We start from the raw sequence: 72,089 nt of genomic DNA, 5'->3' as shown, positions 1-72,089 counted from the left end.
TTGATTTTATGAGTTGTCTAGGCATGCTGCTTTTATTTTGACTACTGAGTATGAGAGGGTTTGTTGATTTATTCGAGGATTGAGACTCCCAATTCGTATGTCAACATAGAATTTGGTTTCTGTGGGTAGGTCTTTTGCTAAGGTTTCTAATCGTGCTCAGTCTGTGGAGGAGATGCATCATGATGCCCAATGTAACACCCCAGGAGTACACCCTAGACTCCACACGTTGCTTATAGTCACAAGTGACCACAAGCTAACCTATGGTTGGTACCTGCTGTGAGCATTGAAAAAAAACTAATAATAAAGGGTACACGTGCAGAAAACAAAGTTGGATATGCCATAAGGTTTAAATATTTAAAATATCTCTAAATTAATATGCCTGAAAAACAAATGTCTGAAAATAATACTATAAAAACTGCCAATAACAACTGATAACTGACTAACTATCTGTAAGTGTCTGAAAGCCTCTAACTGACTGACTGTGTAGTTGATGGGACAAGTCCCCAACTAACTCTGGCTGACTACTAAACTGAAACACTGAAATAAACATAAACGGTCCTCGGAATATGAGCACTCACCACTACTACTGTTGGTGGTACGCTGGGATATCAAGGTGTAGTCGGGAACCTGAACGTCTGAACCTATGATTAGAGACATCATAGCACAAGAATGAGTATTTAGTGAGTACTTTGAATGTACAGGTATGCTAAATGAGGTTAGGCAGATATGCATGGCTCATATGTATGAATAAAAACTGATTGAATAAATAGCAAAGATAACTGATGTATAGTATGCGAGGAAGCTATAAAATCTAAGAATGCATGACCAAGAATATAACATAATACTGGGATAGTCTATAAACTGAAACACCGAAATACTAATACTAAACAACTAATAACTGTATGCCATGGTGAAGCAAACCTGAAACTGAACTATGAACTAAATACTGGACTGAGACTGTGAGAGCTATCATCTAACCAACATGCCCTAATAAAAGCTAATTGGGGTCCAACCTGTGACCCCAGTTGAAAAGGTATCAGTACCGTGCCATGTGTACTAACACTAGCTGTGTGGATCCACTGAAATGAAGTCCTGAAGGACTAAAGAGTCACCCACTATAGGCAGGTGCTCTAGTGAGATATATGTCAACCCTCAACTGGCAGGTTAACCTCTCTAACCTATGCTGGCTATATAGTTTTGTAACACAGTGAATGCTACTAAAGGTCACACCCTCAACTGGCAGGTGAGCCCTCATCCATGGGTTCACTCAGTGCTAAATCCTACTCCTAACTAAACGAACACGGAATGTTGACCTGATCTAAACTTGACTGATAGGATAACTGACTGAACTAATAATACTCATATATGCCTAAAAATAATTCAAAAAGTACTAATACAAAGTAAAAAACTAAATTTCAAGTATTCATAACCCAAAGGACTCGATAACATTAACAGTAAAAGCATACCAAAGCTTCAAAAGCATAATAAGTAGTCATTTCTCAAAATTCATCTCTTAGGCATTTTATCAAACACTTGAAACTTATGAACTTAGGCATGGGAATGATTGAAACAAGTGGGAATAACATAATCATAACACTAAACCCATACATTGGAGGATTTAACATGGAATTTCATGCTTTAAATGTGTAAAGGCTACTTTCCAACTAAAAACACTTGTAAACATCATGCATAGTCAAAATTCCCAAATGCTTCATGAAATTAACTCATTGTAAACATGTGAATTCATGATTTAGAACACAAAAATAGGTAATTGGACTCCGTGGGTGAAAAAGGCCCATGGATGAACCTTTAACATACCCTAAGGCTTTAATCTTGTAACAAAATTGACGTTCTTGATCGTTCTTGGGTGGTGAAGCTTTAATTTTTAAGTTTTCATGTAGAAATAATGGTTGAACTTAATGAATTTGGGTGATGGCTAGGGTTTATTTTAAAGAGAAATTGTCGAAATAGGACATATGATGCCTTATCTGATGATAAATCCCATGTTTTTATGGATTGGGGCAGTGGGAAAAGACTAGATTGCCCCTCCAAAATTAAAATTCGTAACTGGAATATTGATTGATCCCTCACCACAATGCGCCAAGAGCTCCATCACTATTTTACTGCGATGCGCCACAATTGCGGTGATTTACTATTTTGGAAATCCAAACGTGGTCTAAACCTCGTCTGAAAAATTTAAAACTTACCCAAGACATGTTACTTACACCCTTAAATATGAATCAACTCAAAAACTTTCGTCTTGGGATTGAGAAGGTCACTTTAAAAATCATCAAAGTTAAGAGTTCAAAAATAAACTAAGTCTCCTACACTTAGCTAAATTTTCAGGTTCTAAGCCCCTTGTACATGCACTATAGGCTGAAATGAGCTAATACAAATATGGGGTATTACACCCAAGGTGGTAGTAATAAGAGGCTGTGATATAAAGGTAGTTTCAGAGGGAGTCATAGTATCTCATGATTCAGAGGTAGTGGTTCTTAGGGTAGGTACCCTTCATGTTAGTTGTATCAATATCAGGGTTAGTCTAGTAGTCCAGTTCAGGCTGCACTTAAGATTACCAATGGAGGCTAGTCTAGGTTCAGTGGTCATCTGGGCTAGGGTCATGGACAGTATTTGAGGGATTCATCTTCTTGTTATACTAGTTATGGTAGTTATTCTGGGTTAATAGATATTCTGGTTTTAGTACAGCGCCTGGTTCATGTTATGGTTTTGGAGATTTTGGTCATTTCTTGAGAGAGTGCCTAAGTCGTGGAGAGATTATTCCTTTAGCTCAAAGTATTCCTATGATTACGGTGGTACATCCCCCAGCTAGAAGTGATATGCATGGTTATAGAGGTGGTCCTCAGGTGCTTATGGAAGTTCTCAAGAAGGTAGGATAAGAGGTCGGTCAGGATCCCAGTCAGGTGGTAGGTGTGGCTAGTTGTATGCGGACTAGACCCAAGGCTGATTACTCGGATGATGTTATCACGGGTATAATCTTGGTGTGCCATTAGTCGGCTTTTACTTTTTTATCCGGTATCCACTTATTCTTATGTGTCTTAATCGAGACTCGCATACTTGAGGGGTATAAAAACTCCACTTAGCCTAATTTTCTCTATTTTTCTTCCATATACAAGTGTGTAGAACCCTAAAAAGTGGGAAAACTTGGGAGAATCATTTGTGGGAGATTTTGGAGCTTTGGTGAAGTTAATTTACGCATTTCTTTAATGAATTTGTGGTAAGCTCCCATCAATTTCTTAGTTTAATCCTCCATCTATTTCTAAAATTCTTAAAAGCTTGATGGCTTGATTATAGCACCATTAGATCTTGGAATTCACCCATTTTTGAAGGAAAATATTCCTTGAGCATAGAGGGACGTTGTGTTGGTTTCAAAAGTGCAATTCCATAAATGAGCCCCATATGGAATTTTTTAATTTTGGACCTAAAGAACAATAGTGAATATGAGTATCATTTTTCTCATTTTGATAAATAGATTATGATTTTGATAGTGTGACACCTTGAGAAAGCTTTTGAGAAAGGAAAATTGGTCGTTTAGGGAATTCTTCAGGCTTTTCTTTGGAGTCCAAGTAGACTAGGTTTACCTTTTTTATAAATTGAGCTAATTCATACTATAATTATGATATTATGCTAGATACAGGATAGGATTTAGGCATTGAAAGAATTATTGGTATGGTTAGTCTAATTTGGACTATTTAAGCTATCTTGGAACCATAATTTAGGTGGAATTGACATAGTTGATCATGTTTAGGTAGAATTGCCTTAGTTGCTCATGTTTTAGGTGAAATTGACTTAGTTGCTAAATTTTTAAGAATAATTGTTATCTTAGTGCTAATTATGAATTATTTAACTTCTAAAAATGAATTTAGATACCTTAGCCTAATCTAGAATAGAAATCACCTAAAATGGATTTCGGGGATTAAAAGTGGGCCCCTTTGTTCAACCTTAGGCCAAAACTTTGGTTAAATTTTGTAACTTATATACTCATGTTTCACCCTTTAAAATTCTTAGTTTGGGACTTTAAGGAGATTAAGTACTTAATGATTATGCTAGTTTGGTATTTGGAAGTTGGTGCTAATTCTAGTTAAAACTCGATGGCTTTGCGATATGGTTAATGGGTATGGTATATTAATATGGTTTATGGGTATGTATTATTAATATGGTTTATGGGTATGGCTTATTGATATGATTTATGGGTATGGATTAATGATACAGTTTATGGGTGTGCCTTAATGATATGGTTTATTGGTATGGCTTATTGATATGGTGTATGGGTATAGCTTAATGATATGGTTAATGGGTATGTCTTATTGATATGGTTTATGGGTATGGCTTATTAATATGTTTTATGGGTATGGATTAATGATATGATTTATGGGTATGGATTAATGATATGGTTTAGGGGTGGCTTATTGATATGGTTAATGGTTATGGCTTATAGATATGATTTATGGGTATGACTTATTGATATGGTTTATGGGTATGGCTTATTAATATTGTTTATGGATATGGTTTATTGATATGGTTAGTGGGTATGATTGATATGGTTTATTGGTATGGTTTATTGATAATACGAGTTCCAATTTAAGTCCAAAAATGATGTTATGATGTTAATCCTATTGAGAATGTCATGGTATTGATGATACGAGTTTTGGTTTGAGTCTGACACTGAGAGTTAGATATGATACGGTATGGATAGCTTGATAGTTATAGATGATATTCGGTGAAGTTATGGACCTTCACTTATTTATTTGATTATACCCTCTTGGCTTATGGGAGCCCGTGTTGGGTTATTCACTTTTCTGCACTTACTAGCATATGGGGGCTAGCTTTGTAGTATTATTTATGCATTCTTTCATATTATGCCTATTTTGGTTATTTGTTTACTGTGTTGGAGCGTATTTCTAGGTTTGTCCTTTCACCTTAACTTAGATTATTTTATCTTGTGTTTTATCATACTTATATCATGATTTAGCTCAGTCGGTCGATGATACCTATCAATTACTTGTAGTTTTGGTACACATACTATACTTCTATACCTTTTTTATGCAGATCGGAGTACTAGTAGATGTCGCTAGTGTGACGATAGTGTTGAGTTGATTTTGGAGATAGGATGAGCTGTCGGAGTTAGATTTGCCCATTTTTCCTTCTATTGTCTATGTCTAGTCTTTCATATTCTAGACAAACTTTATTTGACTATTTTAGTATGTATGTTACATGTGTAGTAGTTGTACCGACACTGATAGGTCGTGGGAGGATTGTCGATATATTATCTATCTATTAGACTATTATGAATCTTTAATTGCTGATTTAAGTATTTAATTGTTGATTTCTGGATTTCATGAAAGTTTTCACCAAGTTAGCCCATTGCTTATAGCTCGGACTACGGTTTGGCTTACCTACTGGTGAGATAAAGTAGGTGTTATCATGAATCCAAAATTGGATCGTGACAATTGATTGTTATTTACACATTGTATTAATTTGAGATCTATAAAATACATCTATATATCATTTGTGAGCCGAAAGGAGTAAAATCAGACTAGAACATAGAACATAAGAAATGAGTTTTTTTTCAGGTGAGTTAAAGACTAGTTTAGCGGTTAGGGTAGAAATATACCCAATTCGCCCTGTTTGGTTCAAATATAAGATGAAGCATAAATATGTTTGAATTAGTTCTCACATCCCCGCTCAACAATGTAGTCGTGAGGCTAATTAAAATAATTATTAGAGGATCAAAAGACTAGGGCAGGCATACGGTTTTTCCGGTTTGGTAGTTTAATATCGGTTTGGTTTATTGATTTTTGGATTGAAGAAAATGACAACCGTAACCAAACCAAAATAAATTTAGTTTGGTTTGGTTTCAACAAATTTGGTTTGGTTATTTCAAATTTTTATTTTGGTTTTAAAGATTAAAGTAGTTATTTTTTCTTTGTCATGACTGGACATTTAAAATTGGTGATTTTCTAGAAAAATATTTTTTTCAAACCCATTTTTTATTCGCAAATATAAATAACTCAACACGCGTGAAATGCAATAACCATAAGTTTAACATAATATTACTACATCTGAAAATTTGTGTAACACCCTGTATTTCCCTAGCATATCTAAGTCCCAATACATGAGTATTCATATATGAAATTTTTAAACACTCATTATTTTTCAGTTTAGAGCCTGCCAATATGTAAGAAATTCAGTAACTTTCCAACGATATAAAATTTACCTAAATCCGATAACCGGGTAAGAAGATATGGAGATTTAAAGTTTTAATCATTAAACACCATTATTTTAACCCTAAGCACGTCGCGTAGGCATCCCAAATGACAATTGTCGATTTCGAGTATGACTCTGTGATCATGGCGCATTGCGAAACTGGCGAATTTCCCGTTTGTCAATTTCCAGTGGGTCTCCACGATAATAGCACATTGTGGAGATGGAAAAATTGGTATCAACAGGCATACCGTGATGGTGGCATATCACGGCGTTTGTCCAGGTCCCAGTTGTCCCTTTTCCAGTGGCTTAGCGCGATAGTGACGCATTGCGCCAAGGCCAAAAATTGGGATTTTAGTTTCCAGCTTGTGTTTTTAAATTCGTTTAAGGGTATTTGGGTCTTTTTCCTAAGCCCTAAACTTGTCCTAAACACAAAATTTAACCCCTAATTGACCTAAATACTCATCATTATTCACTTTCTCTCAAATTAAAAATCCCTTGTTTCAAGAACTAGAAACCCTAGCTCTCATGAATCAAGGTCAGATCTCAAGAACTCTCTATCAATCCTTCTAAATTCATCATCCCAGGTATGTTAGATGTCCATACATGGATCTCTTTCATCCATGAAGTCCAAGCAACCCTTTTAAATTATAAAATTGTGATCTTTTCAAGTTATCATATTTTAAACTATGATTTTATCCATGAATCTCCATGTACTATTGATTTTATACCATGTTACCATGAAATTACTGTTATTATTCAATCTTACATGTTTTAATATTATTATTTACTGAATTAAACCATGATTTAATGCTGTTATGATGAATTCATGCTATTCCTACAAATTCTATGACATTTCTATGATTGTTTTCAACCATGAACTACAAGTGTTTGATAAAATGCCTACAAGAGTGATTTATTTAATAAGAGCCTTCATGTTTTGGTTTTCAAGCTTTAGTGTCTTTTCAGTATTATTGTTTTGAGTCCTGGGGTGTTGAATGCCTGAAAACCATACCTGTTTATTTAGTCTATCCTTAGTACATTAAAGAATAGTCTCTAGATTATATTATGAGAATTATCAAAATAGTTAGATATCAGTTATTCAACTCAGAATAGTCAAGTATCTCAGTGTCTTTTAGTTGGGAGTAAGATTTAGCACCGAGCGAGTGTAGGGATGGTGACTTCCCCATCTAATAGACAGAGTCATTAGTAGCAGTCCCTATACTCCAGAACTACGTAGCCAGCATAGGATATGAGTAGTCACCCGTCGATTAGGCTTGACTATCTCGCTGGGGTCAGCCGTGAGATTAGGCTTGACACCCTTAGTCCTTTGGACATTATATCAGTTTAATGGATCCACACAGCCATTATTAGTACCTGTGGCATGGTATTAAGACCCTTTCAGCTGGGGTTACAGGTTGGACCCCGATTAGCTCAAATTGGGGAATGTTAGTTAAATGATACCTCCCACAGTCTCATATATAGTCTCAGTTACAGTCCCAGCTCAATTATTCAGTCTTAGTGTTGTTTGATCAAAGCATACAGATTTCAGTTATTTCAGTATTTCAATTTACAGATTTTACTCAATTATGTTATATGCTTGGTCATGCATCCTCTGTATTTATAGATTTTCATGCATTATCAATATTTATAGATTCCATGTTCTTTACTTAGTACACATGCTTTACATGCATATCCAGTTAATTATTAGTTCTGTTCATGAAACCATGCATATCAATCTACCTCATTTAGCATACCAGTACATTCAAAGTACTGATCACATACCTTTTTTTGTGCTATGATGTATCATATCATAGGTGCTGATGCTGAGTTCCTGGATCGCACTTAGTCCCTCAGATCATCAGTAGTACAGTAGCAGTAGTGATTCATCATCATCCAAGGACAGATTATATTACTTTATGTCCTTATCTCAGTAGTTAGTAGAGTTAGTTGGGGCCTGTCCCATCAACTCGCAGTATCCAATTTAGAGGTTTTTCAGACACTATAGTTAGCTATTCAGACTATTCAAATTTTAGTATTTTTACCAGATTCATAATTCAGTGGTTATTTCACTATTAAAACCTTATGGCATTTCAGCTATTCTTCTACATTCATGATTATATTATTCAGTGCTCATAGCAGGTACTAGCTTATAGGTTATCTTGTGGTCTCTCAGGACTGTAAGCATCATGTAATGACTAGGGGGTAGTCTTGGGTCATTACAAACTTGGTATTAAAGCTAGGTTTTAAAGTGTCCTAGGAAGTTTAAAAGTCGCACGAGTAGAGTCTTGTGCATGGGTGTGTATCACGCCACACTTATAGACGAGAGGCTACAAGGCATTTAGGAAAAGTTTCCTTTCTTTCAGTATTCATGTCATGCAAGTGAGCATGAGCTCAAGTTAAAATCCCTGTCTAATCTATTTCTTCCATCCGTTTATAGAACATGCCTCAAAAGAAGAACGGAAGAAGAACAGGAACTCAGCCAGCCGCTCAGCCTATCCAGGTAGATCCTCTGGATGAGAATGTCTCTTATGCAGAATTCAGGATTGCATTTACTACTCTAGCGAACTCCGTAGCAGCATAGAATGAATGGACAGCTACTATTCCACTTAACCTAGTGGTAAATACTGCTATAACTGTAATTTAGGATTTTACCCAAATGAATTCTCTTTCTTTCACGGGATCCAAGTCTGAAGAGGATCCATAGGAATTCTAAGATATGGGGGTGACATCTAGTCAGAGTGTCGAGTTGGCTACATATCACTTGTAGGATGTATCCCATACTTGGTTTAAGCAGTGGAAAGTTGATAGAGGTGTTGATGCAGGGCCTATAAAATGGGAAGAGTTTGCCACAACTTTCTTGGACAAATTCTTTTCACTAGAGTTGAGGGAGGACAGGGTGTTAGAATTTATTAATTCAAGGCAAGGAAGCATGAGTATGAGGAAGTATTCCCTCAAGTTCACTCAATTATCTAGATATACTCCTCATGTGGTAGTAGAGAGTAGGTCTAATATAAGTAAGTTTGTGTCTGGCAAGTCTGATAGTATGGTCAAGGAGTGTTGGACCACAATGCTGATTAGTGAGATGGACTTGTCTAGGCTGATGGTTCATGCTCAAAAAATAGAGGAGCAGAAGATTAAGAAAAGAGAGAGAGGAAACAATAGGGCTAGGATGGATAATTTTAATTTCAATCAGCCAAAGTCATAAGGTGGTAACTATCTTCAGTTTCATCAAAGGTCTTCAGTCCCAGTACCTTCTTCAGCCAGTGCCCTAGTACCCAAATTCAGAAACGACAATAGGGATAGAGCACCAGTCTCGAAGTCCCAGGTCAGTGTTAGCAGTGCTCATACTAATCCTTTATGTCAAAAGTATAGCAGACACCATCAGGATGAGTGTAGAGCGGGTAGTAATGTGTGCTTCAGGTATGGCAAGCCAGTCCATCGGATTTAAGGGTGTCAGGTAGTTGCTCAAAAAGGTAGGGATGCACACCAAATGGATTAGTCCCATCAGTCATCAGTACCATCCGGCTGCCCAACTCAGTAAGGTACCGCTTCCAGTGCTACCATTGGTCAGCGCCTGAACTAATTATATGCTCTTCAGTCCCGCCAAGATCAGGAAAATTATCCTGACATAGTTACTGGTACATTGTAGATCTTTCACTTACATGTTTATGCTTCACTGTACCCTGGAGCTTCTCTTTTTTTTGTAACTCCATATATAGCCATCAATTTCAGAGTCAGTCCTAAAAATCTAGCAGAGCCCTTTTCAGTGTCTACCCCAGTGGTCGTTTCCATTGTATCCAGATAGGTACGCAGGAACTTTTCAATCATAATATCTCAAAAAGTTACTTTGGTTGATCTCGTAGAGTTAGAGATGATGGGATTTGATGTTATTCATAGCATGGATTGGATCCACTCATGCTATGCCTCAGTTGATTGTAGAAATAGAATAGTTTATTTTCAATCCAAATGAACCAGACGTTTAATGGAGGGGTAGTACTATGGCTCTTAGGGGTCAATTGATTTCTTACCTTATAGCTAGAAAGATGATATCCAAGGGGTGTGTCTTTCATTTTGTATGAGCCAAAGACTCTAATTCAAAAACTCCTACTCTTGAGTCAGTCCCAGTAGTAAATGAATTCTCAAATATTTTTCCTGAAGATCTTCCCGGAGTTCCTCCCGAAAGGGAAATCGACTTTGAAATAGACCTTCTCCCAGATACTCAGCCTATATCTATTCTTTCATACAGAATGGCTCCAGCTAAACTTAAAAAACTAAAAGAACAGTTGAAGGATCTCTTAGATAAGGGATTTATCAGACCCACTATCTCTCTATAGGGCCCGCCTATTCTATTTGTGTGTAATAAAGACGGTTCTCTTAAAATATGCATAGACTACCATCAATTGAACAAGGTCATAGTCAAGAATAAATAACAACTTCCTAGAATAGATGACTTGTTCGACCAACTTCAGGGTGCTAGTTACTTTTCCAAGATAGACCTCAGATCAGTCTATCATCAGCTTAGAGTCAGATAATGTGACATTCTAAAAATAGCTTTCCAAACTCGGTATGGTCACTTCAAATTTCTAGTCATGTCCTTTGGTCTTACAAATGCCCTAGCAACCTTCATGGACTTGATGAACCGAGTGTTCAAGCAGTACTTGGACATGTTCGTCATAGTCTTCATTGATGACATTCTTGTCTATTCTCATAGCAAAAGAGAACTTGCAGACCATCTCAGCATAGTGCTTCAGACTCTTAGAGCTTATCAGTTGTTCTCTAAATTAAGTAAGTGTAAATTCTGGCTAAGATCAATAGCATTCCTTGGTCATATTATTTTCGGTGATGGCATTAGAGTTGATCCTCAAAAGACTAAAGTAGTGAGAAACTAGCCTAGACCCATCTCTCCATAAGATATTCGGAGATTCTTCGGTTTAGCTGGCTATGATTGTCTGTTTGTTGAAGGGTTTTCTTTTATTGCATCCCCCATGTATAGATTGACTTATAAGAAAGTTAAGTTTTAGTGGTCAGATTCATGCGAGAAGACTTTTCAGGAGTTCAAGACTCGTCTCACCTCAGCCCCAGTCTTGAATCTACTAGACGGTTTAGATGGTTTTATGGTGTACTGTGATGCATCTAGAGTAGGTTTGGGTTGTGTCCTCATACAAATAGGTAAGTTCATAGCCTACGCCTCCAGACAGCTTAAACCTATGAGAAAAATTATTTAACTCATGATCTTGAGCTAGCCATTGTAGTGTTTGCCTTAAAGATTTGGAGGAATTACTTATATTGGGTACATGTAGATGAGTTCACAGATCACAAAAGCCTTCAGTATGTGTTCTCTCAAAAAGATTTGAATTTGCATCAGAGAAGATGGTTAGAGTTATTGAAAGATTATTACATGAGTGTTCTGTATCATCTAGGCAAAGCCAATGTAGTAGCTGATGCTCTCAGTAGAATGTCTATAGGTAGTGTTGCTCATGTTGAGGATGGTAAAAAAAAGTTAGCTCAGGAAGTTCATCATCTTGACTGACTAGGTATCTATTTAATTGATTCAACAGAAGATAGTGTATGGGTAAAAAATGGCTCAGAGTCATCTCTAGTCTCCCAGGTGAAGGAAAAGCAGGATAGAGATCCGAGTCTAGTTAAATTGAAAAAATTAGTCAGAGATCAGAAGGTGGAGGTTTTCTCTCAAGGGGGATATGGTTTTTGCATTGTCAGGGTAGAGTGTGTGTGCCTGGTGTAGATGATTTGAGGCAACAAATTCTTGCAGAAATGCATAGGGCGCGTTACTCTATTCATCCAGGGGCCACTAAGATGTACCTCAAATTATAGGAGATCTATTGATGGAGTGGGATGAAGAGAGATACTACAGAGTTTGTAGCTAAGTGCTCTATATGTCAGCAAGTTAAGGTTGAGCACCAGAAACCTAGTGGGTCCATGCAGGAGTTCAATAGTCCCATATGGAAATAGGAGAAAGTAAACATAGACTTTGTGATAAGTTTACCTCGTACCCACCATCAGCATGACTCTATTTGGGTTATCATAGACAGGATGACCAAATTATCTTATTTCTTGCCAGTCCATACCTATTATTCAGTCGAGGAATATGCCAATCTCTATCTCAGAGAGTTAGTTAGGCTGCACGATGTTCCCTTATCTATCCTCTCAGATAGAGGTACTTAGTTTACCTCTCACTTCTGGAAAGCATTCCAAAAAGGTCTTGGTACCCAAGTCCACCTTAGTATAGCCTTCCACCCTCAAAAAAATAGTCAAGCAGAAAGGACCATATAGACTCTTGAGGATATGCTGAGAGCATGTGTGGCTGATTTCAAGGGTAGTTGGGATGACCATTTGCCTTTGATTGAATTCGCATACAATAAAAACTATCATTCTAGTATCCTTATGGTTCCGTTTCAGGTTCTCTATAGTAGGAGATATAGATCCCAAATTGGTTGGTTTGAAGTAGGTTAGGCTACATTAGTGGGGCCTGGCTTGGTGTTTGATTCATTAGAAAATGTTTAGTTGATCAGAGAAAGGCTTAGGGTTGCCCAGAGTCGACAAAAATTGTATACAGGTGTGAGGAGAAAGGATCTCGAGTTTGAGGTTGGTGTCTTCATGTACTTGAAAATCTCTCTCATGAAGGGAGTGAAGAGATTTGGCAAGAAAGGGAAACTCATTCCCCGATATGTCTGTCCCTTCAGAATTCTAAGACGTTTTGAAAAGGTAGCTTACGAGCTTGAGTTGCCTTCAAATTTAGCCTCAGTACACCCAGTGTTCCATGTATCATTGTTGAAAAAATGTATTGGTGATCCAGCTATAGTTGTTCCCTTAGAAAGTATAGATATTCAAAACAGTCTTTCCTTTAAGGAAGTCCCAGTCGTAATTCTTGATCATTAAGTTCGTAGAATAAGAAACAAAGAAGTTCCACTAGTCAAAGTTATTTGGTGGAACCAGTCCATTAAGGGAGACACTTGGGAAGCAGAGGCAGATATGCGGACCAAGTATCCTCATCTCTTCTCCGCGAATCCAGATTCAGTATAAGGTACCAACCTACTTAAGATTTTCTTTTCTCTATCAGGCTCAGTTTCAGCCGCACATCATGCTCATGTCAGTTGTGCATTCATGAATCAGTTTAGTCATGAATTCCATGCATTAGACATGCATATTTAGTGTGTAAGATCAGTCCATCATTTCCCTCAGCTTAACCAATTTCATTCGGGGATAAATGATCCCAAGGGGGAGATATTGTAACACCCCGTATTTCCGTAGCATAATTTAAGTACCAATACATGAATATTCGTCTATCAAATTTTTGAAACACTCATTATTTTTTAGTTTAGATCCTTTCTTTGCGTAGGAAATTCAGTTAACTTTCCAACGATATAAAATTTGCCTAAATCTGATAATCGAGGAAGAAGATATGGCGATTTAAAGTTTCAATCATTAAACACCATTATTTTAACCCTTAGCGCATCACGTAGGCATCCCAAATCAAAATTGTTGATTTCCAATGTGACTCCGTAATCATGGCTCATTACGGAGCAGGCCAATTTCCCATTAATCAATTTCCAGTGCTCCTCCACGATCATGGCGCATTGCAGAGATGGCTAAATCGGCATCCACAGGCTTACTGCAATGGTGACGCGTCATGGCGTTTGTCCAGGTCCCAATTGTCCCTTTTCCAGTGGCTTGGCCCTATAGTGGAGCATCACGCCAAGGCCAAAAATTAGGATTTCAGTTTCCAGCTTGTGTTTTTAAATTCGTTTAAGGGTATTTGGGTCTTTTTCCTAATCCCTAAACTTGTCCTAAACACAAAATTTAACCCCTAATTGACCTAAATACTCATCATTATTCACTTTCTCTCAAATTAAAAATCCCTTGTTTCAAGAACTAGAAACCCTAGCTCTCATGAATCAAGGTCAAATCTCAAGAACTCTCTATCAATCCTTCTAAATTCATCATCCCAGGTATGTTAGATGTCCATACATGGATCTCTTTCATCCATGGAGTCCAAGCAACCCTTTTAAATTATAAAAATTGTGATCTTTTCAAGTTATCATGTTTTAAACTATGATTTTATCCATAAATCTCCATGTACTATTGATTTTATACCATGTTACCATGAAATTACTGTTATTATTCAATCTTACATGTTTTAATATTATTATTTACTGAATTAAACCATGATTTAATGCTGTTATGATGAATTCATGCTATTCCTACAAATTCCATGACATTCCTATGATTGTTTTAAACCATGAACTACAAGTGTTTGATAAAATGCCTACAAGAGTGATTTATTTAATAAGAGCCTTCATATTTTGGTCTTCAAGCTTTAGTGTCTTTTCAGTATTGTTGTTATGAGTCCTGGGGGTATTGAATGCTCAAAAACCATAGCTTTTTATTTAGTCTAGCCTCATTAGATTATAGAATAGTCTCCAAATTATATTATGAGCATTATTAGAAAAGTCAGATATCAATTATTCAATTCAGAACAGTCTAGTATCTCAGTGTCTTTTAGTTGGGAGTAGGATTTAGCATCGAGCGAGTGTAGATGGCGACATCCCCATCAGATAGGTATAGCCATTAGTAGCAATCCCTATATGCCAGAACTACATAGCCAGTGTAGGATATGACTAGTCACCCATCGGATTAGGCTTGACTATCTCGTAGGGGTCACCCGTCAGTTCAGGCTTGACACCCGTAGTCCTTTAGACATTAATCAGCTTAGTGGATCCACACAACCATTGTTAGTACCCGTGGCACGGTATTAACACCCTTCCAACTGGGGTTATAGGTTGGACCCCGATTAGCTCAAATTGGGGAATGTCGATTAGATGATACCTTCTACAGTCTCAAATATAGTCTTAGTTATAGTCCCAGCTCAGTTATTCAGTCTTAGTGTTATTTGACCAAAGCATACAGATTTTATTTATTTCAGTATTTTAGTTTATAGATTTTACTCATTTATGTTATATGCTTGGTCATGTATCCTCAGTATTTATAGAGTTCCATGCATTATTAGTATCTACAGATTCCATGCTCTTTACTCAGTACACATGTTTTACATGCATATCCAATTAATTATTAGTTCCGTTCATGAAACCATGCATATCAGCCTACCTCATTTAGCATAGAAGTATATTCAAAGTACTATCGCATGCTTTTCTTTTGCGCTATGATGTATCATATCATAGGTGCTGACGCTCAGTTCCCGGATCGCACTTTGTCCCTCAGATCATCAGCATTACAATAGCAGTGGTGAGTCCTCATCATCCAAGGACAGATTATATTACTTTATGTCTTTATCTCAGTAGTTAGTAGAGTTAGTTGAGGCCTATCCCATCAACTCGTAGCATCCATTTTAGAGGCTTTTCAGACAATACAGTTAGCTATTTAGACTATTTGGATTTCAGTATTTTTACCAAATTCATAATTTAGTAATTATTTCATTATTCAGACCTTATGGCATTTCAGTTATTCTTCCACATTCATGATTATATTATTCATTGCTCACAGCAGGTACCAGGTCATGGGTTAGCTTATTTTCTCTAGAGATCATAAGCACCGTGTAAAGACTAAAGGTAGTCTCAGGTCATTACAACTCGACACTCATTGTCTCATCTCATCGAGGCATCACTGAAATGAAGGATAATGTATAATATTAATGAAATAAAAATGAGCAAAAATATGTGATATGTGTACCTTATACTCCTTTTCCATCCATAACCACCCATCCTACCGCTATCCACCGAATTCCAAGCCCTGATCAATAACACAAATGATAGTAAATGTCGATCTCAAACCAAAAATAGGGAATAAAAATATTATAGTTGATGTCAAACTCAAACCAAAACTAAGGAATAACAATAGTATAGTAGATGTTAGCATCAAATCAGTACTAATGAATATAACTATATGTTCGGTGCTAGAGTCGAACCGAAACTCATAAGTAAGCCATTCATGGAAATATTCCTTGATTATGCTTCTTTATTAGTTCATCTAGTCATTAATTCTATTTTTAGAAGCCAAATCATTAAAGGAAAGTTAGATTTTATTAATTAAGTTTTAAGTCGTGTTTTGAGGTTCAAACCCAAATAAGGAAAGGTTATCTAAGCTAATCAGCTTAAAGGAAAGGGTCAAGGCAACCCAATACAAAATAATAGTCTCCCAAAGGTATTCTATAACAATATTTTGTATATAAGGACATTATTCTACAAAGGCATATCTTAAAAGGGGTGATACAACCCGCTTCAAGTATGAAATCCCAACCTAGCAGCATATCTTAAAAGGGGTGATATAGCCCGTTGCAAGTCTGAAATCCCAACCTAAGGCAAGAATTTACTAGAACCTAGGCTAAGGCATCAAAATCTTATCCCAAAGTCCTAGACAAGATATGTCTAATCCAATAGGATAAGCAAATATTATCCTAAGGGAAACACAACCGGAATCTACTCTAATTGTTTAAAAATAGTTAGGAAATGGTAAAAGAATATTTGGGCCATAGGGATCCACCCATAACTAGCACAACATCACACTAATACTATAACAACACAAAGTCTAGGAAAAAAGATAAGCCTAGCCTACCTAAACCACACTGAAAGCATATGAGAAACTCAATAATGGACATTTTTCATTTTGAGAAGCCTCTGAAAGCTGTCATGCTATCAAAATAATATTCTACATGCCAAGATAAAAGTATTGATACCCATATTATGAATCTAAGCTCTGGGGTCAGAACTTTTGAAAAGGTTAAATAGTGGGCCCACTAATGAAATCAAAGATTCCATTCGTCATCGGTTCCCTTTCAGCTGAAGGATACTTGCCCCAAAATTGGGCCTGATTCAAGATCAATACATCCCCAAACAATCTCAATACTAAACTAGAAAATTGAGAATTAATTAGAGATTTAAATGGAGAATTAAGCTGGGAACTTATGAGATATTGATAAGGTAAAGGTCAGTCTAACATTCCCAACCCAATCCTAGCTCCAATTTATTAATTTAACTAATTTTTCAGCACCAAGATCAAGAATGATGGGAAAACACTTATAAAAAACAAAACTCATTTAAGGAAAATATATATAATACTTATCAGCGGTCGCTTATGCAGTCACCAAAAAATAGCCTACGGGTACTTAAGCGACCCCGGCATAGTTGGCCAACTACCGTAAAGTAGTCTTGAGCTTTTTAATTGGCTACCTATAGAGAGGTACCCTGACCTCTAAAATAGATACTGCTAAAATGGTCTCCAAGCCGCTTAAGCAGCAGCACCAGCAACTTGGCACCAACCAATCCAAACGGTCTTTGATCAGGTGCTCAAGATTTATTTAAAACCCGGTGCACACAAACAATCTATGAAACCAACCAAATTTGGCATTCCATACTCAAAGGAACCATCAAAATTCCCATCTGAAATCATTTTGATATAATCTTGGTCCCACACCCAAGGTTCTAATTTTTACAAAAATCAACCAATAGCCCAAAATGAGTTTGGAAACCTCAAGATCTAGAACAAGGATCCCTTTATCATAAAATTGACATTCCAAATCTAATGGAACCATCATAATTGGCATTTGTGGTTGTAAGCCTAATGTTTTGGCCTAAGACTATTTTTTAATTCTAAAAGCTCCAAAATAAGAAAATGTCTCTAAAAACTTAACGAACTACCCGATAACCAAATAGTTCATCCCAGCAAGTTATAACTAACTTGGGGCATCTAGGGAATGATTTAAATACAAAAAATCACAAAAATATAGAAAACATCCTGGAGGGTCATTACAATATCTACTACTAAAAAGACTTTTGTCCATATAAGTAAATTATTAAGAAGCACCTAAAGGGTTGAACAAGTGGGGATACTGAGTCCACATATCATGATCAATGCCCTAGGTGGCCACCTAAACTATATGGTGTCTTTAATAAACCTTTAAGAAAAAGAATATCCCTACAGTGCAACCACCTGACATCTCTGGCTATGATAATAATTGTCTCCTCCATTGTGACACCCCAAAAATTCAAGCCAATATTAGAATAATACTTCAATTACATGTAAAATAAAACCTAATGTTTTTAAAGTTTGATAATATGAAGGCCACAAATAATTCCTAGCTTATAGAGAACTCAAAATATCCCTTATCGATTAAATTCTCTAGAAGAATCTTACTATATTCAAATTCAAATGAGAATAACTTCATATTACAAAGGGTTTTTGACCTCTATACCACTCAAAATATGTATAATTGAATAAGCTTTCCAACGCATCCAATTTTGCCTTAATCCGATATTGGAGTAAAAAGTGATGGCTAATTTACTAACCACTACCAAATCTACCAGTGACTACGACTAAGACTACGAGTCGACGCCAAACACTATGGATCATTGTGAGACACCATGAGTCGTAGGGTAATTTGTAGTGACAGTAGTTGGGCCAAAATTTTAGTCCTTTAGATACAACTCAGGCTACGACTCATAGTCATACCCTATGAGTCGTTACGTAAGCCATTGTGACTACTTCTAGGAGTTTTCCAGATGATTTTTAAGGGTTTTTTGGTCTTTTCCCACACTTTTAACAATTATGTCATTTAATCTTTCCAAGGGCTGAATAATAATTCTAAAAAAAACCTAAGTCCCCCATTCCTAAAAATTCACTCGACACTTGGAAAATTTAGAGAGAAAGGGGCAATTTTTTTCTCTAAGAAAGAACTAGGGCTCTTTAACTTCCAGCTTCAAATCCAAAGATGACACCAAGGTTTTCAACCACAGGTATGTGGATTTCATCAGTGGGTTTCCTTTCACCCATTGAGTCCCAAAGTTAACTCAATTCCCCAAGTTTAATTTATCCTTCAAGCTTAGGGTTTCCATGTTAAGTGTGAATTTCTTTAGTTTTAAGTTTCTTGCTTTGACTAAATCATGAATATATATATATATATATATATATATGCATATATATTCCCATAAATTTGAGCATATTCCCATACTTATGAATATAAAATCTCATTATAGTGATAAATTCTTAATATTAGGCTTGAGTTATGAAATTCCTTATTACGTTCAAATCATGGTATTGCCAAGATTAGTTGCATTCCTCATATATGATGGGTTATGAACATCCAATGACCTAGGATTTTATGCATATATTTATTAGTGTTAGATGCTCCATCTTACATGTTATTGAACAATTTCATATTAAACATTCATTTTTAGTTTTGAGAATATAACTATTATTGAGCATTTTTAGTTATCAGTGTCATATAGTTGGGAGTAGTACTTAGCATCGAGAAGATGTAGGGATGAAGGCTCACCCATTGGTTAGGTTGAGACCTTTAGTAGAAAGTCCTAAGTACCAAAACTATGGCACCACCATAGGTTCTAAATGGTCACCTGTCAAACCAAGCTTGACACCTTAGTCCTTTAGGACATCAGTTTAGTGGATCCATGTCAGTCATTGTTCATACCCTTGGTATGGCAATGAAAACCCATCTAACTGGGGTTACAGGTTGGACCCTGGTTAGCTCAAATTGGTGTATGTCAATTAATGGTAGCTTCCACAGTTCATAGTTTAGATTCAGATACTTACATAACCTTGTATTTAGTTGTTCAGTTTATTATGTAGTACGTGTTTATAACTTAATCTTGTATCAATTTACTATGTTTTATGCATCATGTTTATCCTATATCAGTTGGTTCCTATATCACATACTCAGTAAATTCAAAGCATTGATCACATATTTTCTTTCTGCTATATTGTCATATAATATAGGTTCTAACATTCAGCAACCAATCGCGATTAGTACGATTCTTCACTATATCAAAAGCAGTGTTTAGTGAGTTCTCATTATTTGAGGTCTAATTATTAGCATTTATTTTTAGTAATATTCTAGTTTCAGATAGCTAGAGTTAGTTAGATCTTGTCCAAAGAGCTCATTTGATTTAGAGGCTTTGAGATAGATAGTTATATTTTTAGCCTATTGATTATGTCAAGTAGTCTTAGTTTTGACATCCAGTATTGATTTGATTTTATTAACTTATGTCATTTTAGTTTAGTTTTCTCTTTGTATCTTATTATATGCTTCAGTATTATTAGTATTTTGTCAGGCCATAAGTTAGCTTGGGGTTACTTGTGACTTTGAACACCATATTATGATTAGGAGGTAGCCTCGGGTCGTGGATAAATGGTATTAGAGCATCAGCTTTAAAGCATCTTAGGGTGTATGAATAATACGTTAAATGGAATCTTATACATAGGTATGTAGCATGCCAGACATATGAGTGAGAGGCTATGAAACATATTAGGAAAAGTTTCATTTCTTTAAGGTCTATATAGTACAATAGAGTGTGAATTCTATTAAAATATTCTTCTAGCTACTTATCTACACATTTACAGAAAATACCTTCTAAGAGCACTAATAAAAGGAGGAATGGGAATTAACATGCACCACCAGCAGCTTCAGTAAACCCTTTGAACGAATAAGTCTCCCATGTTGAGTTTAGGTCTACTTTCACAGCATTATCCTAGTATATGACCACTCAAAATAACCAGTAGGTTGTTTTACCATCCAACCAAGCTATGAATACAGCAGCATCCAGAGTCTAAGATTTCACTCGGATGAATCCTCCGATATTCTTTGGGTCTAAGTCTGAAGAAGATCCATGAGAGTTCTTGGATAGTATTCAAAAGGTTACTGAGATCATGGAAGTGACTCCAACTGAAAGTTTTGATTTAGCTTTTTATTAGTTAAAAAAAGTTCCCAAACCATGTTCAAGCATGGAAGGATAATAGGGGTGCAAATACAAGATTGTTAGAGTTGGATAAGTTTGTTGTTATATTTTTGAATAGGTTCTTCCCACTTGAATTAAGGGAGTCCAATGTGTGGGAATTCATTAATTTGAGACAGGACAATATGTGTGTAAAGGTGTACTCTTTTAAGTTTACTCAGTTGGAAAGTTATGCTTCGGCTATGGTTGTTGACTCTAGGGATTAAATGACCAAATATGTGTTAGGTGTTTCTGAGGGTGTGGTCAAAGAGTGTATAACTATTATATTATTTAAAAATATGGACATCTTTATATTAATGGTTCATGCTCAACAGATTGAAGAGGAGAAAATCAAGGAGAAGGAAAGGGAGAGTAAGAGAGCCAGAACTAGTAGTTTTAATTTTTCTCAATAAAGTTCACATTGTTGTAGTCATTCTCAGTTCCAAAAGAAACCTTCAGCTCTAACCCTATATCCTGCTAGTGCTCCAGTACCCAAGTTCAAGCAGGATAATCTAGATAAAGCACCAGACTTTAAGTCCCAGGGTAGTGTGAATAGTATTTATACTAACCCAGTTTGTAGCAAATATGGTAGGAACCATAAAGGTAAGTGTATAGTGGGATGTGATGGTTGTTTTGGGTGTGCAAGTTATGCCACAGATTGAGGAAATATCCAGTGGCCTGATAAAGAGGTAGGGATACTTGTCAGCAAAGTCAATCTAACTCTTCAGTAGCTCCAGTGGGTCTCCTAACTCAACAGAGTGCCTCATTTAGTATAGCTGGTATATAGCATCAAAAAAGGTTCTATGCCCTTTAGACTCAATAAGATCAGGAGGGTTCTCCTGATGTGGTCATTAGTATGTTACAAGTCTTTCATATTTATGTTAATGCATTGCTAGATCTCAGAGCCACACTTTCCTTCATGATTCTCTACATAACAGTAGACTTTGGTGTCAACCCAAAATACTCTCAGAACCCTTATCAGTTTCTACTCTAGGAGATAATTCAATTATACATAGCAGAATATATAAGAATTACCCAGTCACAATATCTTAGAAAATTACCTAAGTCGATCATATAGAGTTAGACATAACAGATTTTGATGTTATTCTTGGCATGGATTGGCTCCACTGTTGCTATGCCTTAGTTGACTATAGAAACTGAGTAATCTACTTTCAATTTCCAAATTAGTCATTCTTAGAATGAAAGGGTAGTACCTCAGTGCCTATAGGTCGGTTTGTATCTTCCTTAAGGTAAGGAAAAAGATTTCCAAAGGGTGCATCTATCTTCTTGTTTGGGTTAAGGATTCAAAGTCCAAAATCCCACTTCTTGGGTAAGTTCCTATGGTAAATAAATTTCCAGAAGTATTTCTTGAAGATCTTCCTAGAGTTCCTCCCGAGTGGAAAATCAGTTTTGGAATAGATCTCTTTTTGGATACCCAGCCTATTTCAATTCCACCCAATAAAATGGCTCCAACAAAGCTTAAGAAATTAAAGTAACAATTAAAAAATTTCCTAGATAAGGGTTTTATCAGGCTTAGTATCACTCCATAGGGTGCTCCAGTTCTTTTCATGCATAAGAAAGATAGTTCTCTAAGAATGTGCATCGATTACCTTAGTTGAACAAGGTTATAGTCAAGTATAAGTATTTATTCCCATGAATTGATGACTTGTTTGACCAAATTTAGGGTGATAATTGTTTCTCTAAAATAAACCTCAGATTTGGTTATTATTTGCTCAGAGCTAGAGGAAGTGACATTTAGAAGACAATCTTCAGAACTCGGTATGGTCACTTTGAATTTATCATTATGTCTTTTAGACTAATGAATGCAACTATTACTTTTATGGACTTGATGAAGAGAGTGTTCAAGCAGTACTTGGACATGTTCGTTATAGTCTTAATAGATGACATCCTCATTTATTCTCGGAGTGAGGATGGATATGCAGACCATTTAAGAATTGTCTTGCAGACTCTTAAAGATCACCAGCTATTCACTAAGTTCAACAAGTGTGAATTCTAGTTGAAATCAGTAGCATTCCTTGGTCATATCATTTCTTGTAAAGATATTTGAGTTAATCCTCAGTAGACCAAAAAGGTAAGGAACTAGCCTAGACCCATCTCTCTATTAGATATTAAGAATTTCTTGGATTTAATGTGTTACTACAGATGGTTTATTAAAGGATTTTCCTTTATTGGTTCTCCCATGTCTAGACTGGCTCAAAATAAAGTCAAATTCTAGTTTTCTAATTCATGTGAGAAAAGTTTTCAGGAGTTGAAAACTTGACTTACCTCTGATCCAATTTTGACTCTACTCGAGGGTTCGAATAGGTTTGTGGTTTTTTGTGATGCTTCAGGTGCTATACCTAGTTGTGTGTTAATGCAGCGGGTTAAGGTTATAGAATATGCCTATAGACAACTCAAAACTCATGAGAAAAACTACCTAACTCATGACCATGTGTTTCCAGCAGTTGGTTTTACCTTAAAGATTTAGAGGCATTATCATTATTGGGTTCATATTGATGTATTCACTGATCACAAGAGTATTTAGTATATTCATCCAGAAAGATCTAAATCTTTATCAAAAAAAGTGGCTATGATTCTTAAAGGATTGTGATATGAATATCTTGTACCATCTACGTAAATCCAATGTTGTGGATGACAATCTTAGTAGATTGTCTATATGGAGTATTGCTCACATTAAGGATGAGAAGAAAGAGTTAGTTAGTGAGGTTCACCACCTTACTAGATTAGGGGTTTTGTTTGTGGATTCAATCAAAGGAAATATCTTTGTTTAGAATGGTTCAGAATCATCATTGATAGCTGAGGTGAAGGAAAACCAAGATAGTGATCCTATTTTTCTTAGGTTGAAAGAATCAGTACAGAGTCAGAAGGTTGAGATTTTTGCCCAAGGGAGAGATGGTGTTCTTCATTGTTAGGGTAGGCTATGCATTCTATATGTAGATGTTTTGAGATAGCGAATACTAGCAGAAGCTCATGGTTCTCGATAATCTATTCGGCCAGGAGACACTAAGATGTACCATGATTTATTAGAAGTCTATTGTTAGAATGGCATGAAAATAGATACTGCAGAATTTATGGATAAGTGTCCAAAGTACTAGTAAGTTAAGGTTGAGCACCATAGACCTGGTGGTATGCTTTAGGATTTTAGTAGTCCTACTTAGAAGTGGGAAGTAGCAAATATAGGCTTCATTACAGGGTTGCCTCACACTGGTCGACAGCATGATTCTATTTGGGTTATCATGGACTGAATGACTAAGTCATCCCATTTCCTTCTAGTCAAAACTTCAAATTCTACCGAGGATTATGCTAAACTCTATCTTAGGGAGTTGGTGAAATTGCATGGAGTCCCTTTGACAATTATTTCAGATAGAGGTACCCAATTTGCCTCTCAATTTTGGAAGATGTTTTAGAAGGGTATTGGTATCTAAGTTCATCTTAGTATGGCTTTCCACCCATGAAATATAGACAAGAAAAGAGGACCATTCAGATCATATAGGACATGTTGATAGTGTGTGTGATAGATTTCAAGGGTAGTTTGGATGAACATTTGACTATTATTGAGTTTGCTTATGATAATTGTGACCACTCTTTTATTTAGATAGCCTCATTTAAAGTGCTTTATGGTAGAAGGTGTAGATCTCTTATTGGTTGGTTTGAGGTTGGTGAAGCTACATTGATAGGGACAAATTTAGTAGATGAGGCTTTGGAAAAAGTTCAACCAATTAGAAAAGGCTAAAAATGGCTTAGAGTCATCAAAAATCCTATACAGATGTAAGGAGAAGGGAGCTTAAGTTTAAAATTGGTGATCTTATCTACTTGAAGGTTTCACCCATGAAAGGGGTGAAGAGATTTGGTAAGAAGGGAAAGCTTAGTCCCTGCTATATTGGTCTTTATAAGAATTTAGGTCGCTATAGCAATATAGCCTATGATTTACAATTGACTACATATTTAGCATCAATGCATCCAGTCTTCCATGTTTCCTTGTTAAAGAATTGCATTGGAGATTCAGCATCAGTTGTTCCCTTAAAGAGTATGGACGTGAAAGGTAGTCTTTCTTATGAAGAGGTCCCAGGTGAGATCCTTGACTACTAGGTTTGTAAGTTGAGAAATAAAGAGATCACTTTGATAAAGGTCCTATTGAGAAATCAGTCAGTTAAAGGAGCTACTTGGGAAATAGAGGGAGATATGAGACCAACTACCCCTATCTTCTCTTTTAGAACTTAGTTCCAGCTTAAGGTAATAGTTTCCCCTTAATTAATTCTTCTATATCAGGCCACCTAGCTATTTGCACATCACAACATGTATTCATGAGTTCGCTTCAGTCCATATTTAGTTGTAGACTCGTCTATAAAGTCATTATACAGCTTGTAGAAATTAAGTATGGGAATTACAGTTATTTCCCTTAACACTTTAGCTTAGTTAGTTTTTATTCAGGGCCAAATGACCCCAAGGGGAGATACTGCAACACCCAAAAAATCCAAACCAATATTAGAATCATTCATAAAGAACATGCAAAATCAAACATCATGTTTTGGTAGTTTGATAAGTTATTTAGACATATATTAAGGATACAAATAACTCTTAGCTTATAGACAATTCAAAATATTCTTTACCAACTGAATTATTAAAAAGAATCTTGCTATAGTTAACTTCAAATGAGAATAAATTATGGATTACTAAGAGTTTTTGAGCTCAATACCCCCAAAAAGATATATAATTTATCTTTGTAACACATCTAGTTTTGTCTTAATCCAAAATTGAAGTAAAACTTTATGGCCAATTTACGAAAGCACTTTCAAACCTGCCAGTGATGACGACTAAGACTATGAGTCATCGTCAGACACTATGGATCATTGTGAGACACTATGACTCATAGGGTGACTCATACTGACAGTAGTGGGGACCAAAATTTGATTTCTTTGGCAACAACTCAGTCTACGACTCATAGCCAGACCCTACGAGTCATTATGTAAGCCGTTATGACTAATTCCAAAAGTTTTTAAAATAATTTTTAAGGGTTTGTTTGGTATTTTCTCACTCTTACAACAACTAAATCATTTAAGCTTCTCAATGTATGAATAATAATTCTAAAACAACCTTAAGTCCCCCATTCCTCAAAATTCAATAAAGTTAGAAAATTTATAGAGAAACAGGCAATTTTCTTCTCCAAGCAAGAACTAGAGCTCTTCAATATGGGTTTCCTTTCACCCATTAAATTCAAAAGTTAACTCAATTCCCCAAGTTTAATTCACCCTTCAAGCTTAGGGTTCCATGATAAGTGTGAATTCCTTTAGTTTTCAGTTTCTTGCTTTGACTAGACATGAATATATATTTTTCCATAAATTTGAGCATACTCCTATACTCATGAATATGAAATCTTGTTATAGTGATAAATTCTTAATTTTGGGCTTGAGTTATGAAATTTCTTATTACGTTCAGATCATAGTATTGACATGACTAGTTGCATTCTTCAGAGATGGTGGGCTATAAACACCTGATGACCTAGGATTCATGCATACACTTATTACTGTTAGATACTCCATCTTAAATATTATTGAATAATTTAAGATTATGCATTTATTTTCAATTTTCAAAATATTACTATTATTAAGCATTTTAAGTTATCAGTGTCATTCAATTAGGAGTAGTACTTAGCACCGAGCGGACGTAGGGATGAAGGCTCACCCGTTAGTTAGGTTTAGACCTTTAGTAGAAGTCCCAAAGTTCCAAAACTACGGTGCCATCGTATGTTCTAAAGGGTCACCCATCAGACCAAACATGACATCTTAGTCTTTTCAAACATCAATTTAGTGGATCCACGACAGTCAGTGTTCGTCCCTCAACAAGGTAATGAACACCTATATACTTGGAGTTATATTTTGGACCCCGATTAGCTCAAATTAGGGCATGTCGGTTAATGGTAGCTCTCACAGTTAATAATCCATAGTTCAAATTCAGATACTTGCATGACTTTGTATTCAGTTGTTCAGTTTATCATATAGTACCTGTTTATTACTTGGTATTGCATCAGTTTACCATGTCATATGCATCACGTTCAACCTATATCAATTATTTCTCATCTCGCATACTCTGTACATTCAAAGTAATGATTGCATACTTTCTTTACGCTATATTATCATATAATATAGGTTCTGACATTCAACATCCAAATCGCACTTAGTATAATTCTGCATCGTATTAGTAGCAGTGTTGGGTGAATCCTCATCATTTGAGGGTCAATTATCAGAATTTGTTTTAAGTAATATTTTAGTTTCAGATAGTTGAGTTAGTTGGGGGCTTGTCCCAATAACTCATATGATTTAGAGGCTTTCAGAAAGATAGTTATATTTTTAGGCTAATTATTATGTCAGACAGACTCAGTTTTGACATCCAGTATTGCTTTTATTATACTCATGTCATTTTAGTTTAGTTTTCGCTCAGTATCTCATTATTTGCTTCAGTATTCTTAGTGTTTTGTCAGGCCATGGGTTAGCTTGGGGTCACTTGTGACTCTAACAATCGTGTTACGACTAAGGGATAGTCTCAGGTCGTGACATCCATAAAGGTCAAACTGTCACCCAACTGAAGCATGTAAGACTCATTCAAAATATAGTGCCAAAGCATCGACATATGAAAAACTAAATGAATAGTTGAAAAGGCTGAAGACAAGGCTAACTCATAATCTACCTCCCCAACTATCCGAAGGATATCAAATGGCGTGATTTACCTAGATTAAACAAAATAATTATTTATTAATGACTCGTCATTAACAAATAATTATTTTGTTCAGCCATGAAAAGATAAGAAATCTATTTAGAATACTTCTTGAAACTTTTTTCTCAATGATGTTGTAGCAGCACAATTGAGGCATGAAAGGTGGAGAACGTTTTTTCCATCATATCAACATCAATAATTGTGTCATCACATAGTTTTAACTAAGAAATAATTCTAAACATAGAAGAATTGTACTCGTGAATAAACTTAACGTCTTGTAGCCTCAGATGCATCCAATCATATGGTGTTTTTTAGTGTATGAACATCTTCAAGTAGCCATACCTTTCTTTCATGCTATTCTAACAATTTTCAAAATTTTGTCAAGATGATTAAGAATATCATCTCTTTAGAATGATTTGGTTTGATGCTTTATTTACATTCTTAATGGTGTCTCCAAGACACATAGCATCCAAATAGATTTCAGCACCCAACACTCATGAAAGGTAGTTCTTTCCCAAACTACTAAGGGCAACAAAGTCAAGTTTCATATGATTAGTCATATTAAAGAGAAGAAAAATGATACTTTTAATCTTTGATCTTGAGATAACAGAGTCTTATGTTGCTAACGTGTTATAAAATAATATAGCAAGAATAATAAGAATAAGGGAGAGAAGAAAGACGTTTTTATTTCTTTTGAAGGATAAATTACAATGAAGAGAACTTTTTTTGTTGTAGGGAAAAATTGACTTGGTCCCAAAGTTAGGCTCTTAACTTTCCTCCAAAAGGTAGACATTTATTATAACTTGATAGACATTTACTATAACTTGATAGACATTCACTATCATTTATAATAATAATCTTATTATCAAGGAAGATATAGCCTTCTGGCTACGCATCTGAATTCATATTTTCGACAAGGAATGTATATAAATGTAAAAATCTCTACTAAATTAACAAGAAGTTTTAGATTTGCATCTATAATCTAACTGTAATACCCCGATCGTTCCTTAAGCCTAAATTCACCTTTTGAGTGAATATGAATGACTTCCAAAGTGATTGATGTTTATACCATGCTGTATTTCTCTAATTTCTACTTTTTGTCATATAGATCAATGAATAGACTTTCCATCGATCCCAAATTCTCCTAAATTCGAAACTTGGGTGAAGAGTTAGAGTCATTTTAGTGAGACACTGTGCCACCTGGCACTTTAACGCGTTGCGGAGCCAGCCAAAATGGCAATTGTCATTTTTCAATGAGCCTTCATGATATTGACGCATCGCACCAAGGCTCAATTTTAGAATTGTCATATTCCAGTACACCAACGCGATTCCACTGCGTCGCGGTGCCCTTTCAGGTCACGACCAAGGTGGTAAATGCGACTTCACCGCATCGCGCCACTGAGCATTTTTCGAATTGTCCAATTTCAGTGAAGGACCGCGATCCTGATGCGTCGCGCCAGGGCTGAAAATCAGGCTCCAGTTTTAGAATTTTCTCAAGGGTATTTTGGTCTTTTCCACCCGTCCTTACCCTTTATATATATACAAGTGAGGGATAAAATCCTCATTTCCTCTTCTATCTTCTCCAAAATTCTAGGGTTTCTCTCCAAAATTCAATCCAATTCTTGTCTAAACATCTCAACATCAAGCTATGGTTTTCACAAATTAGTTCAAGATTTAAAACTTCAAAGTCAAGAACATTAAGATCTCTAACTCAAGAAGTGGGAAAAGAAGTCTATAGCAAGATTATTCATCTCGGATAATAATCAAAGTATGTGGGGTTTGAACAAGAATATTCTTTCATTCTTGTGCCCAAAAAATTGATTTTTACTATTAGAATTTCATGATCCTTGCAAGTGGGTTTACACCCAAATTTCTTTATTGATGATTTATGAGATTTGAGTTGAATAAGTTTGATATTTATGGTTATTTTACCATCACGTTTCTTAAATTGAGAATTTATGCCATGAGTTGTATATTGTCATTTTGTATTGATGATTTCTAAGCGATTTAAGACAAGTGTCATGAGTTATGCTTTTTCCATGAGAAGTTTGAGTATTGAATATCTTTATTGATATTGAGCTTGAGAGTCAAGAATGATTCCTATGATGTTTTCTCGAAGCTTTTGATACTTGATACGATTTAATAAGCAAGTGTACTTGATGTTGGGAAAGACTGTTTGAGTCGAGTTAGGAATCCATAAGTTGTTTATGATTTACAGATGAGATATATTTATGATTTGTTCTTCATGATAGACCCTTGAGTTGATTAAGGCGGATTTCCTAACACGTTTTGAGCTGAGTCTGGGAGGAGTATTTAGCACCGAGTGGGAAGTGTGGGTTCAGTGCATCCTACTTCCCCAGAACTACATGCCACCGTAGGATTGAGATTTGAGAGCCAAAGAGCTGAGTTTGTGATCACAGAGATGAGTTTGAGGTTATACTCCCGGGCAAGAGTATAACGCTCCCGCCAATGTGGGGTTCCTTTCTTAGGAGGGCAAAACGTTGGACTCCATGCGGCTCACATGGTTTATGCCGGTTATAAGAAACTCCCAAGTCCATCATAGTCTAAGTTTCTTGAGTTACCAAGTCACTCTAAGTCATGAGTTAAAGAGTTTGAGTTGAGTCCAATGATTTATGAGATTTGTGAAACATGTGTTATTATCGATGATTTATGGAAATTATGTTTCAGAAAATTCAAGTGAAGAGATTCATTATTGTCAGCATGCATGACTTTATTTTACATTTATGATATTGTTTAAAAGTGTTGCATACACCCCCACATACTCAGTACAATCCCAAGTACTGATTCTCATACTCTTCTATGTTCTACATTTTCTTAGTACAATCTTAAGACTTTTAAATGGTGAAGCCGTCAAATATAAATCATTAGTCCACTATATTATCATAAGATTATGTTACGATTAAAATTTAGGCTTAATTTTTAAATAGAAGTTCTATTGATACTTTTGAGTTGAAATTACAACTTGCACTTTAATTTACTTGTTTCAAGTAAATTTGAAGACTTTTACTTGTATATATTTATTTTGATATTTGAATGTTCAAAATCATCCGTGAGTTTTTTTTCTTTCAAGAACATGCCTTCGTTTTAGGCATTTGGCTTGGTTTTTTAAATTTTTTTGTCTGCAAGACCCCAACTTCTCAGTTATATTGTCGACGATCTTCGGCGACCCTTTTTCTCTGTCGATCTCTTCTCTAGTGACCTTTATTACATCGATCTTATCTCTGACGATCTTTTACTCTCCAAGTCTTTCTTTGTCAGGCGATATTCTTTCTTTTTTAGATCTTGATTTGTCCGGTGAACCTCTTTCATTTTCAAATCGTGCTTTATCCGACAACCATCACTCTCTATATCCATTCTAATTTTTTATCGATGACCACCTCTTTCTCAGATAAAGTTGACCAAAAATCTTGCCAGAATTATCATTTTTGTCATTTTTTGTTATGATTTCTTCTTCTTACATGCACTATCAGATTCGATGTCCCTCGAGCCAGCAGGTAGTCTAACGATGGAAACCCCCGATAAAAAGGTTCTGGAAACCAATTTCATCACAAAATTACTGAAACCTAACAGCTCAACCAAGATCAAGTGAATGCTACATTCATATCATACCAGGTACAATTGGTCCCTCTTATCAAGCTCTTTTTATATTTCTTAATTGTTGGTGACTGATACCTCCTCTTTCATCCATAGTGGCATCTCTGTCTATTGATTTTTTGTCTATGACTATCCTGATTTGTTTCTCTATGGCATCGTAGTAGTTAGTAAAGACACACATATCCTTTGTCGTTACCTATTTTAAGTCTCATTACTATTGTTATTCTAGTGTTGTGACTTCTACTATTGTTTTGGTCATATTAGTTTCTAGTTTCAGGGTCATTTGTCGAGTTTCTAGTTAATTCATGTCGTTCTTCCTAGTTACATTTTGGTGTGGTCTTGATAGAATTAGTTATGCCAGATTGCTTTGTTTCCTAAGGTTATTTATTATTGATATTAGCTTGCACATTCTATGGTGGTTGTAGTTGATGGTGTTGGTTTAGGATCATTTCTTCGGGCAATGCTAGGTTTATAGTCGGGGTCAGGGTCGAGGGTAGGGGTAGGGGTGGGAGATAGGCAAAGAGGGTAGAAGGGGTAAGTTGGTTAAGGGATCCCCTAAGCTGAGAGTATGGTATTGAAATGTAGGTCTTTATCAAAAAAATGTGTAGAACTAGTGAAAATTCTTAGAAAGAGACGAATTAATATAGTGTACCTCTAAGAAACCAAAGGTGCTAAGGTGTAGGTAGTAGGCAGTTATAAATTGTGGTAATTAGAAAGCATGAAGAATAAGAATGGAGTAGGTATCCTATTAGAAGATGAGCTTAGGGATCAATTGACAGAGGTTTGAAGGGCCAACAATAGAATGATGTTGATTAAATTAGTTATTGATAGATCTTCTTTGAACATTATTAGTGTGTATGCCCCGTATATAGGCTTGGATGAGGGTGAGAAGAATAGTTTTTGGAAGGCTATGGATTAGATAGTGACGGTTGTTCCTATAATGAGAAGCTTTTCATATGAGGGGATTTCAATGGGCACATAGGGTCTTCTTTGAGGGGTTATGACTATGTGAATGGAGGCTTTGGATTCGGTGTAAGGAACCTAGGAGAAGTCACCCTTTTGAATTTTACTCGAGCTTTTGGGTTATTGGTTGCTAATTCTAACTTCCCAAAGAAGGAGGTTCACTTGGTTACTTTTTGTAGTTTGGTGACCAAGACTCAGATTGACTTTTTTCTCCTTAGCAAGGGTGATAGGGGTCTTTGTAAAGATTATAAGGTTTTACCTTGTGAGAACATTCATTCCAACATAGCCTTTTTGTTTATGGACTTAAAGATTAAGAAGGAGAGGAGAAGAAGGGGTGTGGATGATAGGCTGAGGATTAGATGGGGTAGCCTGACTATGGACAGTGCGCTTGAGATAGGGGAGAAGTTGATGTTAAGAAGAACCTAGGAGAGTAGAGGGGATTTTAATAGTATGTTGGATAAGACTGCTAGTTGCATCAGGGAGATGGATTAAGAGGTTTTGGGTGTCTCAAGAGGTCAGGCTGGCAAGCACCAAAGGAACTGACGGTGGAATGAAGAGGTTAAAGTGAAAGGTTGAGGCTAAGAAGATGGCTTACGCAAAGTTGGCTGAGAGTAAGGATAAGGAGGAAAAACTGAAGAATAGGAAAGCGTATAAGATTGCTAGTAAAGAGGCTAAGTTGGTTACTACAACAGCTAAGAATGTAACTTTTGAAAGCTTATACACAGTATTAGAGAGTAATGGTGGGGATAAAAAGTTGTACAGGTTAGCCAAGGTTAGGGAGAGGAAGGCTCGAGACCTTGACCAAGTGAAGTGTATTAAGGATGAAGATGGCAAAGTTTTGGTAGAGGGGGTTCTTATTTGGAGGAGATGACAGTCTTACTTTGCTTTGACCAAATGAAGGGACACTAGCATTGTGTTAGGGGATTTGGAACACTCTGACAGATTTCGTAACTATGGCTATTGTAGGCGAGTTACAGTTGAGGAGGTTAAGGGTGTTATTCGTAGGATGTATAGGGGTAGAGCTACTAGCCAAAGAGATCTCAGTGATATTTAGAAATGCACAAGAGGGGCAGGAATAGAGTGGTTAGCTGGGTTGTTTAACATTATTTTTAGGACGACAAAGATTCCTAAAGCTTGGAGATAGAGTACGATAATTCCATTGTATAAAAACAAAAATGATATTTAGGACTGCAACAATTATAGTAGTATCATGTTATTTAGCACACTTTGAAGGTTTGAGAGAGGGTAGTAGAGTTGAAGTTACTAAAGATTGAGACTATTTCTGAGAATCAGTTTGGATTTATGCAAGGACACTTGACTACTAAGGTCATCCATCTCATAAGGAGACTGGTGGAACAGTATAGGGAGGACTTACACATGGTGTACATTAACTTGTAGAAGGCTTATGATAGAGTGCCCATGGAGGTTTTATGGAGGTGCTTGGAGTCTGGAGGTATACTAATGGTGTATAATATGGCTATTAAGGATATGTACGACAATGCTGACTCGGGTTAGGACTGTGGTAGGGGAATCGTAGCACTTTCTCAGCTTGATGGAGTTACACCAAGGATCGACTCTTAGCCCATTTTTATTTGTCTTGGTGATGGATATTTTGACTTTGCATATTCAAGGTGAGGTGCCTTGGTGTTTTCTATTTGCGAATAATGTGGTCTTGATTGATGAAACTTATGGTAGAGTTAATGCTAAGTTACAGGTTGTGAGGCAAACCCTAGTGTCTAAAGGATTTAGGTTGAGTAAGTCCAAGATGAAATACTTCTAGTGTAAGTTTAGTGAAGCATCATATAAGGTTGATGCAGTTGTAAATCTTGATACTCAAGACATCTAGAAGAGAGATAATTTCAAGTATCTTGGATCTATGATTCAGGGAAATTGAGAGATTGACAAAGATATTACTCACCGAATTGGAATAGGGTGGATGAAATAGAGGCTCGCATCTGAGATCTTGTGTGACAAGATTGTGCCTCCTAAACTTAAAGGTAAGTTATATAGAGTAGTGGTTAGACTAGCTATATTGTATGGGGCAGAGTGTTGACCAGCCTAGAATTCTCCCATCCAAAGAATAAAAGTGGTGAAGATAAGACTACTACAATGAATATATGGACTGCTACAGTGGATATGTCGGTGTACGAGGAAAGACATAATTAGAAATGATGATATTAGAGATAAGATGGGAATGGCATCAATGGAAGCCAAGAGGCAGGTAGTGAGGTTGATATGGTTCGAACATGTGATGAGGAAGGGTGCGAATGTCCCACAGTGGAAGTGTGAGAGGTTGGCTAGGAATGAATTCAGGCGAGATAGAGGTAGACCAAAGAAATATTAGAGGGAGGTGATTAGATATAACGTGGAGTAGCTTCAGCTTACCGAAGACATGACCCGAGATAAGAGGGCGTGGAGGAAGCTGATTAGAGTACAAGGATACTAGGAAGGGTGCATCATTATTAGTAGGTAGGACTTTGCTTTGTTAGTCGTGCTTGTAGCTACAGTAGTAGTAAAATTTTAGAGTGCGTTACTATTTGTCCTATCACTTTGTAATAAGTCTTGTTTATGTTATTATTGGGTGTTGTTATTCCTATTGTTTCTTGTCCCTTTACTGTTTCCTTTATAGATTGTTTTATCTTTGAGCCGGAGTCTATCGAAAACAGTCTTCTGTCTCACACTGAGTTGTGGTATGAACTACATACACTTACCCTTCCCAATCCAATTGATGGAAATATACTATATATGTTGTTGAATGTTCAAGATAAGGAAAAATAAAGTGCACTCTGTAACTTACATACGTGATCTGGTTACTGGTTGCATTTATTACGTGATCTGTTTACTAGTTGCATTAATAAATGGTAAGCATTCAATATCGTTAAAAAATTCAACACAAAATGGGTGAACATTTTCATAATCCAATTTCAAAGGCAATTAGATGTAAGAAAAATCATGTTCGAGTTTCTAAGAATATTTTCTGCAGTTGGAATTTAAAACAAATATCATAAGCTTTACATCAGTTTTCACAGAACAGCACGAATACATGCTATTCATCAAGAAACCCGTCACAATGTAAAACACTTTCATACTGTTGAGGAATGCATGAGGAGCAAAAATAGAATTGTTGGGGGTTGAAGTGGTGAAATGAAACTCAATGTATCGCAATATTATATGCGGGTACGTACCTACTGGCTTCAAAAAGTGCCCAATAATGTTGTGGAAACTAAAAAAAAAACAAATGTTCATGTTGTTAACCTTTCTGTGCACCTTCACAGCACAGGAATCTGAAAAGACTATCAATGATGAGCGCCTGATTGATTCATTTCTGAAAACTCTGAATTGGAAACAGATACTTGATTTGGAATTAGAAGCACAAATTATTGCCACAAGAAGATGTAAATTCACCCTTCACCATCTCTCTTAATTTATGTTTTACTAGTGCCCTCTATCAACTTCATCTACTCAAACCCAAGATGCACCCAAAACCTTAGCCATGAATGCATATCTGTCTGCGGCTTCATCAATCTGCAATATGCATATTTCATTCAAAATAGTGTGACTGTCAATTGAAGCAGGCCGGAATGACTGCTATGAGAAACTTACAACTTTTTGTGTTGGCCGTCCAGCTCCATGACCAGCATTGCGTTCGATCCTACCAATAATGGGATTGGTCTGACGACTCTTCTCCAAGCTTGTGCATAGGACATATTGCATGGTCTACAGAAGATACCATAATTAGCAAAATGGTTCACTTGAGACCAAGAAAACAAAGTGTAAATCACATAAAAATTAGCAGTAAAGGAACTTTCAAGGACAAGTGATAAGAATCAAAGAAACAAGAAAAAGAGAAAACAAAGAAAAAGATAAGTGGAATTATCAAGATTCGAATGGATTTACAAGCAACAAGGTACTTGACACCTTCACCTCTCGATTGAATCCAATCAAACAACAATAACCCGACTCAATCAAAGACGAGACAACCAAATTGAATCCACAAAAAGGAGACCCGATTGATTAAGCAAAATAAGTTAACATGAGCAATATCGGGAATCCATCCTAAACACTCAACTACAGTTAAGGACTACTTGCTTAATCCAATGCTAAGCTTCACCTAGAAACTACAAGCTTAAAAGCTCTGAATTCATCATAAACATCACAAAACTAAGGAAGAAAATGACTAAGGCAACTATTTCTAGTTATTGTCATTGCAAAAATAACTTATTACAAAAATAGCCCAAAAATAGCTACTTTAGGAAATAACCCACAAGGACACTTCTTGATTGACCAATTAGCATCTTGATCACCTATGGCCTTGCGTCTTTATTGCTCCTTGGCTTTCTTCAGGTTCCAAGCTATCATCCATATGTAGAAGCCCACTCAAATGTGCCCCACGCTAACCACGCTTGTATCAACAGGCATATGATATTCCATCATTGCTTAACTATTGATCATGAGTCCATTAACGTATGTTTCACATAAAAGGAAAAGCTCAATTAAATCATCATTTGGGCTATTAATAGGGATAGATCATAGCCGCACCAAGATTTTAGCTACAGGAATTTTGATAAAACCTATTTATCTTTAGCAAGTGGCAACATATGAACTCTAAAGAATATTAGCAACAGTCTCTCTTCAACTGGAAGCTAATAAGGGAACTCGTCTACGTGAAAACAATTTTCCAAAAGAGAATTGCTCACTGTTTGAAATGAATCACCAGTAGCGCTAGCCTCAACGTATTATGTTATGTCCATGTGATAGATGTAGTTATGGGTGGGCATGATATGGTATACACCGATTTACCATACCAAATCGAAATTTTTAATACCGTGGTTTTGATATTATGGTATGTGTTATGGTATATGGTATATATTTTAAATTTTTTTGGTATATGGTATGGTATTTGGTATTTACAAGTGACATACCGAAATACCGAATATCATACCGAAGTATATATATAGTTACATAAGTAACTTTTATATATATAGATATATATATACACACAGAGAGAGACACATAAATATAATACTTAGTATTAGTATAAAAATATTTAGACATTGAAACTTTCGCTACACTATTTTGATTGAAATGAGTTTTTGGTGTAATTAAAAGAAATTATTTGTACTTCTTTTTCAATATTTCTACATCATTAATGTGTATTTATGATACAATTAAGACGTGTTTTTGAAAAGTCAAAGTAATAATACTCTAGTATACGAGTATATATTGTCGAAGTAAAACAAACTATGGTTACTGATTACCATACCGCAAAATAACGAAACCAAACGTCAAAATACCGAACCATACCAAATTAATATGGTATGGTAATGGTATAATGTTTTTAAAAATCGAATACCGAAATTACTGTATCGAAGTTTCAAATACCGTATCATACCATACCATGCCCACCCCTAGATGTAGTGATACGAGCCAAATGGCCTCGTAGATTTTGATGACATCATTCGAGGCCAAGACATAGGATTCAAGCTTTGGTCACATTAAGGGTACAAGGACATGCACGGAGGACTCGTTTCGAGCGTACAATAAAGCGATTCCATGTTTGGAAGGTTGCTTGGGAGCCTTCCGTGATACCTACTCGAGAGCCCCAAGGAATTTCACGTCTTGAAGGTTGAAGAACCACAGCTTTGGAGTGCATTGAAGAGGCGTCCCATTCATCAAGTTCAAACACTCAATGGCCGCACCTTCTTGAAGGGCATTTTAGAGATTGCACATGGTATTTTAACACACCATGCTGCCCCTCTCTCATTAAGGGCATCTTGGTCTTTTCTTCCCTTTATGTAATAACCCACAAATAAGCACTTATTAGGTTTATTTCACCTAGCTTTTAAAAGATGAATGATTGAAAGAACTCATCTCTTGAGAGAGTGTGAAAATCATAACTAGGGTAGCACTTAGTGTGGAATCACAAATGTTGCATTTTGGCTAGAAACTTTGGTGCTTGAGTGGTGGATTCCCTCTTGTTACTATTGTAAGTCTTAGGGATTCTAGGATTTGATACATCCTTTAGTTCCTACTTCTTGTAATAGTATATGTCTCACTATCCATCTTACTTTATCGCATTTTTTGTGTTTGTTTCTTATGTTCTCGGTTTGGTGTTGTTGCCATAGCTTAGTTTCCATCATATTATAGTGCATTTCCATCTTGTTATCGTGTGTTGGTGGCTGTCCCGTATCATTTGGTATCAGAGCAAGGATTGATTTCATTTCCATGAGATCAATCTTGAGCTTGCTATCTTGAAAAATCAAAACAAAAGTGTAGAAAATTGAAAATCCAAAAGAAACACATTCTGTCCCGTTCAAAATTTTGATCTAGAATTTTGTGTGTTCTGTGTGTTCTAGTGTTAGATCTGTTGTTTCCTAACACTAGAAGAGGTGTCCAAAATCGAAAATCCCACCAAAAAAAAAAAATTGTTCGTGTTGTTCTAGAGTTAGTGTTCTTGTTTGCATCTTGGCCAAGACTTTAAAGACCTAGATCTAGGAGTCTTTTGCTTGTCTTAACTGTTTATAGTGTTAGGGTTTTTCTTCACTAACACTAAAGGAGTCTAGATCCAAGTTTGAGCTACTATGTATGTTGTTGTTGCGGATTCCCTCTTGAGCGTGTTGTTGGTGTTGATTGTTGTGGATTCACGTTTGAAAGTGTGTTGTTGATATTGTGGTGGTTTTGAGCTTGAAATAGTGTTAGGGTTATTTGGAGGTCCAACATAAACCTTGTCTCCAAGGTTCTATTGAAGTTTCTTGATGTTCTTGACCATTCTTCATGTCTTGTTGAAAGAAGAACCTTCAATAGTGGTGTTTTGATCTTAAGGCTAAGTGGAAAGGAGTGAAGCCTCTTGTTTGTCTTGAAATAAGTCCCAAAGATATACCAAAAAAGGGACAAAAGGACTTTCAAAAAAGCTAGTTGCCAAAAGAGAGAAAGAACTTTTTCGAAGGTTGACAAAAGAGGAAAGGGTCACCAACCTTTCAAAAAAGGGTCTTGCCCAAAAGGTGCAAGACAAGTCAACCCTTTTTTAATGTGGAAAAAGGCTCCAAACTTGTTGTCTTCCTCTCCAAAACCGAATATACTCCTTCAAGAATTCAAAGTTGAAAAAGATTTCAAAGTTGAAAAAAAAATGAAATAAGAATTTTTCAAAACCCGCAACCAATCCGAGGCTGCCACGTCACCCATTTCCTTACAACACACCAATTGTAGGCTCAAATTTGTGGATTCCTAGTTTCTTTTACTTGTTCCTATAGTTTCGTTTATTGATTCTAATACTAATTGACAAACTAGTAATCATCTACTAGGTTGTAAGTTAGTTTTTGAGTTCGTTCATTCGTGTTTGTGTTTGTTGTGTGCTTTTATTGTTTGTGAATCGCTGTAGTTTCTTGGCTCACGTCCGACAAGATTTCTTTGAGTCTTTCAAACGAAAATCCATTCCGAACAAGAGTAGAACTCACCCCTTAACGTCTCACGGATTACAAGCCGACTTACAACACTTGTGAAACCAAGTGTGAGGTGATCAAAAGTGTGAGTGTAGTGAGGATACTTTTTTGAGCTAACGTGTTTGTTTGTTTGTTTGTTGATTGTCTTTCTTAGGTCCCATGGATAAGAATGCTGCCCATACTATCTTGGCCTACCTTGAAGCTCTCAACCATAAGTGTGAAAGGTTAGACACAGACTTGTCAACAATAAATGAAAGGTTGGGTCGCATGGGAGGTCAAAGGAACTCCAATCACTCCTTTCCAAACAAGCAAGTGGGCTGCCAAGAGACACACCAAGGTGAAGGCCGCACCTCATATGATCTACAAGGTAAAATGTTATCTCCGACACTCCTATAATTTTAGAATGTTAGTAGTAGCCAAGTGGATGTAGTTGGTGGTTTGCCTAAAGAAGGATTGCATGAGTCTTCCCTTTGTGATACTCTTAGAATTACTCGGTTGCAAGAAGATCCAATTCTTGTCGTAAGGAAGCACTAGTTGATCCTATAGATGACAAAATTGATTCTTCTTGTAAGAATGATTAGTGTCCATCTAGTGCTAGCACTTGTAACTTGAATAAGGTTCCATTGCCATGTCATAAGAGTATTCACACACTAGTTGACCCTTGTGAAAACCAAGGTGAGTCTAGGTTGGCATGTGAGTTGCCGACAACTAGTGAGGATGTGTATAATGATCAACTTACTCACGAACATAGTCCACTACTTGAGTATGTGTATGATGTATTTGAAAGGGCTCAAGTTAGTGATGATGTTGATAGAGTTGATCACGAGATTGGAGATGATTCTTTGAGCATATTGTGTAATGAAAGCCTTATTATTAATTTTGCTCATCGAAATCATGTAAATGAAAATGTTTGTCAAAATGATAGGAGTGAACCCGTGAGCTTATCCTTTGATAGAGATTATAATGTTTGTTTGGCTCAAAGGGATTATGTGCTTGAAACCTCTTTGAAACTTGATAATGACCTTTTAGAGAGTGAACTTGCTTGTTCCAAATCTACCCGCGGGACAGATCATGCTCTCTTTAGGTATAATGTCTTGTTTGAAGATGATATAAACACTCCTAATGAACCTAGTGGTGAGAATGATGGTATAGCTTGTCTTAAAGGCTATAACCTATATGCCAACCCACTATGGTGTGGCAACATTCCTCCTAAAGATCGAAATCTCTTTTTGAAAGATGAGAGTACTCTTAAAGGTAGGAAATGTGTAGTCCTTCTTAACAACCCGAGGGCAAAGGTGTCATTGACTCCTTGGGGTAATGTTCCTAAGTGTGCATCCTTGCTTGACACACTTGTGCTTAAATTGCATGAATCCCAACTTGTGAATGCCAAGTTGTATATTTGTTTGAAGGAAAGAGTGTGTACGTGCTTAAATGCTTTGTCTTCACCCATGCATGTTTTTACATTTGATTCTTTCCTATACTACCTCTTTGCCTATGATGACATCCATGCTAGTTTCGGGTTTGCATTAAGTAGAGGTAGGGGTCTTGTTGGTTGGTCCACTTGTTTAAATGACAATGCTATGAGGGATTGGTGGACTTTAAGACCAATAGCGGCACCACAATTGATGAGGCCACTTGAAGAGGTAATGGAACAATTGTGTCTTATGGTTCCTAAGACAAAGGTAGCCTTACCTTTTGAACTTTTAGTGATACCATTGAGACCTTTGTAGTTTCTTTATCTCTTGTTACTTGTCATAGCCATTTCCTTTGTAACATTCTTACTAAACTTTTCTTGACTAAGACAAAGGATTCGTGGTGGTTATATTTCAAGTATGTACCGCCGTGGCATGATGATGTTATTTATTGTGCTAACTCTAACCCTCATGTCATGAGGATTTTGTGCTTGTTTGTCTTCTCTTTGGTATTGCAAGGTTTGGATTCGAGGTCGAATCCTTTTCAAGGAGGGGAGGATGATACGAGCCAAATGGCCCTCGTAGTTTTCGATGAAATCATTCGAGGCCAAGACATGAGAAGTCAAGCTTTGGTCACATTGAGAGTACAAGGACATGCATGAAGGACTCATTTCGAGCATACAATAAAGCAATTCCATGTTTGGAAGGTTGCTTGGGAGCCTTCCTTGATACCTACCCGAGAGCCCTAAGGGATTTCACGTCTTGAAGCTTGAAGAATCATGGCTTTGGAGTGCATTGAAGAGGCATCTCATTCATCCAGTCCAAACACTCAATGGCCGCCCCTTCTTGAAGGGCATTTTAGAGATTGCACATGGTGTTTTAACACACCACGGCCGCCCCCCTCTCATTAAGGTCATCTTGGTCTTTTATTCCCTTTATGTAATAGCCTATAAATAAGCACTTATTAGGTTTATTTCACTTAGTTTTTAAAAGATGAATGATTGAAAGAACTCATCTCCTGAGAGAGAGTGTGAAAACCGTAACTAAGGTAGCACTTAGTATGAAATCACTAGTGTTGCATTTTGGCAAGAAACATTGGTGCTTGAGTGGTGGATTCCCTCTTGTGTCTACGTATGAGTGTGGTGTTACTATTGTAAGTCTTAGTGTTCTGGGATTTGATACATCCTTTAGTTCCTACTTCTTGTAATAGTATATGTCTCACTGTCTATCTTACTTTATCGCATTTGTTGTGTTTGTTTCTTATGTTCTCGGTTTGGTGTTGCTGCCATAGCTTAGTTTCCATCTTGTTATCGTGTGTTTCCATCTTGTTATCATGTGTTGGTGGCTTTCCCGTATCATGTAGTACTTGTATATTACATAACTTTGAACAATAGATATAGTACTTGTATATTACATAACTTTGAACTGTATAACATTACAGCTTTCAAAGCGGAACAGCCAACAAGAAAGTGGTTGTATATCTGTAGTTGAGCCACCAGATATTAACCAGAGCATGTTCATACCAAGGTGCAGGAAACAAAATATATTATTTTATTTCTCTTTCAATTTCATTTATTTAGAAGAACCATAACTCAGTCCCAAGATTTACAATTTAAAAATGTTTACTCTGAAACACTATTCCAACTGACGAGAAAGTAAAAAAGGCGTTATCAACTCCTAATATGCATGCCAATCAAATCAAGCGGAAACTATATCTGGTTGCAGATGCAATGGCAATAAAAAAGGCACCGAGAAGTTTCTTGATGCCTCCAAGTGCTATCAACCTCGCTCTCCTCTGACAAAACTTAAGATTTTCCTTACTGATTTTAACTGATATGGCAGAAATCTCCTTTCCTGCGATTTTGGGCAAAGAATCTGCTTCAACTTTGAAAATTCAGGGCTCTCTTTTAGGTGTGAAGTGCTGATGTTAGTGGACAGCGGCTCTACACATAATTTTGTGGCCAAAAAACTAGTCACGGAACTTGGGTTGGCAGTCAAACATGTTCCTGCCTTTGGAGTCAAACATGTTCCCGCCTTTGGTGTCCAGATTGGTAATCGTGACATTATCAAATGTAATTGAATTTGCAAAGACTTGTCAGTCGAATTTCCTCAGTTAGTCATCACACAAAATTTTTTCCCTTTTCTTATTGGTGGAGCAGACATTGTGTTGGGCATACAATTGTTGTCGTCCTTGAACACAATACAGACCAATTGAATGAGATGTTTATAATCTTCCAATTGAATGAGAAAAATTACAGGTTGCAACTTGCAAGGAGTTCCTCAGAAAACACTCACAACAGCATCTTTCCAATCTTGGTGGCCACAACCGAATACTCAGGTGACCTCCCTACTTCCCATTTGATACAACAGTCCTACGTGAGTTCAATGATCTGTTTTCAGAACCCAATTCTCTGACCCCTTTTCGTCAATTCACTCATTATATCCCCTTACTTCCAAATTCAATACCTCCCAATTTTACGTCCATATCGTTATCCTTTCTGCCAAAAGACTGAAATTGAAAAACAAGTCCAGTTTTGTGGCAATCTGGTTTCATTAGCGCAAGTTCCCGTCCATTTGCAAGTCATGTCCTGTTAGTTAAGAAAAACGATGGCAGTTGGTGTATGTGATGATTACCGCAACCTTAATCAAAACCACTATCCCAGATAAATACCCAATACCTAACATCGATGAACTACTTGACGAACTCCATGGGTCAACCATATTTTCTAAAGATAGACTTGCATTCTGGTTACCACCAAATTCGCGTCAATCCTTCCGATATTTCTAAAATTGCTTTTTGCACTCATCTGGCCATTATGAGTATGTTTTCATGCCTTTTGGCTTGACTAATGCTCCGTCCACATTCCAAGTCGCCATGAATAATCTTTTCCGCCCCTACTTGCACAAATTCATCCTTGCCTTTTTTTATGATATTTTAGTCTATAGTCCTACCTCCCAGCAACATTATGAGCACTTTTGAACAATCAATAGCCCTCTGTCTAGCCATTTTTACTTGGCCAATCCAAAGAAATGTTTATTTGATCAGTTGGATTTCTAGGACACATAGTATCACGTGCAGAAGTGGGGGTTGATCCTGAAAAGGTTGTTGCTGTCTTAGATTGGCCATTACCTAAATCTGTTAAGGAGCCACATGATTTTTTTAGGTTTAGCTGGGTATTATCGTCGCTTTGTGCATAACTACGGCAAATTAGCTCGTCCTTTAACTGACTTGACAATGACGAATGCATTTCATTGGAATGATAAAGCTAGTGTTGCTTCCACCAATTAATGGAAGCTTTGATTTCAGTTCTTGTTTTATGTCTTCCCAAATTTCACTCAATCTTGCACAGTGAAATGTGATGCTTCTACGACTTGAATTGGTGCAACATTGATACAAAAGGATCATCCCATTGCATACTTCAGTAAAGGCTTGTCTTTTCTAACAGAATCAAATCTGCCTATGACAGGGAACTCATAGGCTTGGTTTTGACTTAGTAGAAATGGAAACATATTTGTTGGGGCGTCAATTTTTTATGAAAACTGATCATTATAGTCAAAAATTCTCATTGGATTAGTGAATTACCACAACCGAACAACGCCGCCTTCTGTTGAAGCTTCTGCCTTTAGAATTCACAATCATTCATAAGTCTGGGCATGAAAATATAAAAGCAGTGCCTTTTCTCGTAGGCCACGTGCTAACCGTCATTTGGCTTTAGTGTTCCTGTTTACATGTGTGAGAAAATATAAGAGAAAAATATTATTTAATTGTTGTAACTACATTATTACATTGAGGCTCTATTTATAGACAATACATTCCAATCCTTTTCCTAATAGGACACTACATTACAATCCTTTTCCAAGTAGGATTTTATATGTTATTTCTATTCCTACTCATATTCTAACACTCCCCCTCAAGCTAGTGCATAGAAGACATATGTACCAAGCTTGTTATGAATGTAACTAATATGAGAATCGGTGAGGGACTTGGTGAAGATATCTGCAAGAAAACTGATAAGGACTGCTTTGAAAGTCTAGGAGACCTCAATTGAAATGAAACAAACTGAAAAAGTGATCCGAAAAGTAGTAAATATTGTCGTAAAGTCGATGTGTCGCTGAAAAATTGCCGAAAACTGGTATAAAATATACGGGTCATCTCGAAATCAAGAGACGAGTAGATCTTGAACATGAAAGTCACCGGAAACTTAGCCGAAACATGCTCACACGTCGGATTATTAGATTTGATGGCTGAAAAGTGACGACTACAATCTGAGGAAAAAAAGGTATATGGGTAGAATCAGAATGATGACACGACACTATTGAAAAAGAGAAATATGTATAGGGTCGGAATGACGGCACGATCCTATTGAGAAATAGAAATTATATGAGTAGGATCAGAATGACGGCACAATCCTACTGGAAAAGAGAAATTATATGGGCAGGTTCGGAATGATAGCACGACCTACTGAAAAAGATATGAGGAGTCACCGGAAAGACATACGGAACTATGTAAATTAAATTTGAGGAGTCACCAGAAAGAAAGATGCATGATTCTATGCAACTCAGATATGAGACAGTAGTCCGGAAAAATGTACGGTGTTATCCAAATCAGATATGAGAAAATAGTCACCGAAAAGATGTACGGTGCTAAGAAAAATAGATATAGTCACCGGACAGATGTATGGTGCTACGCAAAGATATGAGAAAATAGTCACTAGAAAGATACACAGTGAGCTAGTAACCTAACTTTTGCTAACATAATCATTGGCCAGACGGGCGGCATATATGGATTATAGCTGCCCGCCGGCAGCGGAAACTCTTTGATTCTTTACCAAGATCGTGGAAGCTCTGATACCATGTGAGAAAATATAAGAGAAAAATATTATTGAATTGTTGTAACTACATTATTACATTGAGGCCCTATTTATAGACAATACATTCCAATCCTTTTCCTAATAGGACACTACATTGCAATCCTTTTCCAAGAAGGATTTTATATGCTATTCCTATTCCTACTCATATTCTAACATGTACTTTGGAAATTTGCACGCCAAGTTGCAGTTAGACACTTGTACAAAGGATCTTCTTTTACAGAAACTTGATGATCCAATGACTCCTTCTCCTTCAGACTTTCAAATATCATCAAATCCTTATACTACAAGTACCGACTAGTTATTCCTAATGATTCTTCTCTTAAAGCTATGATATTAGCAAGGTTCATGATTCCCATGTTGGAGGACATGGTGGTTTCTCAAAACTCTTAAATAGATTTCAGAGAGTTTTTACTGGCCCCAACTGAAGAAAGATGTCAAGCACTATGTCCAAAATTGTTTGATATCAGAAAAATAAGTAGCATACACTTGCTTCAGCTAGTCTTCTACAACCTCTTCCTATTCCAGAGCGTGTTTAGGAAGATATTTCATTAGATTTCACTGTCGGCCATCCAAAATGTGGCGGATTTGATTCAGTATAGGTGGTAGTGGATTGTTTCAGTAAATACAGTCATCCTATTGGCTTGTCTCACCCATTTAATGTTAAATCTGTTGCTGGCCTCTTTTGCAAAGAAATTGTTCAGCAATATGGCATCCCGCGTGCCATTTTGTCTGACCATGATGTTGGTTTCTTAGTGCTTTTTGGCAGGAGCTCTTTCGCCTTAATAATACTCATCTTTGCACGGGCACTTCCTATTATCCTCAATCTGATGGCCAAACAGAGGTCGTTAATCGTTGTTTAGAGCAATACTTGTGCTGCTTTGCTCATGACCAGCCTCACCAATGGAGTAAGTTTCTTGTTTGGGCAGAATATTCCTTCATATCGGGTTCCACACATCTATTGGTTATTCTCCATTCATGATTGTGTATGGACGAGACCCCCCCGACACTGCATCCTTATCATCCAAGTGAAAGGTGAAACCTATATTGCAGACCTTGAAAAACATATGTTGACTAGAGATGTTATGCTGAAATTATGATGGACAACCTTCTAAAAGCTCAATCTAGGATGTGCATCTGATTCTAAGCGCTGAGACCTCTCTTTTAATGTTGGTGATGTTGTCCTTTTACGTCTTCAGCCATATCATCGAAAAATCCTTGGCCAATCACCCATTTCAAATGTTGTACCCTCATTTCTTTGGCCCTGACAAAATCACTTGTAAAATAGGTCCTATTCTTATGAGCTTGAACTTCCAGCCAGCTCTAAAATCCATCCTATCTTCCATGTTTCTATCTTAAAGCCTGCCATTGATTCTGACATTCCTTCCCAACTGCTGGAACTACCATTAAATGATGAAGGTGAGCTCATTCTTTCACCTGCACAGGTTCTAGATCATCGTTGGAGACCATGAACATCCAAGTCTTAACTTGAATTATTGATTAAATGGGTTGGTCGACCCCGCGAAGAAGCTAGCTGAGAAAATAATGACTTGTTAGCTGCCCACTTTCCAGATTTCACCTTGAGAATAAATAGTCTTTCCAGGAGGGGAGAGGGTGTCACTAATAACTCATGTATCTTCCATATTCATTCAAGGAGGAAGATGCAAAGAAATACAGAAGAACTAGAGGATTGAGCAGTTTTTTAGAAGTTACTAGAAGTTTATTGGCAGACAATTTCATGCGGTTACCTGAAGTTATATGTTCTTATCATAGATGGTGTAAAGTAGTTATGAGTCATCAAATATTTACATAACAAATGTATCTTAGTAATGCTGAGTAGTGATAATTATCTATTGTATGCAACAGATTGTTCTAAGAGATATGAGATTTTTGTGTCTCCGTTACTAAATATTTCAGTATTACTGCTATCTATTTTGTGCTTTTAATGCAGCCACATCAGCCGCCAAAGCATATATGGCTTCCAATTTTGCTGCTATAGTGGTCAATTTGGCCGATCTAATCATGAGTTGACATGATAGACTCACTGTGGGAAGCGTTGGTCCTTATGTTGGCCATGGCAAATGTGAAGAGGCAAAAGAAGAAGTGGGACTCTAATTAGCTAGTAACGTACCGCCAATAATTTCAAAGAGTGCAGTGGTACCACTCGATCATCATGATCAGCTGTCAATAGCATAGTGGACGGGTATTGAGATTCTTGATTGTGAGACTGTTCCCATGGCCTTCTAACATTATGCAGTGGCGAGTACCTAAACAAATTTGAACAAGAAGATTTGAGCGAGAATCACAAGCCAAGTAATATTTTGGGCCCGTTTGGCCATGGAAATTTTTCCCTTTTTTCCGGAAAATTTTTCCGGAGTTGGAAATTGTGGTGTTTGTCCATGAAAATTCAGAAAATAATTCCGGAAAATTTTTCTGAAAAGGGAAAACAGGTTTTTGTTCTTTTCACAATTTTTCAACTCAAATTCCAACTTTTATTATTATTACATATAACCCCAATCTTTTAAATTTTTACATAAAACTCTCCTTATAACATTACTTTTTCAATATTACGTATATAGTTGTTTTAAGGAATAAGATAATTATAATTTCAAACTTAATGCTATCCTAATTAATATATATCTCTTTTTCTCTCTCATCATTATTTTTATCCCTTATTTAAGACATTATTTTACTGCTAATTTATATTTATACCCATAAATATATAAAGTATTATATTTATAATAGAAATATACAAAGTATGTTATATATAAAGTTTATATGATGTATATATCATATACACACATATATAAATATACAAAGTATTAAGAAACATACTAAGCATATTTATAATATAAATATACAAAGTATGTTATATATGAAGTTTATACCACGTATATACCATATCCACACATATATAAAAATACAAAGTATAAAGAAACATACTAAGCATATTTATATATTTATGGTATATGATATAATATACCATAAATATGTAAAGCATGTTTTACATAGAAATAATTTATTCACACACAGTAAAATGTTTCGTGTATAAGAAAATTAAAGAAATAAATTAGCGGCACCCTAAAATTTAATAACAACTCATCATTTCCTATTTTTTTAGGAATGAAAAATGAAGGAAATAAATTAAATAAATTCCTAAAAAAAAAATTGTTTGAAAGATAATATTTGTTACCTAAAAAACAGGAAGCAGTGATCTGTTAATACAACATCCATATTTAAAATTTTCAAATATGAGAAAACGACTATTAATGTAAATATTATATATGTCATAATTGAAATTCATTAAATATGGTCATGTATATGTAATTATTTTTATAATAGAGGCTTATTGTGTTCTTTTTTCATTAGTAGATAAATTTTAGTTGGGTGATTTTGATAGTTTGTAAAAGTTAGGGCATAAAATCATATTAAAAAAGTTTTTTCAAAAGTCAAAAAAAAAATTCAAAAAAAACATGGCCAAACACAACTCCAACTCCAATTTCAACTCCAACTTCAACTCCAACTCCTACTCCAAAAAATTTTAGTTTTCATGGCCAAACGGCTACTTTATGTTGCAGCTGGAAAAAGATAAGAAAATACGGGAAAGAGGATATTCAATTTTTAAATGCCTCAGTTAACCGAACATAGAGGGTCATTAGACATAGACACAAAAAGGGGAGTAAAAAGAAGGGGTGGAAGCATGAACGAGAAACATCAATTGTATGATTGACAAGGTAGAGACTGGCCCAGTTGCTCAAGTTGTTTTTATCTCATTCTCTTGTACACGGAACATTGGAAATGGAGCTTCCTCCAAAAGCAATCTATCACTATACTGCTAGTTTTTCATCCTAGGAACTGCTGTCATATTTCTTTTCAGTTTTCCTTACATGCATGAATTGAAAATCATATTAAGAGTATGTTGCGGGATGTTTCAATGAGAGTTGGAAAACTCACTTGATTAGCCACTGAAACTCTTCATCCTTCTCTGAGCAGCCATAGTCCGAGGTCCAGGCATGACCTAATGAGGATGAGAATATGACTTGTAAAGCAAAAGAAATATGTAACACTAAAGGTGAGAACTCAGTCTACAATACACTACCTATGGTGAACTTGTGAAACCTAAGCATATCCATAACACCAACGTGTGCGAGAGCGCAACCAAAGAGATCAGGTTTCTGCAATTTATGAAGCTTCCACGATCGATCACTTATTTATCAACATCAGAATGCAGCAGAAGTAAGACAGTCATGTTGAAGAAACAGTTGTTGAAGTACCTGATTGATACAAGCTCCAACAAGAAGCCCACCATTGCTTCCACCTTCGATACACAACTTTTTAGGCTGTGTGTAACCGGCTTCCACAAGATACTCAGCAGCAGAAATGAAGTCATCAAAGCAATTTTGCTTTTTGGAAAGGGAGCCAGCTTTATGCCAATCTTCTCCATATTCCCCGCCACCACGAATATTTGCAATGCAAAACACAACACCTAAATGCTTCACAATCACAACACGACCAATAGAGAAGTTCGGAGTAATACTAATACTGAATCCTCCATATCCATATAATAAACAAGGGTGTGATCCATCCAAGGAAATATCTTTTCCCGCCACTATGAACATAGGGATCTTGACACCGTCTTTACTGGGAACAAAAGCCTGCAAAAGGAGACCAGCCCCAAAGAAAGAAAATGAGACATTGGACAATAGTAGTTGAAGAAAGAGACAGGTCAGTCATTTTCAAGTAGAAAAAAAGTGAAAATTCCTTCTTTCTTTAGTATGTTCACATGGAATTTGCTGTAATGTTCATTGAGTGAGAAGCAAAATGAAAATAGAAAGCAATCTTTTTTTTCTGACAGATAACAGAAGCAATCTGTAAATAGCTTTGTTTTCACAAAATTGCATTTGCCTCGGGGCACTCGCAGAGTAAGTACTTTACAACCAAAAGTAGAGGAATTCATCAGTCCACTACTCAACAACAACAACAACAACAAACCCAGTGTATTCCCACTTAGTGGGGTCTGGGGGGTAAGATGTACGCAGTCCATACCTCTACCTCTGATGAAGTAGAAAGGTTGTTTCCGAAAGACCCCCGGCTCAAGGCACAAAATATCACACAAACACATAGTAAAGCACAGAAGCAGATGACATAACATAAATACGGCACCCATACGGAATATAAAACAGAGGAAAGCAGAGGAAAGCACACAGATTCGTAATAAGCATGGAACACTGAATACGGAATCATAACGGGAATAAAAAATAAAAAATAAAAAAACCCCACCAAGTAATTCCCTACACTAGCGACCCAATCTGGCCCTACTCTTCTGCCGTAATTCGCGTCTTCCAGACCTTCCTATCTAGGATCATGTCCTCGGTGAGCTGTAACTGTTCCATGTCCCGCCTAATCACCTCACCCCAGTACTTCTTCGGCCTACCCCTACCCCGCCTAAAACCATCCAACGCTAGCCTCTCACACCTACGGACCGGGGCATCCATGCCCCTCCTCTTCACGTGTCCGAACCATCTCAATCGTGCTTCCCGCATCTTACACTCCACTGAAGTCACACCAACCTTCTCCCGGATAGTCTCATTCCGAACTCTATCCCCTCGAGTCAGTCCACACATCCAGCGCAACATCCGCATTTCTGCCACCTTCATTTTTTGGATGTGGGAGTTCTTAACTGGCCAACACTCCGCTCCATACAGCAAGGCCGGACGGACTACCACCCTATAGAATTTGCCTTTAAGCTTGGGCGGCACCTTCTTATCACACAGCACCCCCGACGCGAGTTTCCACTTCATCCATCCCGCCCCAATACGGTGCGAGACATCCTCGTCAATCTCACCGTTACTCTGGATCACGGACCCGAGATACTTGAACTTATCCCTCTTACATACCTCCTGTACTTCCAGCTTCACTACTACCTCGTTCTCCCGCCTCACGTCATTAAACTTACATTCCACATACTCTGTCTTGCTTCTGCTCACCCTGAACCCTTTAGACTCAAGAGTTTGCCTCCACATCTCTAATTTGTCATTTACACCCCCTCGAGTCTCATCTATCAGAACTACATCGTCTGCAAAAAGCATACACCACGGCACCTCCCCTTGAATACGCCGCGTCAACACATCCATTACTAACGCAAACAAAAAGGGACTAAGAGTAGATCACTGATGCAATCCTGTCCGGACAGTGAAATGCTCTGAGTCTCCCCCCGCCGTCCTCACCTGGGTTTTCGCTCCCTCATACATATTCTTAATTACTCTGATATATGCCTGCGGTACTCCCCTCACCTCCAAGCATCTCCAAAGCACCTCCCTGGGGACTTTGTCGTAAGCCTTTTCCAGGTCGATAAACACCATGTGCAGATCCTTCTTCCTTTCCCTATACTGCTCCGCCAACCTCCGTACCAGGTGGATTGCCTCCGTCGTCGAGCGGCCGGGCATAAATCCGAACTGGTTTTCCGAGATAGACACTATCCGTCTCAGCCTCACCTCGACCACTCTCTCCCAGATCTTCATAGAGTGACTCAATAACTTAATCCCCTATAGTTATTACAACTCTGAATGTCCCCCTTATTCTTATAGAGAGGGATCATGGTACTCCACCTCCACGCCTCGGGCATCTTTGCCGTCCTGAAAATTTCATTAAACAATCCAGTCAACCACCTTACACCAGCCTCTCCAACGAACTTCCAAAACTCCACCGGTATCTCATCCGGCCCCGTCGCCCTACCCCTACGCATCCTGCGGACTGCCTGTCTAACCTTTTCTACCTTAAAACGTCTACAATAGCTAAAATCCCGACACTCCTCTGAGTGCTCCAGTTCCCCTAACACAATAGCTCTGTCCCCCTCGTCATTCAAGAGCCTATGAAAGTACGACTGCCATCTCTTCTTTATGTGGCCGTCCTCCACCAACACTCTACCGTCCTCCCCCTTAATGCACCGCACCTGATCGAGGTCACGACCCTTCCTCTCCCTAGCCTTAGCGAGTCTAAACAACTTTTTCTCCCCTCCTTTCCCCTGTAACCCTGCATACAAGCTCTCAAAAGCGGCCGTCTTAGCTGCCGTGACCGCTGACTTCGCCTCCTTCCTCGCTAGCTTGTACTCTTTCCTGTTTACCCGCTTCTCTTCTTCGTCCTTACTTTCCACCAACTTAGCATACGCCTCTTTCTTGGTCTCCACTTTCTTCTCCACCTCTTCATTCCACCACCAATCCCCCCGATGGTGACCGGCACGGCCCCTAGAAACACCCAACACCTCCCTTGCATTCTCCCTGATGCACCTTGCCGCCCTGTCCCACATACTATCCACGTCCCCCCTACACTCCCACACCCCCTTGCCCGCCAACCTCTCCCCTATCTCCCACGCATTCACTGGCGTCAAGCCGCCCCACTTAATTCTCGGTCTACACTCCTTACTCCTCCTCTTTCTATTCTTCTTTATACCCAAATCCATAATCAAAAGCCTATGTTGGGTCGAGAGATTCTCACTCGGGATGACTTTACAGTCCTTACACAACGCCCTATCCCCTTTCCTAAGCAACAAAAAGTCAATCTGGGTCCTGGCTATCGCGCTCCGAAAAGTGATCAGGTGCTCGTCCTTCTTCGGGAAGCCCGAGTTCACCACCACCAGCCCAAAGGCCCTCGCAAACTCCAATAGGGTCGCGCCCTCTTCATTTCTCTCTCCAAAACCAAAACCACCATGCACATCCCCAAAGCCTCCCGGTAGCGCCCCGATGTGCCCGTTGAAATCCCCTGCTACAACAATCTTCTCCGAACTGGGCACGCCTCTCACCACCTCCTCCAAAGCCTCCCAGAACCGCATCTTCTCCTCCCCCTCCGCTCCCACTTGCGGCGCATAAGCACTACACACGTTCAGGGTTAACCCCCGAATGACCAACTTAATAGTCATCAACCTATCGTTGATCCTCTTCACCTCCACTACCTGACCTCTAAGCTCTTCATCTACTAAGATGCCAACTCCATTCCTACGCCTCTCGCTCCCAGAGTACCACAACTTGTAACCATCCACATCCCTAGCCTTAGACCCTACCCACTTGGTCTCTTGGACACACTACTATGCGCAGAAAAATTCCTCGTCTCTAATGGATGACATGTTCACCCATAGCTATGGTAAGTATTTCACCCTTCAAATATCTGGAAAAATTTCAGGCATTTGTTCTGCCAAGAAGATCAAAGGGTAGCTAATTACGCCATGTGAATTGAAATGTGGCAAAGAGATGCAGGAAGGTATGGTTCCAAAATCAATCAACTTTTAGACAAAATGAATTTCAGAACTAATAATCCTGTAATTTTCTTATTCTGTAGGGAGCCAAATGGGTGTGTATAAAAGTGTAATCTCCTACTTTAGTTTAGACATTTTAGGTTAAACTGATTTGGAAAAATGGGTTGATTCAATGGGACGTACTTTGGGGGATTACACTGGGTGTTGTTGGGTAGATTCAATGGGAAAAATCATGCACAAATTTTCATTTATAAAACAGATCAGAGGTGTCCACTACTGGCAGGACTAAATGTTGATAGAAGAAAGATCATAAAAACACAAGTTCAAGCATTATAAAAATACCACAAGCAGAATTGCAACAAAAATCTCCATTCACCTGATTAACTTGAAAATCAGTATGATCAAAGCCGGGGACAACAGTTTCTCGAAATACTCTCAGATTTGGAACCTCTGCTTTGAGATTACACTCGTATATAATTCCAGGGATTAGGAAGTTCGTAAATCCAATAAATATAGTGCCGTCTTTGCGGCGAGCAGAAATTCCTGACACTGTGCCAATATCAATGGGTAAGTGATGAAGCAGTGCTCCTGCTTTCAGATCTCTCAATTGCAAAACATTTTTCACATCACTCAGATAACAAATAACAAGTTGATTTTCATTGACAGCAACAGCTGATTCAAGCACATCTTTTTCATCCTCTTGGATGATGTCAGACCAAGAATCTGGTTTTGTCAGATCTACTCTAACTAACTTGTATTTGGGAGCATCCTTATTGGTCCGAAAAGTGAAAGCAGTCCCATCATTTGCAACATAGTCATAAGAGGCGGCAAAGTTATCTACAAGCTTGATAAATGGTAGAAGTTCATTTCCCCTTTTACAACCTTCAATCCCATCAGGAAATGCAGATAAATCACAGTAACAAACTTGGTTGACTGGATCACAGTTCTCATAAGTATACAGGAGAACATACTGCAAGGGGAATTAGGAAATATAAACTTAATAAACAATTATTTGAAGTTAGATTCTATACAAGATGAACTTTTTTTTGGATAGCATAAGTTAAAACCAAAGTACAACTTGTGAACAAAAAGAATTCATTAATGAAAGGAAGACAAAAAGTAAACCTAAAAAATAGGAGTTGCTTATGAAGAGCTTCTAAGCAACCCATTACTAAATTCTATCCATTTAAAAAGCCTCGCTTGAATTCCAATTAACAATAACTAATATGGGAGGAATATTATCAAACAATTTTCAACCAAGTGCTGCAAGTGTCACAAAAATAATGTCAAAAAGCCTTTAAGAAAGTAGTACTTTAACTACTTATAGTGTATCATACAGCTTCTTTCTTAGAACCTTCTCGGGAATTTTTTCTTCTTATAAGTCTATCCTGCTTTCCCAAAGCCCACACCTTAGCGGCATATAGTTAAAATTTCATTAAATGGTATGTAGGAAATCATATACTCTAGGCAAAGCAACAAGATGGCTAATTACCCCAGACACTTTCAAGAAGCACAGTACATCCGCGAGAGTGATACTTATCAATGTATCCCTGGTTCCACATCTATTTTACCAAGGTTTGGAAGAAAAAATATTGATATTACTTTGGAATTTGGATGTTCCATAATTCTCAGACCACAATAATTATGCAATAGACTAGGAGATTCTGCAGTAAACCTTTCCATCTTCTGTCACCGAAGCTGAACGTGTACACCTTGAATTTTCAAGATCTTTCCAGCACAAGATATCATTGGACTGATCAGTACCTAAACGATGATAATATACTTCATGGTGTAAATTGGAATGTGTCTCTGTCCCAGCATCCAAACTTTCTCCATCTCTATGAAGAAAAACAGGCTCCAAAATTTAGAAAGACAGAAAATTATGGAAGCCTCTTTGACTAGAAAAACTGACATATTTTTCAGAAATATATTTCATAACGTTACTATGACATATTTATGTTACTATGACATATTTATACCTTTACTGTGGAACAAATTTAAGGTTCTGTTCACATATTTATACCTTCGCTATAATAGCATACAAGCAGATAATAACACTATATGGATTACAACAAACCTATTGAGCTTACTGGAGAATTAACCAGCAGATAAAAATACATCGGAGTAGATGATATAGGTGATATCACATGACCAAAAAGTACACTCAATTGCCATGGATCATCCACTAGCCACAGTCACAGTTGTCAAATCATACTTGCACATGAAACAGATTTGTAATGAAATATAACTTTCAATTCTCACTTCGGCGTTGGATAACGGCTGTAGAAAAACCCTTTGCTGTCATGGGTCCAGCTAGCATCAGAAAACTTGACCTGTTATGAAACAATTACATCCTTAATGAGAAAATAAAGAACTACATGCACTTAACTATGTCCACCATAATCAAAATTTATCATCTTTCCAAAAACATACCCACAACAATACATCAGGCTCGACGCTCTTATCATCAACCCGCATAATTTTGATAGTCACCCAATCACTACCGCTCGAACTAATGCCATATGCCAAGAACTTAGCATCCTCACTAATGGAACAAATACTCAATGCAACTGTCCCGTCCTCACTAAGTGTATTTGGATCAAGCAAAATCTCTGGTTCTCCATCCAAGCTATCCTAAACACACCAAGGAATAAGACAGTCAATCAACTTATGCCTCAATTCCAGATCAATTGGAGTTCGCTAAAGGAATCATCTGTGGATTTCCTCTATTTCAACGGAAACGACCAAAGGGGCATTCCAAAATCAAAAGAGGGAATAAAAATGGAATCTTTGCCTACCTGCACATAAAGGACTTTTTGGGGTTGCAGTCCTGTATTGTGGAAGTAAAAGTACTTGTCTCCTGCCCTAAAAGGGACTTCATATTTTGGAAAATCATACAACTTCGTGATATTTTCCCTTAGCTTTTCTCTTGTCTCACAAGTCTTGAGAACTGAGTCCGTTATATTCACCTGCTTTTCCACAAACTCCTTCGTCTCCTCTGAGTTGGGATCCTCAAGCCTAATCAAAAGGTTCAAAATACAAAACAAACGAAAAATTTACGAAAGCAAAACAATAACAACAAAAACAGCCTCTGCCACAGTCCCAAGTTAGTTGGCTAGGCTATTTAATTCATCCATTCCTCTATATCCAGACGCATGTGAAAAGTTTACCAAGGAAAACACTAGTAAACATTACTCCTATTTGCTTCAGTTGATCATTGAATCATTTTGCATAATTTCTATGAAACAACGAAGATCTTGTAAGAAAGAGAGAAAACGAACTATACGAACATGTATATTGAGCGAATGACAATGTTCAAAACCGAGAGGAAGATGTAAAATAGAGCAGTAAAGTATATAGAGCATGCTCAATGAACTAATATCAATTAAATCTTCCAGAATAGTACCATCGATAAGGATCAGGAATGTTAACTCCATGATAGTAATCTGTAAAAGATTCATCACGGCGAGCAATTGGGTAAGGCAGAGGTTCTTCAAGGGACGACACGGACTCCATTACGGAGGAGGAGGAGGCAAGGGAACGGGGATGAAGATGTAAACCAAACGGACGGTTCTTGGGACGTTCGACTAAAAGAAAATCTTCTTTGTTGTGGCGACTACGTCGTCTATTATAACATGGATGGACGAGGAAAGCGGCAAGGCTCGTTTGGTGTTAAAAAATGTAACTGATGCATTATTTTAAGTCCAACCTCTTTGTTTGAAGCTTTGTTTTGTCACTATAGTAAAAAACTTCTTTTTGATAAGCGGTTATACAGTAGTTCAGAAAGAATTTGATCGTAGATAGAGACTTTAATCTGTGCGGGGATAGAAGTGGATGTAGCCAAGTGGATCAAGACAGTGGATTGTGAATCCACCACACGCCGGTTCAATCCCCATTATTCGCCTATCAATAAATGGATCATTTGTTTCGAAGACACAAGACAAATGTAGAAAGCATTTTTTCGAGGCTTTCAAACACATCCAAGCAATTGGTATCTGATTGAAAGATAGAAAGCATAGATGTCAAAATTATTTTCCCTCCCCAACTTTGTCTTAAAAATCAAACTCCCCTCAATTTTGAACAATAATCATACTCCCCTTTATCCTAATTGACTTTTTAAAATTCTTATTTTACCCTTTATTATCAATTTTTTTATTCTTTTTTTAACTTCTTTAAAATCATCATATTTTTATTTAAAAAAAAATTCATATAACAAATTTTTCATAAAAACATAAATATTATTCATATAACAAAATTTTCATAAAAACATAAACCTTATCTTCTAGAAAAAAAAAGTAATAAATATATAAGCTAATGATGATCTTTATGAGGTAAATTAACATAATAAGAAAATTAGTTTTATTAATGATAATCAAAATTATAATATTTATTTTACATGTGAAAATAATAAGACTACTAATTTTATAAACATATTTCAATGCAGAAAATACAAACAATAAATGAAAGAGATAAGCTTCTAGTATCACCCCGAACTATGGTCAAAATTGTTACGACACACTCCAACTGCACAGGGGTCCTATTATCCCCTAAACTCAAATTTAACATATTTTTGTTATTTTTTGGTGCTAATGCGGCACCTTTATTACATAAAATGAGTCCATATCAAATGTGTCACGCCATCTAAAATGATTGACAAAAGATATCACGTTAGCTAAAAAGATTGATAAAAATAAGTTAAAATTTAGTTTAAGGGGTAATAGGCCCCCGTGAAGTTGACGTGTGTCGTAATAAATTTGGTCATAGTTTGGGGATACTAGATGTTTTTCTCGAATAAAAATAAGGTCAAATTTTAAAGATTATATTTATTTATATAAATTATAAAATATGTAATACTCTTTTAATGTCAATCACAACTTATTTATTGATATAGACAATAGATAATATCGTTTCTTATCACTTGATCCTAATGCTAAAAATAAATGTTTTAATTTATCTGCTCAATTTGTGAAATCAAAAGAATTGTATTATGTTTTTTTCTACCCTTTAGTGTTAAATAACTATATAAAGTAACAGTATAAACAAATTTAAAGTTTCAAATTATCATTAATAAGGTTAATTTAGCAAAATATACCTCTAAGTAAAATTTTCTTAAGAATTGTCTTATATCAAAAAAAAGTTAAGTAATATGAAACGAATTTAGTAAGAGAGTGATAAAACACGAAAATATACACACATGCATGTACATATATATGTATATATACACACTTAGGGATGGGTTGTTTGGAAACAAGTTATTCCGAGATTAGCTATTACAAAATAAGTTGTACTAACATGTATGTGTGATAACTTATCTCATCACTGTGGTATAAATAGTGCGACAAATAATTTTGAGACTACCTAATGCATCTAATTAAACGCAGGATAAATAATCATGAACTTTATCTCTGAATTATTATAATTATACCTCACACCAAACGACTCTTTAATACATATAATACTAAAATAATGATTTTAAAAAATAACATTGAATTTTGTGATAGATTTATAAAAAGTATTAATTTGCGTATAAAGTTAATAAACTTAAATAAAATGCTATAAATATCCATATTAAAAAAATATTCATTACATATAATATAAAAAAATATTACATAAATATAGAATTAAAATTATAAGGACAAAATGGACATTGCATGAGATAAAAGAGGAGTATGATTATTGTTCAATGTTGAGGGGGAATTTGATTTTTTAATCAAAGTTGCGGGGTGAAAATAATTTTCACTCATTATTTTAGTGCATTATTAGCACTTTGTTTGATATTCTTTTTTACCTTATACATAATTAATGGTTGTATTAGGGATTATTTGTTTGCACTTAATAAGGTCTGAATCTGAATGGTTCAGACTTCAGACCATTAAGTGTATTTTTTTTTTAATATTTTATCTTTTAATGAGTCTGAATAGGTCTTAATCATTCAGATCTAGAATCAAGTCTTAATAGGTCTGAAGAGGTATTCTGAGTTGGATAATATTCACCGTCACTCTATTCATATCATCAGTCACTACCACTAACCACCTCTGTCACCGTCACCATTGTCAATCACCACCCACCACCTCCACCATCACAACCACTATCGACAACAAATATTGCTACCAACCACTATTATCAACCGCTACCACACCTACTACCTCTATTATTCTAATTATATTTACCTCCGTCAACAACACCACAATCATCAACCACTACCGGCCAATCCCTACTATCGATCAACTCATCTATCACAACTAGCACTACTGTTAATGTAATACCCTGTAATTGTCTTAGCTCAATTCAGCCCATAGTACATATACAAGAGGCTTAGAACCTGAAAATTTGGCTAAGTGTGGAGACTTAGTTTCATTTTTGGCCTCTTACTTCGTTGATTTTTAAAGTGACCTTCCAACCCCGAGACGTAAGTTTGTAGGTTGATTAATGTTCAAGGGTATAAGGGGAAGGTGTAACGACCCGGGACTACCCCCTAGTCGTTACACGGTGCTTACGATCCCGAGAGACCATAAGCTAACCCATGAGCTAGTACCTGCTGTGAGTACTGAATAATATAATCATGAACGCAAAAGAATAACTGAAAAGCCATAAGGTTTTTAATAATTAAATAACTACTGAATTATGAATCTAGTAAAAATACTAAAATCTGAATAGCTAACTGTAGAGTTTGAAAAGCCTTTAAACTGGATACTGCGAGTTGATGGAACAGGCCCCAACTAACTCTACTAACTACTGAGATAAAGACATAAAGAAATATAATCAGTCCTCGGATGATGAAAACTCACCACTGCTACTGTACTGCTGATGATCTGAGGGACTAAGTGTGATCCGGGAACTGAGCGTTAACACCTATGATATGATATATCATAGCGCAAAAGAAAGGTATGCGATTAGTACTTTGAATGTACTGATTTGCTAAATGAGGTAAGTTGATATGCATGATTTCATGAACATAATTAATAATTAACTGGATATGCATGTAAAACATGTGTACTAAGAAAATAACATGGAATCTGTAGATATTGATAATAAATGGAAATCTATAAATACTGAGGATGCATGACCAAGCATATAATATAACTGAGTAAAATATGTAAACCGAAATACTGAAATAACTGAAATTGGTATGCTTTGGTCAAACAACACTAAGACTGAATACCTGAGTTGGGACTGTAACTAAGACTATATCTAAAACTGTGGGAGGTATCATCTAACCGACATTCCCCAATTTGAGCTAATCGGGGTCCAACCTGTAACCCCAGCTAGAAGGGTGTTAATACCGTGCCACGGGTACTAACAATGGCTACGTGGATCCACTAAACTGATATAATGTCCAAAGGACTAAGGGTGTCAAGCCTGAACTGATGGGTGACCCCTGCGAGATAGTCAAGCCTAATCTGACGGGCGACTACTCATATCTTATGTTGGCTACGTAGTTCTGGAGTATAAGGACTACTACTAACGACTCTGCCTATCTGATGGGGAAGCCGCCATCCCTACACTCGCTCGATGCTAAATCCGCTAGGTGCTAAATCCTACTCCCAACTGAAAGACACTGAGATACTAGACTATTCTGAGTTGAATAACTGATATCTGACTATTCTGATAATACTCATAATATAATCTAGAGATTATTCTGTAATGTACTGAGGCTAGACTAAATAAACAACTATGGTTTTTGGGCATTCAATACCCCCAAGACTCAAAACAATAATATTGAAAAGACACTAAAGTTTGAAGACCAAAACATGAAGGATCTTATTAAATAAATCACTCTTGTAGGCATTTTATCAAACACTTGTAGTTCATGGTTTAAAACAATCATAGAAATGTCATGGAATTTGTAGGAATAGAATGAATTCATCATAATAGAATTAAATCATGGTTTAATTCAGTAAATAATAACATTAAAACATAGAAGATTGAATAATAACAATAATTTCATGGTACATGGTGTAAAATCAATAGTACATGGAGATTCATGGATGAAATCATAATTTAAAACATGACAACTTAAAAAGATCATAATTTTATAATTTATAAGGGTTGCTTGGACTCCATGAATGAAAAGGGTCCATGGATGAACATCTAACATACCTAGATGATAAATTTGGAAGGATTGATGGAGAGTTCTTGAGATTTGACCTTGATTCTTGAGAGCTAGGGTTTCTTGTTCTTGAAAGAGGAGACTTTTAATCTGAGAGAAAGTGAATAATAATGAGTATTTAGGTTAATTAGGGGTTAAATTTCATGTTTAGGATGCGATTAGGGCTTAGGAAAAAGACCTAAATACCCTTAAATGAATTTAAAAACACAAGCTAGAAACTGAAATCCCAATTTTTGGCCTTAGCGCGATGCGCCACTATTGCACCAAGCCACTGAAAAAGGGACAACTGGGACCTGGACAAACGCCGCGATGCACCACATCGCGGTAAGCCTGTGGATGCCAATTTGGATCGTGGAGGCCCACTGAAAATTAGCCTGCTCCGCAACGCGCCATAATCGCGGAGTCACATAGGAAATTGACAATTGTCACTTGGGATGCCAACGCGACGCGCTAAGGGTTAAAATAATGGTATTTAACGATTGAAACTTAAAATCACCATAACTTCTTATCGGTTATTGGATATAGGAGAATTTTATATTGTTGGAAAGCTAACTGAATTTTCTACGCATTAGGAGGCTCTAAACTAAAAAAATAATGAGTGCTTTAAAAATTTCATATATGAATACTCATGTATTGGGACTTAGATTATGCTAGGGGTGTTACAATATCTCCCTCTTGGGATCATTCGTCCCCGAATGAAACTAGTTAAGCTGAGGGAACTGATGGACTGAGCTTAAACACTGAATATGCATGTCTGATGCATGGAAATAACTGAACTAATTCATGAATGCACGACTACTATGAACATAATGTGTGGTTGAAACTTCGCATGATAGAGAAAAAAAATCTTAAGAAGATTGGTACCTTATACTGAATCTGGATTCGCGGAGAAGAGATGAGGGTACTTGGTCCGCATATCTACCTCTGTTTCCCAAGTGGCTCCCTTAACGGATTGATTCCGCCAAAGAACTTTGAATAGTGGAATTTCTTTGTTCCTTAGTCTACGAACTTGATGATCGAGAATTTCGACTGGAACTTCCTCAAAGGAAAGACTATTCTGAATATCTTCACTTTCTAAGGGAACAACTATAGATGTACCATGAATACACTTTTTCAACAATGAGACATGGAACACTGGGTGTATTGAGCCTAAATCTGAAGGCAACTCGAGCTCGTAAGCTACCTTTCCAAAACGACTGAGAATTCTGAAGGGGCCGACATATCAGGGACTGAGTTTCCCTTTCTTGCCAAATCTCCCCACTCCCTTAATGAGAGAGATTTTAAAGTACACAAAGTCACCGACCTCAAACTCGAGATCTATTCTCCTCACATCTGCATATGATTTATGTCGGCTCTGGGCAGCCCTAAGCCTTTCTCTGATCAACTGAACCTTTTCTAATGCATAAAACACTAAGTCAAGCCCTACTACTACATCCTCACATACTTCAAACCAACCAATTGAGAATCTACATCTCCTACCATAGAGAGATTCAAATGGAGCCATACAGATACTGGAATGATTAGCTGTTATTGTATGCGAATTTAATCAAAGGCAAATGGTCATCCCAACTACCCTTGAAATCAACAATGTATGCTCTCAGCATACCCTCAACAGTCTGAATGATCCTTTCTACTTGACCGTCTGTCTGAGGGTGGAAGGCTATACTGAGGTAGACTTGGGTACCAATACCCTTTTGGAACGCTTTCCAGAAGTGAGAGGTAAATTGAGTACCTCTATCTGAGATGGTAGATAAGGGAACACCGTGCAACCTAACCAACTCTCTGAGATAGATATTGGCATAGCTCTCGGCTGAATAAAAGGTATCGACTGGCAAGAAATGAGCTCATTTGGTCATCCTGTCTACGATGATCCAAATAGAGTTGTGTCGATGACGGGTACGAGGCAAACCTGTTACAAAATCTATGTTTACTTTCTCCCAATTCCATATGGGAATACTAAAATCCTGCATGGACCCACTAAGCTTTTGGTGCTCAATCTTAACTTGCTGGCATGTAGAGCACTTAGCTACAAACTCTAGAATCTCTCTCTTTATCCCACTCCATTAATAGATCTCCCGTAAATTGCAGTACATCTTAGTGGCCCCTAGATGAATAGAGTAACGTGCTCCATGCTCTTCTACGAGAATTCGTTGCCTCAAATCATCTACACCAGGCACACACAATCTACCCTGATAATGTAAAATACCATCTCCCTCTTGGGAGAAAACTCACACCTTCTGATCTCTGATTGATTCTTTTAATTTAACTAGATTGGGATCTCTATCCTACTTTTCATTCACCTCGAAGACTAGAGATGACTCTGAGCTACTCTGCACCCATACACTACCTTCTACTGAATTAAGTAAATGGACACATAGTCGGGTAAGCTGATGAACTTCCTGAGCTAACTTCTTCTTACCATCCTCAACATGAGCTACACTACCCATCGATATTCTAATGAGAGTATCAACCACTACATTGGCCTTGTCCGGATGATACAAAACACTCATGTCATAGTTTTTCAATAACTCTAACCATCTTCTCTGATGCAAATTTAAATCTTTCTAAGAGAACATATACTAAAGTCTTTTGTGATCTGTGAACACTTCTACATGCACCCCATACAATTAATACCTCCAAATCTTTAAGGAAAACACTACAGCTGCTAGCTTAAGATCATAAGCCGGATAATTCTTCTCCTTGGGTTTAAGCTATCTAGAGGCATAGGCTATAACCTTACCTTTCCGTATAAAGACACAACCCAAATCTACATAGCTTAGGGAGTTAAAGGAACAGTTGAAAGATCTCTTAGATAAGAGATTCATCATGCCAGTGTTTCCCCATGGGGCGCTCTATTCCTCTTTATGTGTAAGAAAGGCGGTTCCCTTAGAATGTGCATCAATTACCGTCAGTTGAACAAAGTCACTATCAAGAATACGTACCCACTCCCCAAAATCGATGACTTATTAGACCAATTTTAGGGTGTCAGTTATTTCTCTAAGATAGACCTCAGATTCAGCTATCATCTGCTTTGAGTCAGAGAATATGACATTCTGAAAATAGCTTTCAGAACTCGGTATGGTCACTTCGAGTTCCTAGTCATGTCCTTTGGTCAAACAAATGGCCCAATAACTTTTATGGACTTGATGAACTGAGTGTTCAAGAAGTACTTGGACATGTTCATCATAGTCTTCATAGATGATATTCTTCTCTATCCCTATAATGAAAATGATCATGCAGACCACCTTAGAATAGTATTGCACTCTTAGAGCCCATCAGTTGTTCGCCAAATTTAGTAAGAGCGAATTTTGGCTAAGATCAGTAGCTTTCCTTGGTCATATTATTTTCGGTGATGGCATTAGAGTTGACCCTCAAAAGATCAAAGCAATGAGAAACTAGCCCAGACCCATTTCTCCATCAAACATCAGGAGTTTTTTGGGTTTGGTTGGCTATTACAGATGGTTTATTGAAGGGTTTTCATCTATTGTGTCCCCCATGTACAGATTAACTCAAAAGAAAGTCAAATTTCAATGGTCAAATTCTTGTGAAAAGATTTTTCAGGAGTTGAAAACTTGACTCACCTCAATCCTAGTTTTGACGTTGCCCAATGGTTTAGATGGGTTTATTATTTACGTTCATGCTTCCAGAGTTAGTTTGGGTTGTGTGTTGATGCAGAGAGGTAAGGTTATAGCCTACACCTCTGGACAGCTTAAGCCCCATAGAAAAAATTATCTTACCAATGATTTTGAGTTAGTAGCTGTTGTTTTTGCCTTGAAAATTTGGAGGCATTATTTGTATGGGGTGCATGTTGATGTGTTCACGAATCACAAAAGTTTACGGCATGTGTTTTTACAGAGAGAGTTAAATCTTTGTTAAAGAAGGTGGTTAGAATTGTTGAAAGATTATGATATGAGTGTTTTGTATCATCCGGGCAAGGCCAATGTAGTGGTTGATGCCCTTAGTAAATTGTCTATGGGCAATGTTGCTCATGTCGAGAGTAATAAAGAAAAGTTATTTAAGGAGTTTCATTAATTAAATAGATTAAGTGTTCGTTTGGTTGATTCAACTGAGGGTTGTGTATGGGTTTAGAATAGTTTAAAATCTTCTTCGGTTGCCAAAGTAAAAGAAAAGAAAGATAAAGATCCTAGCTTGGTCAAGTTAAAGGAGTCAGTCAGAGATCAGAAAGTAAAGGTTTTCTCTCAAAGGGGTAATGGTGTGTTGCATACCAGGGTAGTCTGTGTGTGCCGTGTGTAGATGATTTGAGAAAGTGGATTCTCATAGAAGAACATGGTGCGCGTTACTTTATTCACCCAGGAGCTACTAAGATGTTATGTGATTTGCAGGAAATCTATTGGTAGAGCGGTATGAAAAGGGATATTACAGAGTTTGTAGCCAAGTGTGCTAATTATCAACAGGTTAAGATTGAGCATCAAAGGTCTAGTGGCACTATGCAGGAGTTCAGTATTCCCACTTCGAAGTGGGAAGAGGTGAACATGGACTTTCTGACAGGTTTGCCTCGTACTCGTCGTCAGCATGATTTGATTTGGATCATTGCGGACAAGATGACCAAATTAGCCCATTCCTTGCCAGTCCATACTTCTTATTCAACTAAGGATTATGCCAAGCTCTATATTAGAGAGTTGGTTAGATTGTATGGAGTCCCGCTGTCCATTATTTCAGATATAGATACTCAGTTTACCTCTCATTTTTGGAAGGCTTTACAGAAGGGTCTTGGAACCCAAGTTCGTCTCAGTACAGCCTTTGACCCTCAGATTGATAGTCAGGTAGAGAGGACCATTCAGACCTTAGAGGACATGTTGAGATCTTGTGTTAACGACTTTAAGGGTAGTTGGGATGATCACTTTCCATTGATTAAGTTCACTTACAACAACAGCTATCATTCCAGTATTCAGATGGCCCCATTTGAGGCTCTATATGGGGGAGATTTAGATATCCTATTAGTTGGTTTGAGGTAGGTGAGATTGCATTAATAGGGCCAGATTCAGGATTCGATGCTTTAGAGAAAGTTCAGTTGATCAGGGAGAGGCTTAAGACAACCCAGAGCCGACAGAAATCTTATGTAGATATGAGGAGAAAAGATATCGAATTTAAGATTGGTGATTTTGTATATTTGAAGATCTCTTCCATGAAGGGAGTGAAAAGATTTGGCAAAAAAGAGAAGCTCAGTCCCTGATACGTAGGCCCTTTCAGGATCTTGAGTCATTTTGGGAAGGTAGCGTATGAGCTTGAGTTGCCTGCAGATTTGACATCAGTGCATCCAGTGTTTCATGTTTTCTTATTGAAGATGTGTATTGGTGATACAACTATCATTGTTCTTTTATAGAGCTTAGATATTCAGAATGTCCTTTCTTATGAAGAACTCCTAGTTGAAATCTTAGATCGCCAGATTCGCAGACTAAGGAACAAAGAAGTTTCCCGGGTCAAAGTTCTTTGGAGGAATCAGTCCATTGAGGGAGCTACTTCAAAAGCAGAAACAGACATGCGTACCAAGTACCCTCACCCTTTCTCTGCAAACTCAGAATCAACTCAAAGCAGTAATTTTTCCCTAGAGTTCCTCTTTTTCATTCTCAGTTCCAGCCATATAATCATGTTCATGTCATTGCATGCATTCACGAATCAGTTCAATTAGTCACTATGCTTCAGACATAGTCATGTAATCATGTTTTTAGTTATTCATAATCAGCATGTAATCTCAGTACTTCTGTATTCTCAGCTTAATCAGTCTCATTCGAGGATGAATGCTCCCAAGGGGGAGATATTATAATACCCCGTAATTGTCTTAGCTCAATTAAACCTATAGTACATGTACAAGAGGCTTAGAACCTGAAAATTTGGCTAAGTGTTGGAGGCTTAGTTTCATTTTTGGCCTCCTAATTTCGTTGATTTTTAAAGTGACCTTCCTGAACCCGAGACATAAGTTTGTTAGTTGATTCATGTTTAGGGGTGTAAGGGGCAGGTCTCGGGTAAGTTACGGATTTTTTAGATGAGGTTTAGACCACATTTGGATTTTCAAAATAGCAGCTCACCGCAATTGTGGTGTGTCACAGTGGGTATAGTGATGGTCACCTCACCGCGTCATGGTGAAGTTCAAAATGACAATTGTCAGATCCCAGCAAGTCACCGCAATTGCACCGCATTGTGGTGAAATTGTGATGACAGCCTTGGCGTATCGCAGTGAAGGCCCAATCAGCGTTCCATTACTAATTTTAATTTCCCAAGGGTAGTATTGTCATTTTTCCTCACCCAAATACATCTAAAACACAAAATTAAAACCCCAAAGGGGGTATTATATGCCCCATTATTCATAATTTCCCTCCACGAAAGTAATTCTCTCTCAAGAACAAACCCTAGCCTCTTCAAGATTCAAGCTCAAGTTTTAAGAAAACCACCAAGAACCTTCACAAATTCTTCAATTAAGGTATGTCAAATGTTCATCCATGGACCCTTTTCACCCATGGAGTCCAAGAACCCAATTTCAAGTTTTAAAGCTATGGTTTTTACATGTTATCATGAATTTTATCTATAATTTCCATAAATCTTGATTTTATATCACGTTGATATACAATTGTTGTTGTTATTAAACCCTACATATTTTGAATGGTGCATGTTCGCTGATTTAAGCCTTAATTGGTGATTTTAGTATTGAAACCATGCTATCTCTACTTGTTAAAACTATCCCCATGTTTAAACCATGAATTGCAAGTATTTGATGAAATGCCCAAAGGAACGAGTTTTGAATAATGACTACTTATCATGTCCTTAAGGTTTTAGCAAGGTCTTATTGTTATTGCTATCGAGTCCTGGGGTTATGAATACCCAAAAAGTATTTTCAGAATGGTCTCAGATATATATTAGAGTATTATTAGTCCAGTCAGTATATCATGTTAGTAAGTTCAGCTCGATCCAGTAATTAAAGTCAGTTCAGTTGGGAGTAGAATTTAGCACCGATCGAACCCAGGGATGGGGCTCACCTGCCAGTTGAAGGTGTGACTTTAGTAGTAGTCCCTGCATTCCAAAACTACGTAGCCAGTGTAGGTTAGAGATATTGACCTGCCAGTTGAGAGTTGACATATATCTCACTAGAGCACCTGCCAGTAAAAGGTGACTCATTAGTCCTTTGGGACTTCATTTCAGTGAATCCATACAGCCAGTGTTAGTACCCATGGCACGGTACTGACCCAGTGTTAGTACCCATGGCACGGTACTGACACCCTTCAAACTGAGGTCACAGGTTGGACCCCAATTAGCTTATATTGGGGTATATAGGTTAGATGATAGCTCCCATAGTCTCAGTCTAGTATTCATTTCAGAGTTCAAAGTTTAGTTTCCATGCTTTCTTGACCAGGGCATATAGTTATTAGTCATTCTAGATCAGTAGTTCAGTATTTCAGTTTATAGACTACCCTAGTATCATGTCTTATGCTTGGTCATGCATTCTTAGATTTTACAGTTTTCTCGCATACTATACATCAGTTATCTCATGCTATTTATTCAGTCAATTATTATTCCTGCATATGAGCCATGGATACCAGCCTAACCTCATTTAGCTTACCAGTACATTCAAAGTACTGACCGCATACTCGTTTCTTGCGCTATAATGTCTCATAGCATAGGTTCAGACACTCAGGCTCTTAACCGTACCTAGACTTTCTAGTTTATCAGCAACAGTTATAGTGGTGAGTCCTCATCCTTCGAGGACAAGTTATCTTATATTTAGTTATGTCAGCAGTTCAGTTATTTAGTCAGTCAGAGTTAGTTGAGAGCTTGTCCCATCTACTCTATATTCGATCAATTTAGAGGCTTTCAGACTAGTACCGACAAATAGTCAATTTTTAGTCGTTATTATCAGTAGTTTTATCATTATTGACAGTATGTTTCAGACGTTTTAAACTATGATTTAGTATTGATTTTTAGTTGCTAAAACCTTATGGCGTTTCCAGTTAAATTTTGCACATGTTCTTTGTTATTTTATTCAGTGCTCACAGAAGGTACTAGTAGGGGTTAACTTGTGGTCCTTCGGGGTTGTAAGCACCGAGTGGCGTATAGGGTGTACTCTTAGGGAGTTATAGCTAACTACCACTAATACATCACAACCTCCACATATTCTTTGACCACCACTACCATTGTTACTAGTAATGCCACCTCTATCATCACTTCAACCGCTACCATCGCTATAATTTATATATACTAACAACCATCTCCAACTAGCACCAACACATTATCAAACCATCATGCATTCATTTTTGACATCACAATCAATACTTCTAACTATTAATATCAAGCAATGTCACATATCAACCACCACCACCACTATCAACCGTCACCATCATAACAATCGCTACAATATCAACCATCACAACTATCACCACCAATATTACTAATCACTAACATCAATCATTGTCACTGCAACTACCATTATAAACCATCTCCACTATCACTAACAAACATAAATATTTTTTTTAATCAAATAATAATTTAGTTGTATTAAATTACTTACTTTTCTGATATATAATTGGTTTTTATTTGAATTGTATTTTTTATTTTATTATATACACAAATAATTTTTTTTTGCACATTCAGATGTTGAAAAACAAACAGTCTTAATCATTCAGTTTTCAGATCTAGAGACAACATCTTAATCATTCCGACGTGCATTCAGATTCAGATCTTTGAATCTTAAAAAAAAAAATGCAACCTTAGTTACACATTTTATTGTGTATTACTAATACAATCATTTTTTATGTACTAGTTTAACCGCACGTGCATCGCATGTGTAATGTTTGATTAATTAAATTAAATAATTTTTCTATTGCAAAGATTTTTAATAAAGTCTAAAAGTTCAAATCACTTTTCAAAAATTTTTAACACTTTAATATAATAATGTAAATATAAATATATACACAAATATAGATTTTACCACCAGAAATTTTAAGTGGTTGATGGATCACTTCTAATAAGGAAATATTTTATCATAAATATATTTAATTAATTTTCAGCTCTTAAATATTAAAAAAACTAGTGAAAAAATGATTTTTTTCTAAAGCAAAGATTTTTAATGAAGGACAAAAAGTTCAAACAACAATTTTAAGGCCTTTCACACTTTTAATGTATTACTTCCTTCGTTTAAAAAAGAATGACCTACTTTGACTTGACACAAAGTTTAAGAAAATAAAGAAAACTTTTGAATCTTGTGGCCATACATTAAAGTTGTATCAAATGTACCAAAATATCTTTTAATTTTGTGGTTCTAAACATGTCATGTGATAAGTTAAAATTAAAGTATTGCAAAAAAAAAAGGGATCATTCTTTTTGAAACGAACTAAAAAGAAAAGTAAGTAATTTTTTTTGAAATGGAGCGAGTATATAAATTAGTAATACAAAGATTTTAATACATGCATTAATTTATTAAATGATAAAATTGCCCCTCAAATCTCGACTAGAATATTTTTCCAAGTCATTTTTCATCTCACTTTACCTCTATTCTCTATGCTTTGTCTTTCTCTTCTTTATACTTGGAAAAGCATGGAAGATTTGAACGGCATCTTCTCCTTCCTTTCAGTTAATCAGACATCATTTGCTCTTCTCCGTTAGAATTAAATGTTTTGTTATTAGGGTATGAATTTAAAATTAAATTATTTGTTTTTGGAGATTGTAAATCTGGGAAGGAGGAAAGTAAGGTAAAGGAGAGTACAAAATCTTT

The 72,089-nt window shown here is 36.8% G+C and overlaps 1 protein-coding gene across 2 annotated transcripts; it reads right to left on the bottom strand.

Moving 5' to 3' along the window:
- Positions 1–35,252: 35,252 nt before the first annotated feature.
- Positions 35,253–57,973, bottom strand: LOC107846652 (prolyl endopeptidase). Of its 2 annotated transcripts, none has more exons than XM_016690972.2 (12): positions 57,665–57,973; positions 57,057–57,276; positions 56,692–56,892; positions 56,521–56,591; positions 55,934–56,096; positions 54,635–55,228; positions 50,285–50,665; positions 50,110–50,200; positions 49,965–50,028; positions 48,142–48,277; positions 35,895–36,008; positions 35,253–35,816 (listed from the first exon to the last, which is right to left on the bottom strand). In XM_016690972.2, the coding sequence occupies exons 1-12, from the start codon at positions 57,772–57,774 to the stop codon at positions 35,754–35,756; spliced, it is 2,208 nt and encodes a 735-aa protein (XP_016546458.2). In that variant the 5' UTR covers positions 57,775–57,973; the 3' UTR covers positions 35,253–35,753. The 2 variants fall into 2 exon arrangements, with proteins under 2 accessions (XP_016546458.2, XP_016546463.2); XM_016690977.2 differs by having other exon boundaries at positions 50,110–50,185; positions 57,665–57,968.
- Between the last annotated feature and the right edge of the window lie 14,116 nt (positions 57,974–72,089).

This window comes from Capsicum annuum, chromosome 8, assembly GCF_002878395.1.
Source record: "Capsicum annuum cultivar UCD-10X-F1 chromosome 8, UCD10Xv1.1, whole genome shotgun sequence".
NCBI lineage: Eukaryota > Viridiplantae > Streptophyta > Magnoliopsida > Solanales > Solanaceae > Capsicum > Capsicum annuum.
Note: the sequence above shows the minus strand (reverse complement) of the source record. Positions and strands in the feature narration are given on the sequence as shown.

What these genes read in the sequence shown, in the direction of transcription:
- LOC107846652 (XM_016690972.2), bottom strand. Translation starts at nt 57,774, where the DNA reads ATGGAGTCCGTGTCGTCCCTTGAAGAACCTCTGCCTTACCCAATTGCT. An exon ending in AGCCTGATGTATTGTTGTGG is followed by an intron (nt 56,592 to 56,691) that starts GTATGTTTTTGG and finishes GTTTCATAACAG; the next exon opens with GTCAAGTTTTCTGATGCTAG. An exon ending in CTGATTTTCAAGTTAATCAG is followed by an intron (nt 50,666 to 54,634) that starts GTGAATGGAGAT and finishes CTCCTTTTGCAG; the next exon opens with GCTTTTGTTCCCAGTAAAGA.